Consider the following 51,860-nt stretch of genomic DNA (forward strand, 5'->3'; position numbering starts at 1 on the left):
AGCCAGACACAGCCCCAAACCCATCCCAGAGCCTGGGAACAGCCCCAAACCCATCCCAGAGATCAGACACGGCCCCAAACCCATCCCAGAGCCCAGACACGGCCCCAAACCCATCCCAGAGCCCGGGAACAACCCCAAACCCATCCCAGAGCCCGGGAACAGCCCCAAACCCATCCCAGAGCCCGGGAACAGCCCCAACCCATCCCAGAGCCCGGGAACAGCCCCAAACCCATCCCAGAGCCCGGGAACAGCCCCAAACCCATCCCAGAGCCCAGACACGGCCCCAAAACCCATCCCAGAGCCCAGACACGGCCCCAAACCCATCCCAGAGCCCGGGAACAGCCCCAAACCCATCCCAGAGCCCAGACACAGCCCCAAACCCATCCCAGAGCCTGGGAACAGTCCCAAACCCATCCCAGAGCCCAGACACGGCCCCAAACCCATCCCAGAGCCCGGGAACAACCCCAAACCCATCCCAGAGCCCGGGAACAGCCCCAAACCCATCCCAGAGCCCGGGAACAGCCCCAAACCCATCCCAGAGATCAGACACAGCCCCAAACACATCCCAGAGCCCAGACACAGCCCCAAACCCATCCCAGAGCCCAGACACGGCCCCAAACCCATCCCAGAGCCCGGGAACAGCCCCAAACCCATCCCAGAGCCCAGGAACAGCCCCAACCCAATCCAGAGCCCAGACACGCCCAAACCCATCCCAGAGCCCGGGAACAGCCCCAAACCCATCCCAGAGCCCGGGAACAACCCCAAACCCATCCCAGAGCCCAGACACGGCCCCAAACCCATCCCAGAGCCCGGGAACAGCCCCAAACCCATCCCAGAGCCCGGACACAGTCCCAAACCCATCCCAGAGCCCAGACACGGCCCCAAACCCATCCCAGAGCCCAGACACAGCCCCAAACCCATCCCAGAGCCTGGGAACAGCCCCAAACCCATCCCAGAGCCCGGGAACAGCCCCAAACCCATCCCAGAGCCCAGACACGGCCCCAAACCCATCCCAGAGCCTGGGAACAGCCCCAAACCCATCCCAGAGCCTGGGAACAACCCCAAACCCATCCTAGAGCCTGGGAACAGCCCCAAACCCATCTTAGATCCCGGGCACGGCCTCAAGCTCAGCCTGGGCTGCCCAGGCAGTGTCTGGGCTGTGCCTCAGTTTCCCTTGAATTGATTCTGGGCTGTGCCTCAGTTTCCCCTGAATTGATCCTGATTTTGCCTCAGTTTCCCTGGGGTTGATCCCTGTCTCAGTTTCCCTGGGATTCATCCAGGCTGTGCCTCAGTTTCCCTGGGACTGATCCCTGTCTCAGTTTTCCTGGGATTGATCCCACGCCGTGCCTCAGTTTCCCTCAGATGTCCCCACACGGTGCCTCAGTTTCCCTGGGATTCATCCAGGCTGTGCCTCAGTTTCCCTGGGATTGATCCCTGCCTCAGTTTCCCTCAGATGTCTCCACCCCGTGCCTCAGTTCTGCTTCATTTTCCTTGGGATTGATCCCATCCCGTGCCTCAGTTTCCCTGGGATTGATCATGGGCCCTGCTTCATTTTCCCTTGGATTAATCCTGGGCTGTGCCTCAGTTTCCCTTGAACTGATTCTGGCTGTGCCTCAATTTCCCTGGGATTGATCCCTGTCTCAGTTTCCCACGATCTCCCCCCCCCTCGTGCCTCAGTTTCCCTTCGATTGAACCTGTGCCTCAGTTTCCCCGGGATGTTCCCCCCTCCCTTGCCTCAGTTTCCCCAGGATGTCTTTCCCCCGTGCCTCAGTTTCCCTGGTCCCCTCAGCGCACTGGGACGAGGAAGGCTGTGGAGGGGGGATGGGGATTTTGGGGTGGGATTTGGGGCTGGGATTTGAGGCCAGAATTTTGGGGTTGGATTGAGGGATGGGATTTAAGGGACAGGTCTGGGATGGGATTTAGAGACAGGATTTAGGGCTGGGATTTGGGGCCAGAATTTTGGGATGGGATTTAGGAATGGGATTTTGGGGTTGGTATTTAGGGCCGGGATTTGGGGATGGGATTTAGGGCTGGAATTTCAGAGTGGGATTTAGGGATGGAATTTAGGGACAAGACTGGGATGAGATTTAGGGACAAGACTGGGATGGGATTTAGGGACAAGACTGAGAGGGGATTTAGGGCTGGGTTTTGGGGGTGGGATTGAGGGACAGAATTTTGGGATGGGATTGAGGAACAGAATTTTGGGATGGGATTTAGGGACAGAATTTTGGGATGGGATTTGGGGATGGGATTTAGGACCGGAATTTGGGGATGGGATTTAGGGACACGACTGGGATGGGATTTAGGGCTGGGATTTGGGGATGGGATTGAGGGACAGAATTTTGGGATGGGATTTAAGACCGGGATCTAGGGGTGGGATTTAGGGCTGGAATTTTGGGATGGGATTTAGGGACGGGATCTGGAGATGGGATTTAGGGATGGGATTTAGGGCCGGAATTTTGGGAAGATGTTTAACCATTCAAACCCGGCCAGCAGCCCCTTACACCCCGCGGGATTTTTGACACCAGGACCCCCCTCCCCTTTCCCCCAACCCCACTGGGGGGTCCCAAGGGCGGGATTGGGGTCGCAGGGGGGAGGCGAGCGGGAAGAAAGCGCCTTTTGTGTTTTGGGGCCGCCGCTTTCTGATGCAAATGAGCGCTAAAAATAAACCCCGGCCCCGCTTGGGGTTTTCGTGCGGGGGCGGCGGCACAAAAGCGGCTTTTTTTGGGGTCGGGGGACACCGAGGGGGGCCCCGGTTCCTCCGGGTGCCGCATTCCCGGCGCATTCCCGCCTGCGGCGCCGTCCCAAAGGTTCCTCGGGAATGGGGGACCCCAAATCTGCTTCGTTAGTGATCCCCGAGACCCCAAAAATGCCCCATTTCCCATCCTGGGGACCCCAAATCTGCCCCATCCCTGAGATCCCAAATCTGCCTCGTTACTGATCCCTGAGACCCCAAAAATGCCCCATCCCTGAGACCCCAAATCTGCCCCATTAGTGATCCCTGAGACCCCAAAAATGCCCCATTTCCCATCCTGGGGACCCCAAATCTGCCCCATTAGTGATCCCTGAGACCCCAAAAATGCCCCATCCCCGAGACCCCAAATCTGCCCCATTAGTGATCCCCGAGACCCCAAAAATGCCCCATCCCCGAGACCCCAAATCTGCCCCATTAGTGATCCCTGAGACCCCAAATCTGCCCCATTTCCTATCCTGGGGACCCCAAAGGAGGGGGGTTTGGGATGGGATTTTTGGGGATGGAATTTTGGGATGGGGTTTTGGGACGAGATTTCAGGATGAGATTTTGGGGATGGGATTTTTGGGATGGGATTTTCGGGTGGGATTTTGGGGTGGGATTTTTGGGGATGGGATTTTGGGATAGGATTTTGGGAATGGGATTTTGGGGATAGGATTTGAAGGATGGGATTTTGGGGTGGGATTTAAGGGATGGGATTTTCGGGTGGGATTTTTGGGATGGAATTTTTGGGATGGGGTTTTGGGGTGGGATTTTGGGGTGGGATTTTGGGGTGGGATTTTTGGGATGGGGTTTTTGGGATGGGGTTTTGGGGTGGGATTTTGGGAACGGGATTGAAGGATGGGATTTTGGGATTGGATTTAAGGGATGGGATTTTCGGGTGGGATTTTTGGGATGGGATTTTGGGATGGGATTTTGGGGTGGGATTTTTGGGATAGGATTTAAGGGATGGGATTTTAGGGATGGAATTTTTGGGATGGGGTTTTGGGGATAGGATTTGAAAGATGGAATTTTGGGAATGGGATTGAAGGATGGGATTTTGGGGTGAGATTTCAGGATGGGATTTTGGGGTGGGATTTTGGGATGGGATTTAAAGGATGGAATTTTGGGGTGGGATTTGGGCATCTCCAGCCCTTGGGGGTCTCTCCCCACCCCACAGGGGTGCAGGAACTGGGGGCACCAGGGGAGCTCCCCTCGAATGGATTTTGGGGCACTGGGAGCTCCCTGATGGATTTTTGGGGCACCCCAAGCTCCCCCTGAATTTTTGGGGTGCACCAGAAAATCCCTGATGGATTTTTAGGGTACCAGGGGGGGCATCTATGGGATTTTTGGGGGGCACTGGGGGGGTCCCTGATGGATTTTTGGGGCACCTCAAGCTCCCCATGAATTTTTGGGGTGCACCAGGAAATCCCTGATGGATTTTTGGGGCACCCCAAGCTCCACCCCAAACATTTTTGGGGCACTGCTGGATTTTTAGGGTACCAGAGGGGCATCAATGGGATTTTTTGGGGGGGCACTGGGAACTCCCTGATGGATTTTGGGGTCCCCAAAAAACGACCTGGAGGGGGTTAAAGACTCAGAATTCACCACAAAAATAAAATAAAATAAAATAAAATAAATAAAATAAAAATCCAATTTTCAAGATTTTTATTTCAAACCCTTCCTCTCTTCCCTTCCCAACCCCACACAGCAAAAAAAAAAAAACCAAAAAACCCCAAAAAAACCCCAAAAAACGACGCTAAAAATGAGTTTTACAAACACCAAGTCAGCTCTTCCTGGCTGACCCTGTAGGGAAAAAAAAAACCCAAAAAAAACCCCAAAAAATAAAAATCCCAAAATCCAGGAATTCCTAAAATCCCCCACAAGAGGCCAAACATGCCTATAAATACAATATTTACACACAACCCCCACCCCAAAAAATAACCAAACACACCCAAAAGTGCATTTGTGGTTCATATCAAAAAAACATTATTATTCATATTATTATCATTATTATAATTATTAATTTTTTTCTTCATTAAATCTGAAAGATTGGCCTGCAAAGTCCGTTTGGTTTTTTATTATTATTATTATTATTATTATTATTACTATTCTTTTTTTTTTAATCATTTAGTAACTTTTCTCATATATTTATGAAAATAAATTATACAGCTACTATTTGAATAAATTAAATTAAACACACACCCAGAAAAAAAAATTAAAATTAAAAAAAAATAAAAAATAAAATTAAGCAAAAGCTGCTTTTTCTGTTGTTTTTTTTTTTTTTTTTTTTTAATTCCCAAAATCCTGGTGAGGTCCTGCTGGAATTCTGGTGGTTCCTTCTCCAAAATTGAGACTGGGAAGTTCCTGGGTTTGGGGTGAAGCCTTGGACTGGGAGCACTGGGAGCACTGGGAACATCCCAGGTTTGAACTGGGAGCACTGGGAGAACCCCTGGATGGGATTTTGGGGGCACTGGGAGCACTGGGAGCTCCCTGGAGTGGCACTGGGAGCACTGGGATTTCCCCAGGATGGGATTTTGGGGCACTGGGAACATCCCAGAATGGGACTGGGAGCACTGGGAGAACCCCAGGGTGACACTGGGAGCACTGGGAGCTCCCTGGAATGGCACTGGGAGCACTGGGAGCACCTCAGGATGGCACTGGGAGCACTGGGAACACCCCAGGGTGGCACTGGGAGCACTGGGAGCTCCCTGGAGTGGCACTGGGAGCACTGGGAACACCTCAGGGTGGTACTGGGAGAAGCCCAGGGTGGGATTTTGGGGCACTGGGAGAACTGGGAACACCCCAAGATGAAGTTTTGGGGCACTGGGAGCTCCCTGGAGTGGCACTGGGAGCACTGGGAGAACCCCAGGGTGGCACTGGGAGCACTGGGATTTCCCCAGGGTGAATTTTTAGGGACTGGGAGCACCCCAGGGTGGGATTTTTGGGATTTTTGGGGTGGGGTTCCCTCAATCCCAAAGAATTTTTGGGGTGGGGATCCCCCAATCCCAAAGAATTTTTGGGGTGAGGATCCCCAAATCCCAAAGAATTTTTGGGAAGGGGATCCCCAAATCCCAAAGAATTTTTGGGAAGGGGATCCCCCAATCCCAAAGAATTTTTGGGGTGGGGTTCCCTCAATCCCAAGGAATTTTTGGGGTGGGGATCCCCAAATCCCAAAGAATTTTTGGGGTGGGGTTCCCTCAATCCCAAGGAATTTTTGGGGTGGGGATCCCCAAATCTCAAAGAATTTTTGGGGTGCGGATCCCTCAATCCCAAGGAATTTTTGGGGTGGGGATCCCCCAATCCCAAAGAATTTTTGGGGTGAGGATCCCCAAATCCCAAAGAATTTTTGGGAAGGGGATCCCCCAATCCCAAAGAATTTTTGGGAAGGGGATCCCCAAATCCCAAAGAATTTTTGGGCTGAGGTTCCCTCAATCCCAAAGAATTTTTGGGGTGGGGATCCCCAAATCCCAAAGAATTTTTGGGGTGGGGATCCCTCAATCCCAAGGAATTTTTGGGGTGAGGATCCCCAAATCCCAAAGAATTTTTGGGAGGTTTTCCCTCCCCCAGCCCCATGAGGTATTTCCATGGATTTTGCAGCTCAGTTTCCCCTGGAATTTTTAAGGATTTGGGGTTTTTTTTCCTCCAAATCCCATCTGGAGGAAAAGGTTCAGTAGCACCTTTTGTGGCTTTTTTTTTTTCTTTCTTTTTTTCCATTAAAATCCACAGGAATTCCAGGGCAGGAATCATCTCCAAAGGTCCTGGCAGCTCCCAGGGAATCCTCAGATTCCTTGGATTCAGGGCACTGGGTCCAAAATCAGGATTTTTTTGTCCAAAATCAGGGAATTCATGTCCAAAATCAGGAAATTTTTGTCCAAAATCAGGATATTCGTGTCCAAAATCAGGGAGTTTTTGTACAAAATTGGGAATTTTTGTCCAATATCAGGGAATTTTTGTCCAAAATTGGGAATTTTTGGCCAAAACCAGGGAATTTTTGTGCCCCTTCCCAGGGGAATCTTCCCAGTGTTTTTTTTCAGGAATGTTCCCTTTGGATCCATCACATCCCAAACTTTTCCTTCCAGTTTTTCCCAGGAAGCTCCTGCCAATCCAGAAGGGTTTGGATTTCTTTTTCCCAAATTTTGGGAAGCTGTGGAGCTGCTCAGAACTCCAGAATTTAATTTAATTAATCCCAGGAATTAATTATTCCCAGGATTTATTCCATCCCCTGGCTCAAAGCTGATGGATCTTCCCAAAAAATTCCTTTTTTTGTTTTTTTTTTCCTCTTTCTTCCTCACCTTGAAATTCCCAAGGTGGGATCAGAAAAATCCAGCAGGATCAGAAAATCCAAGAGGATTGGAAAATCCAATGGGATGAGAAAAATCAGCAGGATCAGAAAATTCAGCAGGATGAGAAAATTCAGCAGGATCAGAAAATCCAACAGGATCAGAAAATCCAACGGGCTCAGTTTTTTTTTCCTCATGCTGAAAATACCCCAAAAAAAATATTTAAAAACCAAAAAAAAAAAAAAATCCAAAGTGAGAACTTCCAGGAAAAATGGGAATAGTGCTGTGACATTCTTTGTTCCGTGCTTGGTTCCCCCAGGATTCCTTTCCCCAGGATCCTGCTCTGCTGGAATTCCTGGGAATTTTTGGGATTCCTGGGAATTTTTGGGATTCCCTGGGAATTTTTGGGATTCCCTGGGAATGTTGGGCCTTCTCCTCCAGGAGCAGCAGCAGCAGGAGCTCGGCCTCTGTCCCAGCACGGCAGGAGGGGAACAAGAAAATTCCTGCCAGGAATAAAGAGCAGGAATTGGGATGGGATTGGAGGAGAGGGGGATGGGAATGGGGTGGGAATGGGGGATGGGAATGGGGAGGAATTGGGCACAGGGAAGGGAATGAAGATGGTCTGGGCACAGCTGCCATCCCAGACCATTCCAGTCCATTCCAGACCATCCCCAGACCATTCCACACCATTCCCAGTCCATTCCAGACCATCCCAGACCATTCCCAGACCATTCCCAGACCATTCCCAGACCATTCCCAGACCATTCCAGACCATCTCCAGACCATCCCAGACCATCCCAGACCATTCCCAGACCATTCCCAGACCATTCCCAGTCCATTCCAGACCATCCCAGACCATTCCCAGACCATTCCCAGTCATTCCCAGACCATTCCCAGACCATCTCCAGACCATCCCAGACCATTCCAGACCATTCCCAGACCATACCAGACCATCTCCAGACCATCCCAGACCATCCCAGACCATTCCCAGACCATTCCCAGTCATTCCCAGTCCATTCCAGACCATCCCAGACCATTCCACACCATTCCCAGACCATTCCCAGACCATTCCCAGTCATTCCCAGTCATTCCCAGTCCATTCCAGACCATCCCCAGACCATTCCAGACCATTCCCAGACCATTCCAGTCCATCCCCAGACCATTCCAGACCATCTCCAGACCATTCCCAGACCATTCCCAGTCATTCCCAGTCCATTCCAGACCATTCCCAGACCATCCCAGTCCATTCCAGACCATTCCAGTCCATTCCAGACCATCCCTAGACCATTCCCAGACCATTCCAGACCATTCCCAGACCATCCCCAGACCATTCCCAGACCATTGCAGACCATTCCCAGACCATTCCCAGACCATCCTAGACCATTCCCAGACCATCCCAGACCATTCCCAGTCCATTCCAGACCATCCCACACCATTCCCACACCATTCCCACACCATTCCCACACCATTCCAGACCATTCCCAGACCATCCCAGACCATTCCAGACCATCCCAGACCATCCCAGACCATCCCAGACCATTCCCAGACCATCCCCAGACCATTCCCACACCATTCCCACACCATTCCAGACCATTCCCAGACCATTCCCAAACCATTCCAGACCATTCCAGACCATCCCCAGACCATCCCAGACCATTCCAGACCATTCCAGACCATTCCCAGACCATTCCCAGTCCATCCCCAGACCATTCCCAGTCCATTCCAGACCATTCCCAGACCATTCCACACCATTCCCAGTCCGTTCCAGACCATTCCAGACCATCCCCAGACCATTCCAGACCATTCCAGACCATCTCCAGACCATTCCCAGACCATTCCCAGACCATTCCCAGTCCATTCAGACCATTCCAGTCCATTCCAGACCATCCCAGACCATTCCACACCATTCCCAGACCATTCCCAGTCATTCCCAGACCATTCCCAGACCATCCCAGTCCATTCAGACCATTCCAGTCCATTCCAGACCATCCCAGACCATTCCACACCATTCCCAGACCATTCCCAGTCATTCCCAGACCATTCCCAGACCATTCCCAGTCATCCCCAGACCATTCCAGACCATCCCCAGACCATCCCCAGACCATTCCCAGTCCATTCCACACCATTCCAGACCATCCCCAGACCATTCCAGACCATCCCAGACCATCCCCAGACCATCCCAGTCCATTCCAGACCATTCCAGTCCATTCCAGACCATCCCAGACCATTCCCAGACCATTCCAGACCATTCCAGACCATTCCCAAACCATTCCCAGACCATTCCAGTCCATTCCAGACCATCCCAGACCATTCCACACCATTCCCAGACCATTCCCAGACCATTCCCAGTCATCCCCAGACCATTCCAGACCATTCCCAGACCATCCCAGACCATTCCCAGACCATTCCCAGACCATTCCCAGACCATTCCAGACCATTCCCAGACCATTCCAGACCATTCCAGACCATCCCAGACCATTCCCAGACCATCCCAGACCATTCCCAGACCATTCCCAGACCATTCCAGACCATTCCAGTCCATTCCAGACCATCCCCAGACCATCCCAGTCCATTCCAGACCATTCCCAGACCATCCCAGACCATCCCAGACCATTCCCAGCTCCTCACCGTTGCTACGTGGAGGGCTGGGGCTGGTGCCTGTGGCGGGAGACGAGCTGAGCCTCCTTCAGAGACAGGTACTGCTCCTCCTGGGGGTCATAGTAGTAAAACTTGTGGATGTAGGAGATCAGGGGCCTGGAAAACAGAGGGAAGAGCTGGAATTCTGAGATAGAAATTCACAAAATACACACAGGGGGTCTTCCTAAAAAATCACCGGGAACAGCTGGAACCTCGAGCCAGAAATTCACAAAATACACCCAGAGATCCTTCCCTGGTAAATAGAGGGATGAGCTGGAATTCTGAGATAGAAATTCACAAAATATACCCTGAGATCCTTCCCTGGGAAAATATTGGGAATGCTGGAATCCTGAGCCAGAAATTCACAAAATACAACCAGGGGGTCTTCCCTGGAAAACAGTGGGAAGTGCTGGAATTCTGAGCCAGAAATTCACAAAATACACCCAGAGACCATTCCCTGGTAAATAGAGGGAAGAGCTGGAATCCTGAGATAGAAATTCACAAAATATACCCTGAGATCATTCCCTGGAAAAACATGAGGAAGAGCTGGAATCCTGAGACAGAAATTCACAAAATACAACCAGGGGTCTTCCCTGGAAAACAGAGGGAAGAGCTGAGATCCTGAGCCAGAAATTCACAAAATACAACCAGGGGTCTTCCCTGGAAAACAGTGGGAAGTGCTGGAATCCTGAGCCAGAAATTCACAAAATACACCCAGAGACCATTCCCTGGTAAATAGAGGGATGAGCTGGAATTCTGAGATAGAAATTCACAAAATATACCCTGAGATCATTCCCTGGAAAACAGAGGGAAGAGCTGGAATCCTGAGATAGAAATTCACAAAATACACCCAGAGACCATTCCCTGGAAAAACATGAGGAAGAGCTGGAATCCTGAGACAGAAATTCACAAAATATACCCAGGGGCTCTTCCAGGAAAAAATCACCAGGAAGCCCCTCCAAAATTCCCAGCTCCTCCAGAATTCCCAGCCACTCCAGAATTCCCAGTCCCTCTGGAATTCCCACCCCCTCCAGAATTCCCAGTCCCTCTGGAATTCCCAGTCCCTCTGGAATTCCCAGCCCCTCCAGAATTCCCAGTCCCTCCACAGGAACAGGAGCTGCTCCCCAAATCCCTTCCGCGAGCGGGAATTCCTCAGAATTCCCCCAGCATCCCCAAACCCCACCAACCCCGTTATCCCAAAATCCAGAAAAGCCAATTATTCCCGTGGGGATCTGAGCTCACAGATGCTGGGGTGGAGAGAATTCCAGGGATTTCTGCAGGACTCACTTGGGCAGCGGGAGCTCGGGGATGTGGTCGATCCGGACCAGCTGCCGGATGCGGAAGCGGCAAAGGTGCTGCAGGGATTTGACGTTGCTGAACCTGGAGACGGGATACAGGAGCTGCACGGGCGTGGGAGGCAGACCTGGAGTGGGGTGGAAAAGATTTTGGAGCTCAGCATCAGGCTGGGAAAATGAGGGAAGGGAGTGAGGAGTCTGTTGGGAATGATGGAGCTGGTGGTGGTGGGATTGTGATGAATTCCAGGGAATGGGTTGGGTTGGGTTGGGTTGGGTTTGGTCGGGTTGGGTTGGTTTGGGTTGGGTTGAGTTGGGTGGGTTGGGTTTGGTTGGGTTGGGTTTGATTGGGTTGGGTCTGGTCTGGTTTGATTGGGTTGGTTTTTTTTTGGTTGGGTTGGGTTGGTTTGGGTTGGGTTGAGTTGGGTGGGTTGGGTTTGGTTGGGTTGGGTTTGATTGGGTTGGGTCTGGTCTGGTTTGATTGGGTTGGGTTTTTTTTGGTTGGGTTGGGTTGGGTTTAGTTGGTTGGGTTGGGTTTGGTCGGGTTGGGTTGGGTTTGGTTGGTTTGGGTTTGGTCAGGTTAGTTTGGGTTTGGTTGAGTTGGGTTGGGTTTGGTTAGGTTGGGTTGGGTCAGGTTGGGTTTGGTTGGGTTGGGTTTAGTTTATTGGGTTGGGTTTGGTTGGGTTGAGTTGGGTTTGGTTGGTTTGGGTTTGGTTGAGTTGGGTTGGGTTTGGTTAGGTTGGGTTGGGTTTGGTTGGTTTGGGTTTGGTTGAGTTGGGTTGGGTTTGGTTAGGTTGGGTTGGGTTTGGTTGGTTTGGGTTTGGTTGAGTTGGGTTGGGTTTGGTTAGGTTGGGTTGGGTCAGGTTGGGTTGGGTTTGGTCGGGTTGGGTTGGGTTTGGTTGAGTTGGGTTTGGTTGGTTTGGGTTTGGTTGAGTTGGGTTTGGTTTGGTTGGGTTGAGTTGGGTTGGGTTGGTTTGGGTTTGGTTGAGTTGAGTTGGGCTGGGAGGGGGTTCCAAGCTCAGACAGTTCCACCTCACACTTTTCACTGGCCTGGATGGCTCCAAGCTGGTCTGTCCCAAGGGATTTTTGGGGAACGCACAGGGGAATTACTCCTGTTATTCCAGGGGATTTTGGGCAAACCACAGGAATCACAGGAAATTCCCGTTCCCAGTCTCACCTTGATCCCAAATCCCAGGAATTTCCCATTCCTGGACTCACCTGGAACCCCAATCCTGGGAAATCTTCGTTCCCCTGCTCACCTGGATCCTAAATCCCAGGAATTTCCCATTCCCAGTCTCACCTGCATCCCAGATCCCAGGAAATCCTCATTTCCAGTCTCACCTGCACCCCAAATCCCAAGAAATCCTCATTCCCAGTCTCACCTGCACCCCAAATCCCAAGAAATCCTCATTCCCAGTCTCACTCAGATCCCCAATCCCAGGAATTCCCCATTCCCAGGCTCACCTGGAACCCGGGAGCGCAGGAAATAAAGGAATTTCCCGTTCTTGGAGTGCATGATCGCCCTCTTGATGAACTCCACCACGGACTGGCAGCGATCCTCAAACTTGGGGTGGCACCACAGGCTGAAGGTCCCTGCCCAGGGAGAGCACAGGGAATCATCAGGGGATTTTGGGGAATGCACAGGGAATTATTCCCATCATTCCAAAGGATTTTTGGGAATTTATAGGGGAACTATTCCTGTTATTCCAGGGGATTTTTGGCACAGCTCGGGGAAATAATTCCTGTTATTCCAGTAGATTTTTGGGGATGCACGGGGAATTACTTCCCTTTATTGCAGGGGAATTTTGGGAAAGCACAGGAAATTATGACTATAATTAATAATATTACTGTGACTATTAGCTATGTTATGTTATAATATATTTATATTATATTACATTATATTATATTATATTAATTATATTACATTACATTATATTACATTACATTATATTACATTATATTACATTACATTATATTATATTATATTATATTATATTATATTATATTATATTATATTATATTATATTATATTATATTATATTATATTATATTATATTATATCACATTATATCACATTATATCATATCATATCACATCATATCACATTATATTTATTATATTATATTATCACCCCAGACCGATATCCCAGACATTCCATGATCCCAGAATCCTCACCCTGGTAGTGCTCAATGCTCACAATAACGTTAATTATTGTTATTTATTAATTAAGATGGAATTATTATCCTGCTCCTCACCCCAGCAGTGCTCCACGCCCACAGAATATTAATTATTGCTATGCACTGTCCTAGGTTATAATGTAAAGATGTGCCCAAAGGGATGCATTCCATCACCATCTGTTAAACCAGGTATGGCCGTGATCCTTTCTCCCTGGGAGATATCTCCTGTTAATGGGTCAGGTGTTAAACCAGGTGTGGCAGTGATCTTTATCTTTCCACAGCCCATCCTTCATCTAGGAGATATCTCCTGTTAATGGGTCGTTGTTAAACACCAGTTGTGGCATCGATTCTTATCTCTGTGGCAATTATCTCCTGTTAATGGGTCAGGTGTCAAACCAAGTGTGACAGTGATCCTTATCTCTGAGATGATATCAACTGTTAATGGATCAGCTGTGAAAAAACAGGTGTGGCAGTGATCTTTATCTTTCCACAGCCCATCCTCCCTCCAGGAGATATCTCCTGTTAATGGGCAATTGTTAAAAACCTGGTGGTGTAGCCATTCTTGTCTCCCTGGGAGATATCTCCTGTTAATGGGTCAGGTGTTAAACCAGGTCAGACAGTGATTCTTATCTCTGTGGGATATCTCCTGTTAATGGGCCATTGTTTAAAACTGGGTGTGGCAGTGATTCTGATCTCTGTGGGGATATCTCCTGTTAATGGGCCATTGTTTAAAACTGGGTGTGGCAGTGATCTTTATCTCCTGGCACACATTATCTGCTAATGGGCCATCTTTAAACCAGCTGGGCAATCATCTTTATCTTCCCACAGCCCATCCTCCCTCCAGGAGATATCTCCTGTTCATGGCCAGTGAGTCCCAGGGCATGGCTGATAAAATTCCATCATCCCACTGGGAGATGCTCCACCCAGGGGGAGGAGCCAAACATTTCCTACCCAGATAAAAACTGAGATTTGGAACAGCAGAGCACCTTTCCCACTGGATTCCAGAGGACAAAATCTTCCAGATCTTTCTACAGGATCACTGCTTCAACAAGACCCCTTCATCCAGACTGCTGCCACCACCCTAACCAGCTGGGTGTCAGGCTGAATTCTGATTCTGTCAGTGTTTTTTCTTTTGTACTATTGCACATATTCTATTTTTTCTCTTTTTTCCTATTAAATTGTACTTCTGACTTGGAGTGTTGCACGGGTTTTGATTTCAAAACATAAATATATTAATATTAAAAATTCAAACCATACTTATAATAATTAGGATAGGACTATTATCCCACTCCTCACCCCTGTAGTGCTCCACACTCACAATAACATTAATTACTCTTTTATATTAATTAGGATAGGATCATTATCCCGCTCCTCACCCCTGCAGTGCTCACACCAACATTAATTATTATTATGTAAGAATTAAACTGGGCCTGTTATCCTGGACATTCCAGTATCCCAAATCCTTCACCCCAGTAGTGCCTCATGCCCATACCAATATTAATTACTGCTATTTATTAATTAGGATAGGATCATCATCCTGTTCCTCACCCCGGAACTGCTCCACGCTCACAATAATGTTAATTATTGCTATATATTAATTAGGATAGGATCATCATACTGTTCCTCACCTCAGAAGTGCTTCACGCTCACATTAACATTAATTACTGTTAAATAATAATTAGGACAGGCCCGTTATCCCGCTCCTCACCCCGGAAGTGCTACACGCTCACAATAACATTAATTATCGCTATATATTAATTAGGATGGAATAATTGTCCTGTTGCTCACCCCGGAAGTGCTCCACTCTCACATTAACATTAATTACAGTTACATATTAATTAGCACAGCTCGTTATCCCTGCTCACCCCGGAAGTGCTCCATGCCCATACCAACATTAATCACAGTTACACGTTAATTATCACAGCTCGTTAACCCCGCTCACCCCGGAAGTGCTCCATGCCCATACCAACATTAATCACAGTTACACATTAATTATCACAGCTCGTTAACCCCGCTCACCCCGGAAGTGCTCCATGCCCATACCAACATTAATTACAGTTAGATGCTAATTATCACAGCTCGTTATCCCCGCTCACCCCGGAAGTGCTCCATGCCCATACCAACATTAATTACAGTTACATGTTAATTAGCACAGCTCGTTAACCCCGCTCACCCCGGAAGTGCTCCATACCCATACCAACATTAATCACAGTTACACATTAATTAGCACAGCTCGTTAACCCCGCTCACCCCGGTAGTGCTCCATGCCCATACCAACATTAATCACAGTTACACATTAATTAGCACAGCTCGTTATCCCTGCTCACCCCGGAAGTGCTCCATGCCCATACCAACATTAATTACAGTTACACGTTAATTATCACAGCTCGTTAACCCCGCTCACTCCGGAAGTGCTCCATGCCCATACCAACATTAATTACAGTTAGATGCTAATTATCACAGCTCGTTATCCCCGCTCACCCCGGTAGTGCTCCACTCTCACATTAACATTAATTACAGTTAGATGCTAATTAGCACAGCTCGTTATCCCTGCTCACCCCGGAAGTGCTCCATGCCCATACCAACATTAATCACAGTTACACATTAATTATCACAGCTCGTTAACCCCGCTCACCCCGGAAGTGCTCCATACCCATACCAACATTAATCACAGTTACACATTAATTATCACAGCTCGTTAACCCCGCTCACCCCGGTAGTGCTCCATGCGCGTGTGGTGCGTCACGCCCTGCGAGCGGAAGCTCAGGCTCAGGATGTAGCGCGGGTCGGAGCTGTCCCGCACCAGGAACGAGCCGTCGGATTTGCCCTTCAGCTTCATCTCCGCGTCCTCCCAGGTCATGGGGCCCCAGTACCAGCCACACTGGGAACGGACAGAGGGGCAGGGGGGATGGGGTGGGTCAAATCCCAATCCTAGAGGGGTCAGATTACTAAATCCCAGTCCTAGAGGGGTCAGATTACTAAATCCCAGTCCTAGAGTGGATGGGTTAGCTTAAACCCAATCCTAGAGGGGTCAGATTCCCAAATCCCAATCCTAGAGGGGTCAGATTCCCAAATCCCAGTCTTAGAGGGGATGGGATGGCCTAAATCAAATCCTAGAGAGGTCAGATTCCCAAATCCCAGACCTAGAGTGGATGGGGTGTCACAAACCCCAATCCTACAGGGTCTGGGAATGGATTCTCAAACCTCAGCCCCAGAGAAGCTTGGAATTGCCCAAATCCCAATTCCTGAAAGGCCAGATTCCCAAACCCCAGTCCCTGAGAAGTGAATTCCCAAATTCCAATCCCAAAGGGGTTGGATCCCAATCCCAGAGGAGTGGATTCCCAATCCCAAAGGTGTCAGATTCACAATCCCAAAGGGGTCGGATTCCCAACTCCCGATCCGAAAGGGGTCGGATTCCCAACCCCAATCCCAAAAGGGTTGGATTCCCAATCCTAAAGGGGTCAGATTCCCAACTCCCAATCCCAAAGGGGTCGGATTCCCAATACCAGAGCAGCCAGATTCCCAAACCCCAAGGCCAGCTGGGCTGGATTCCAAGTGCTGTTCCCATAGGGATCAGATTCCCAATCCAAATCCCAAAGGGATCAGAGATTCCCAGTTCCAAGGGGGCCACATTCCCAGTCCCATTCCCATTCCCAGTCCAGTCCCAGTCCCATAGGGATCAGATTCCCATTCCCAGTCCCATTCCTGGTACCTTCTCCAGCTCCCTCAGGCTGGCGGCGAAGCTGCCGGGGTCAGGGCGTGCCAGGGGACACGGCTGGCCCGGGGGACATGGCTGGCCCGGGGGACACGGCTGGCCTGGGGGACACGGCTGGCCTTGGGGACACTGCTGGCCTGGGGGACACTGTTGGCCTTGGGGACACTGCTGGCCTGGGGCCTCTGGTGGCCGCAGGGGCACGGCCCGGGGCAAGGCGTCTGCAGGGACAGACACAGGGACATTGGCATTGTCACTGTCATTGTCAGTGTCACATAGAGACACGGGGACATTGTCACTGTCAGTGTCACACAGGGACATCGGGGCAAGGCGTCTGCAGGGACACACACAGGGACATTGGCATTGTCACTGTCACACAGAGACATGGGGGCATTGTCACTGTCATTGTCAGTGTCACATAGAGACACAGGGACATTGTCACTGTCAGTGTCACTGTCACACAGGGACATCGGGGCAAGGCGTCTGCAGGGACATTGGCATTGTCACTGTCACACAGAGACATGGGGGCATTGTCACTGTCATTGTCACCATCATTGTGAGTGTCATTGTCACACAGAGACACGGGGACAGCGTTACTGTCATTGTCAGTTTCACACAGGGACACTATGGACATTGTCACTGTCAGTGTCATTGTCACACATGGACACCAAGGCAAGGCATCTGCAGGGACAGACAGGAAGACATTGGCATTGGCATTGTCACTGTCAGTGTCACACAGAGACACAGGGACAGTGTCACTGTCATTGTCACAGTCACACAGCGACACCCAGGGTCACTGTCACTGTTATTGTCAGTGTCATTGTCAGTGTCATTGTCATACAGGGACACCGGTGACATTGTCACTGTCATTGCCAAACAGGGACACCAGGGACATTGGCATTGGTACTGTGTCATTATCATTGTCACCGTCATTGTCACCGTCACACACGGACACCCAGGGTCACTGTCACTGTCATTGCCATTGTCACTGTCACTCACAGGAACAGCCAGGGTCACTGTCAGTGTCATTGTCAGTGTCATTGTCACTGTCACACAGGGACAACCAGGAGAAGGCATCTGCAGGGACAGACACAGGAGCATAGGCATTGACACCTGGAGTCTCTGTCACTGTCATTGTCACAGTCATTGTCACACAGAGACACCAGGGACAGTGTCATTATCACTATCATCGTCACTGTCACTCATAGAAACACCAGGGTCACTATCAGTCATTGTCACTGTCATTGTCACTCACAGGGACACCCCAGCATCACTGTCACTGTCCCTGTCACTGTCACATACAGACACCCATGGGCACTGTCACTGTCACTGTCATTGTCACTGTCACTGTCACACACAGGGACACCAGGGTCACTATCAGTCATTGTCACTGTCATTGTCACACACAGGGACACCCCAGCGTCACTGTCACTGTCAGGAATCCCAGGAAAAAGGCACAGGAATAAAAATAATTTAAAATATGCTTTTTAAAAAATTAAAAAAAAAAAAAATAATAAAAATAAAAAATAAAAATTAAAAAAAAAATAATAAAAAATAAAAACTAAATTAATAAAAATTAAAATAATAAAAATTAAAATAATAAAAATTAAAAATAATAAAATAGGAATGGTCATAATAACGATAATTATAATGACAATGATATGATAACAATAATAACTATAATAATAATAATAATAATGATGATGATGATGATGAGGATGAGGATGATGATAATAAAATAGGAATCATCATAATAATTATTATAATTATAATGACAATAATAATGGTAATAATTATAATAACGATAATGATAATTATGATAATAATAATAATAATAATAATAATAATAATAATAATAATAATAATAATAATAATAATAATAATAATAATTTAAAAAAAATAATATAGTGCTGACCTGGGGCATGGGGAGGTGGAGGAGGGGGCAGAGGGAAACTCTGCAGGGAGGAGCCCACGAGCACGGGGGGCAGCGTCCCACTGAAATCATCTGGGGAGAGCACGGGGTAAAAAACTACCCAGGGAATGGGATTGGGGAATCCCATTGGGGTCAGGGATGGGGAAATGGGATTGGGGAATCCCATTGGGGTCAGGGATGGGGAACTGCCAGGGAAATGGGATTGGGGAATCCTATTGGGGTCAGGGATGGGGAACTGTCAGGGAAATGGGATTGGGGAATCCTACAGGGGTCAGGGATGGGGAACTGCCAGGGAAATGGGATTGGGGAATCCTATTGGGGTCAGGGATGGGGAAATGGGATTGGGGAATCCTACAGGGGTCAGGGATGGGGAAATGGGATTGGGGAATCCCATTGGGGTCAGGGATGGGGGAATGGGATTGGGGAATCCCATTGGGGTCAGGGATGGGGAAATGGGATTGGGGAATCCCATTGGGGTCAGGGATGGGGAAATGGGATTGGGGAATCCCACAGGGTCAGGGATGGGGAAATGGGATTGGGGAATCCCACAGGGGTCAGGGATGAGGAACTACCAGGGAAATGGGATTGGGGAATCCTATTGGGGTCAGGGATGGGGGAATGGGATTGGGGAATCCTACAGGGGTCAGGGATGGGGAAATGGGATTGGGGAATCTCATTGGGGTCAGGGATGGGGAAATGGGACTGGGGAATCCCATTGGGGTCAGGGATGGGGAAATGGGATTGGGGAATCCCATTGGGGTCAAGGATGGGGAAATGGGATTGGGGAATCTCACAGGGGTCAGGGATGGGGAAATGGGATTGGGGAATCCTACAGGGGTCAGGGATGAGGAACTGCCAGGGAAATGGGATTGGGGAATCTCATTGGGGTCAGGGATGGGGAAATGGGATTGGGGAATCCTACAGGGGTCAGGGATGGGGAAATGGGATTGGGGAATCCCATTGGGGTCAGGGATGGGGAAATGGGATTGGGGAATCCTACAGGGTCAGGGATGGGGGAATGGGATTGGGGAATCCCATTGGGGTCAGGGATGGGGAAATGGGATTGGGGAATCCCATTGGGGTCAGGGATGGGGAAATGGGATTGGGGAATCCCACTGGGGTCAGGGATGGGGAAATGGGATTGGGGAATCCCATTGGGGTCAGGGATGGGGAAATGGGATTGGGGAATCCTACAGGGTCAGGGATGGGGAAATGGGATTGGGGAATCCCATTGGGGTCAAGGATGGGGAAATGGGATTGGGGAATCTCACAGGGGTCAGGGATGGGGAAATGGGATTGGGGAATCCTACAGGGGTCAGGGATGAGGAACTGCCAGGGAAATGGGATTGGGGAATCCTATTGGGGTCAGGGATGGGGAAATGGGATTGGGGAATCCCATTGGGGTCAGGGATGGGGAAATGGGATTGGGGAATCCCATTGGGGTCAGGGATGGGGGAATGGGGGAATCCTACAGGGGTCAGGGATGGGGAAATGGGATTGGGGAATCCCACAAGGTCAGGGATGGGGGAATGGGATTGGGGAATCCCACAGGGGTCAGGGATGGGGAAATGGGATTGGGGAATCCCACTGGGGTCAGGGATGGGGAAATGGGATTGGGGAATCCCACTGGGGTCAGGGATGGGGAAATGGGATTGGGGAATCCCACTGGGGTCAGGGATGGGGAAATGGGATTGGGGAATCCCACAGGGTCAGGGATGGGGAAATGGGATTGGGGAATCCCATTGGGGTCAAGGATGGGGAAATGGGATTGGGGAATCTCATTGGGGTCAGGGATGGGGGAATGGGATTGGGGAATCTCATTGGGGTCAGGGATGGGGAAATGGGATTGGGGAATCTCATTGGGGTCAAGGATCAGGGAACTACCCAGGAAAGGGGATTTGGGATTTGTCACCAGCACAGGGAAGGAAGAACCCACATTCCCTGGGCCCCAAAGACACTCCCAGTATTCCCAGCACCATTCCCAGTATTCCCAGCATCATTCCCAGTATTCCAAATCTTCCCAGCACCATTCCCAGTTTCCCAGCACCATTCCCAATATTCCCAGTATTCCCAGTTTTTCCAGTCAGTACCCAGCACCATTTCCAGCCCCATTCCCAATATTCCCAGGCCATACCCAGCACCATTCCCAGTTTCACATCCCATTCCCAGTATTCCCAGCACTCCCAGTTTCTCTACCCAGCACCATTCCCAGCCCATTCCCAGCATTCCCAATGCTCCCAGTTTCCCTACCCAGCACCATTCCCAACCTATTCCCATTATTCCCAAGTATTCCCAGCACTCCCAGTTGTCCATACCCAGCACCATCCCCAGTATTCCCAGCCCATTCCCATTATTCCCAGTGTTCCCAGCACTCCCAGTTTCCCTACCCAGCACCACTCCCAGTATTCCCAGTACTCCCAGTTGTCCATACCCAGCACCACTCCCAGTATTCCCAGCCCATTCCCATTATTCCCAGCCCTTCCAGCACTCCCAGTATTCCCAGTGCTCCCAGTTGTCCATACCCAGCACCATTCCCATCATTCCCAGTACTCCCAGTGCTCCCAGTTTCCCTACCCAGCACCATTGCCAGCCCATTCCCAGCATTCCCAGTGCTCCCAGTTTCCCTACCCAGCACCATTCCCAGCCCATTCCCAGCATTCCCAGTACTCCCAGTGCTCCCAGTTTCCCTACCCAGCACCATTCCCAGTATTCCCAGCATTCCCAGTACTCCCAGTGCTCCCAGTTTCCCTACCCAGCACCATTCCCATCCCATTCCCAGTACTCCCAGTGCTCCCAGTATTCCCAGCATTCCCAGTACTCCCAGTGCTCCCAGTTTCCCTACCCAGCACCATTCCCAGCCCATTCCCAGTACTCCCAGTGCTCCCAGTTTCCCTACCCAGCACCATTCCCAGCCCATTCCCAGTACTCTCAGTGCTCCCAGTTTCCCTACCCAGCACCATTGCCAGCCCATTCCCAGTACTCCCAGTGCTCCCAGTTCCCCTACCCAGCACCATTCCCAGTATTCCCAGTGCTCCCAGTTGTCCATACCCAGCACCATTCCCAGCCCATTCCCAGCATTCCCAGTGCTCCCAGTTTCCCTACCCAGCACCATTCCCAGCCCATTCCCAGTACTCCCAGTGCTCCCAGTTTCCCTACCCAGCACCATTCCCAGCATTCCCAGTACTCCCAGTGCTCCCAGTTTCCCTACCCAGCACCATTCCCAGCCCATTCCCAGCATTCCCAGTGCTCCCAGTTTCCCTACCCAGCACCATTGCCAGCCCATTCCCAGTATTCCCAGCCCTCCCAGTGCTCCCAGTTTCCCTACCCAGCACCATTGCCAGCCCATTCCCAGCATTCCCAGTGCTCCCAGTTTCCCTACCCAGCACCATTCCCAGCCCATTCCCATTATTCCCAGTGCTCCCAGTTTCCCTACCCAGCACCATTCCCATTATTCCCAGTACTCCCAGTGCTCCCAGTTTCCCTACCCAGCAGGCTGAGGCTGCGGCGCGGCGGGGGCGGGGGCGTCGGGGGGTGAGGGGAGCTGAGCCCCCTCTGGGAAATGTCCACGTCCACCAGAGACACGGTCTCACCTGGGAAAGGAGATGGAAAAACCAGGTGAGGGCAGGGATTGAAAAAAACCCAAACCCAAAGTGGCAGGAATTGACCCCAAATCTCACCTGTGAACAGGGGGCTGAACACGGCCGGGGAAAAGGCACTTTGGGTTCTGGTCAGGCGGAGCTTCCTGCGGGAGGGAAACGGAGAGGGGAGGGATCCACCGGGGAAAATCCCGGGAAAAACTGAATGGGGGAGAGAGAATCCACTGGGAAAATCCCGGGAAAAACTGAATGGGGGAGAGAGAATCCACCTGGGAAAATCCCGGGAAAAACCCGAATGGGGCAGGGGTGGGATCCACCGGGGAAAATCCCGGGAAAAACTGAATGGGGGAGAGAGAATCCACCGGGGAAAATCCCGGGAAAAACTGAATGGGGGAGAGAGAATCCACTGGGAAAATCCCAAATGGGGGAGGCAGAATCCACCTGGGAAAAACCCAAATGGGGCAGGGGTGGGATCCACCTGGGAAAATCCCGGGAAAAACCCGAATGGGGGAGAGAGAATCCACCTGGGAAAAACCCAAATGGGGCAGGGGTGGGATCCACCTGGGAAAAACCCAAATGGGGGAGACAGAATCCACCTGGGAAAATCCCGGGAAAAACCCGAATGGGGGAGAGAGAATCCACCTGGGAAAAACCCAAATGGGGCAGGGGTGGGATCCACCTGGGAAAATCCCAGGAAAAACCCGAATGGGGGAGAGAGAATCCACCTGGGAAAAACCCAAATGGGGGAGACAGAATCCACCTGGGAAAATCCCAAATGGGGCAGGGGTGGGATCCACCTGGGAAAAACCCAAATGGGGGAGGCAGAATCCACCTGGGAAAATCCCAAATGGGGCAGGGGTGGGATCCACCTGGGAAAATCCCAAATGGGGCAGGGGTGGGATCCACCTGGGAAAATCTCGGGAAAATCCCAAATGGGGGAGACAGAATCCACCTGGGAAAATCCCAAATGGGGTTTTTTTTCCACCTGGAAAGCACCAGGATGGACTTGTCCAGCCATGGAACATTCCCCAGCCAGAACCTTCCAATAGAACTTTATCCAGTCACCAGAACCTTTCCCAGCCAGGGAACATTCCTCATCCAGGAGAACCCTCAACCAGAACCTTCTCCAACCACTAGAACTTTCTCCAGCCATGGAACCTTCTCCAGTCAGGAGAGTCTTCAACCAGAACCTTCAACCAGAACCTTCAACCAGAACCCTCAACTAGAACCTTCAACCAGAACCCTCAACCAGAACCCTCAACCAGAACCCTCAACCAGAACCCTCAACCAGAACCCTCAACTAGAACCTTCAACCAGAACCTTCAACCAGAACCCTCAACCAGAACCCTCAACCAGAACCTTCAACCAGAACCCTCAACTAGAACCTTCAACCAGAACCCTCAACTAGAACCTTCAACCAGAACCCTCAACCAGAACCCTCAACTAGAACCTTCAACCAGAACCTTCAACCAGAATATCTCCAGCCATGGAACGTTCTCCAGCCAGAACCTTCTTCAACCAGAACCTTCAAGCAGAACCCTCAACCAGAACCTTCAAATAGAACCTTATCCAGTCACTAGAACCTTCCCCAACCATGGAACATTCTCCAGCCAGAACCTCCAACCAGAACTTTCAAATAGAACCTTCTCCATTCACCAGAACCTTCAACCAGAACCTTCTCCATTCACCAGAACCTTCTCCAGCCATGGAACATTCTCCAGCCAGGAGAACCTTCAACCAGAACCTTCAACCAGAGCCTTCTACCAGAACCTTCAACCAGAACCTCCAACCAGAACCTCCAACCAGAACCTCCAACCAGAACCTTCAACCAGAACCTCCAACCAGAACCTTCTCCAGCCACAGAACCTTCTCTGGCCAGGAGAATCAGAGTCACCAGAGGGGACAGCAGTGCCACCAGAGGGGACAGCAGTGCCACCAGAGGGGAGCCACCCGTCCCCTCATGGGTGACAGAATCCCAGAACCTGGAAAAGCCCCCTGAGCCCAGCCTTGCACAGAACCCACCGTGGCCACCAAGCCGTGTCCCCAAGTGCCACATCCACACATCTGCTGAACAGCTCCAGGGATGGCATTTCCACCCCTTCCATGGGCAGTGCCAGAGCCACATTGTCACCGTGAGTGTCCCCAGTGTCACCCTGAGTGTCCCCAGTGTCCCCTGAGTGTCCCCAGTGTTCCTGTGAGTGTCCCCAGTGTCCCCATGAGTGTCCCCAGTGTCCCCCTGATGTGAGCAGTGTCACCCTGAGTGTCCCCAGTGTCCTGTGCGTGTCCCCAGTGTCCCTCTGAGTGTCCCCAGTGTCACTCTGAGTGTCCCCAGTGTCACTCTGAGTGTCCCCAGTGTTCCTGTGCGTGTCCCCAGTGTCCCTCTGAGTGTCCCCAGTGTCCCTCTGAGTGTCCCCAGTGTTCCTGTGAGTGTCCCCAGTGTCCCCATGAGTGTCCCCAGTGTCCCCCTGATGTGAGCAGTGTCACCCTGAGTGTCCCCAGTGTCCCTGTGCGTGTCCCCAGTGTCCTCTTGAGTGTCCCCAGTGTCACCCTGAGTATCCCCAGTGTCCTCTTGAGTGTCCCCAGTGTCCTCCTGAGTATCCCCAACGTCCTTGTGCGTGTCCCCAGTGTTCCCATGAGTGTCCCCAGTGTCTCTCTGAGTGTCCCCAGTGTCCCTCTGAGTGTCCCCAGTGTCCCCGTGAGGCCTCCGAGAGCTCGAGATCCCAACTGGGACTCAGTGGGCGGGATGGCCCCGGTGCCTCCCTCTCCAAAAAAAGCATCACAGGAAGGGATCACAGAATGGGATCACAGAATGGGATCACAGGAAGGGATCACAGGAAGGGATCACAGAACAGGATCACAGAATGGGATCACAGGAAGGGATCACAGAACGGGATCACAGAATGGGATCACAGAATGGGATCACAGAACAGGATCACAGAACAGGATCACAGAATGGGATCACAGGAAGGGATCACAGAACAGGATCACAGAATGGGATCACAGGAAGGGATCACAGAACAGGATCACAGAATGGGATCACAGGAAGGGATCACAGAATGGGATCACAGGAAGGGATCACAGAATGGGATCACAGAATGGGATCACAGAATGGGATTACAGAATGGGATCACAGAATGGGATTACAGAATGGGATTACAGAATGGGATCACAGGAAGGGATCACAGAACAGGATCACAGAACGGGATCACAGAATGGGATCACAGAATGGGATCACAGAATGGGATTACAGAATGGGATCACAGGAAGGGATCACAGAACGGGATCACAGAATGGGATCACAGAACAGGATCACAGAACGGGATCACAGGAAGGGATCACAGAATGGGATCACAGAACGGGATCACAGAACAGGATCACAGGAAGGGATCACAGGAAGGGATCACAGAATGGGATCACAGGAAGGGATCACAGAATGGGATCACAGAATGGGATCACAGGAAGGGATCACAGGAAGGGATCACAACAAAACATCACAGAATGGAGCACAGAACAGGATCACGGCACGGGATCATAGAACAGGATCACAGCAAAGCATCACATCAAGGGATCACGGCACAGGATCACAGCAAGGGATCACAGGAAGGGATCACGGCTCGGGATCACCCCTGGCCACGGGGACACGGCCGCCGGGTCACCCCCCGCCACCCCCCGGCGGTGCCCCCGTACCTGCCCGGTTCCTGCTCCCGCCCGCGGGCCCCGCACACATCCGTCAGGCTCCCGGCCGAGGCGGCGGCGCTGGCGGCGTCCCCGGTGGCCGATCCGCCGCTGCAGCTCTTGGTGCGGAACAGGCGGCTGAGGCGGATGCGGAGCGAGCCCTTCCTGCCGCCGGGGCCGGTGCCGATTCCGGTGCTGATTCCGGTGCCGATGCCGGTGCCGGTGCCCGCGGGCGGCGGAGCGGGGCCGGGCGCTGCCGCGGCTCTGCCGGTGGCTCGGGCCGCCCCTCGCCCGGGGGATCCCGGCTCGTCCTCGGAGCCGCTGCCGCCCTCATCGGGCTCCAGCGCTTCCAGCACCAGCAGCGCATCGCTGGTTTCCTCCCCGGCGGGCGGCCCCAGGCACGGGCAGGGGGCGCAGGGGGCGCAGGGGGGGCAGGGGGTCGCGCCCGCCGCCCCCTTGGCCCCCAGCCCCGGCGGGCGCAGCCCCAGCGCCGCCAGCTGCAGCTCCAGCCCGTTCTGCGCCGCCGCTCCCCAGCCCGCCGCCGCTTTGGGCTCCAGCGCGCAGCGGTGCCGCGGGCACAGCTCGGCCCCGCCGCCCCCCGGGATCCCCCCGCTACCGGGCACCGCCGCCGCCGCCGCCGCCACCGGGCCGCAGTCCTCGCCGGGCCGGCTCTCGGCCGCGGCGTTGCGGAAAACCATTAGCTGCGGCCGGGGGCTGCGCAGAGCCGGCACGACCCCCGGCAGCCGCCCCCCGTTACCGGGCAGCGCGGCGGCACCGCCGGTACCGGCACCGGTACCGCCCGCCGCGCCCGCCTCCGGCCCGGTGCCATAGCCCAGCAGCCGGCTGAGCACCCGGTACGAGGCCGCGGCCGCCGCCGCCGCATCCCCATCGCGCTGCATGGCTACGGCCGCCGCATGGCCCGCGGGCACCGGCACCGGCACCGGGACCGGGACCGGCGGCCCCCGCCGCCGCCGCCCTCGCACGGCCGCGGGGATCCCCCCCCCGGCACCGCCGCCGCCGCCGCCGCTCCGCCCCCGCGCTTCCGCCGCTGGCCGCGCCCCCCGGTGCCGGTCCCGCCTCTCCCGGTGGGTGTGGGTCCGCCCCGGTGCGGAGGCCGCGCCCCCCGAGCCCCCCTGACCGCACGTGGAGGGGTGGTGGGGACACGCGGGGACACGCACCGAGCACCGGGAGCACCGGCACCCGAGGGTGGCACCGACATCCACGGGCGGGACTCGCTGCGAGCACCGGGAGCCGCTCCGAGCCCCCGCAGCCAAGGCGGGACCGGCTCCGAACCCCGGCACCCACCGGCGGTCCCGGCACCCACGGAGGGTCACGGGTGGTGGGGCGGGGGGCACCGAGCGCTCCCGGACACGCAGCTCCAGCCGTGACCCATCGGGCTCGTTCTTCACGACGGGACCGGGGAATGCGCTGGGGGAAACTGAGGCACGCGGCGCTTCCCAGCTCGAGCCCTGCGCTGCTCCTGCCCGGTTCCGGAGCAGGAGGGACGGGGACCGGCTCTGCCCACCCCTCCCCGCGGCCTGGGGCTGGGGAAAGGCAGCGTTGCTTGAGGCTGGAGCAAGGAAACGGAGCATCCTCCCGTGCCTCAGTTTCCCCTCTGCACCCCGGCTCTGCTGCGCGGGACATCACACTTGGGGGGTGGGCTAGGGTTAAAATTAGGGGCTTCAGATCCTGCTCTTGCCCGCACCCGCCATCCCCAGCCCCACAGGGACACCCCGTGAAGGTGCCGCCCCCCAATCCCGCCCCACAGCCCGATGTGGGGGTCGGGCACTGCGGGATTGGATCCCGCGACCCCCGCCACAATATGGGGACCCCGCGGGTGCCCTGTGACTCCCCCCCGGCTGCCGAGGAGCCGCGGGGAGGGGGATACGGGCAGGAAAATTCCCGTCCCCGTTGCCATGGCTTCCCATCAGGATGCGCTTACATCACGGGCAGCCCGAGGGGCTCGGAGCGGGGTCCCCGAGGGGCTCGGAGCGGGGTCCCCACGGGGCTCAGAGCGGGGGGCTCCTAGCAGCGCTGCCGCCCGAGCGGGAGCCGCGGGGGCGAGCGGGGAGGGGGGGGGCTCCGGGCAGCGCCAGCCGCTGAACACGGTTTGGAGCCGGTGACGTCTGCTCGGGCATCGCCGAGGGAGAAGAACGGGCGGCAGAGCGCGGGGCCGGCTCCGGGCAGCTCCCTGCCCGCCATGAGCCCCCCGGGCCGGCCGGAGGGGCCGCCGGGGGCCGGGGGGCTCCGCTGAGCCCCAGCCATGGGGCCGAGCCGGTGGCCGCTGCTCTGCGGCTTCCAGGCGGTGCTGGTGCAGGTGGCCGTGCTGACGGCGGGGCAGCGGCCGCAGGAGAGACCCCCGAGGCCGGCGGGATGGTCACCGGCCCCTTCATCCTCGTGGGCGCCCACCCTGGAGCCGGGAGCGCCGGGGGACAGCGAGGGCTCGGCGGCGGCTCTGGCGTTCCTGCGCACGGGCGATGCCGAGCGCTTGGCCCGGGCCAACTGCAGCGGGGCTGTTTCGGCGGGGGCTCCCGGGCCCGGGCCCCCCCCGGCTCTGCGGGCAGCCCTGCGAGCCGCCCCCGAGGCTCTGGCGCACTCGGCCAACTTCCTCAACATGCTCTTCCAGACCAACGACATCCGCGAGGCCAGCGTGGCCGAGGACGTGGAGTGGTACCAGGCGCTGGTGCGCAGCCTGGCCGAGGGGCACCCGTGGGTGCGCAGGGCGGTGCTGGCCCTGGACGCCCACCCGCTGGCCCCCAAGCCCCGGCTGATGCTGCAGGCCACCAAAGGGGACGGGCAGATCCTGCTGCAGGACGTTTCCAGCGCCGCTCCCAGCCTGGGCAACCTCAGCTGGGACAACGAGTGGTTCAACGCGCTCAAGGCGCAGCGGGTCCCGGCGCTCCGCAAGCGGGTGCTCAGCAATGACCTGCGCAGCCTGGAGACCCCCAAGTGGCAGAGGGGCGACAGCTACGTGGGGGACCCGGGCCACGTGCGCTGGTCCCCGCCGTTCCTGGAGTGCCGCGAGGGCCAGTTCCTGCCCACCTGGGTGGTCACCCTCTCCTCCGCCTTCTACGGGCTCAAGCCGGATCTCAGCCCCGAGTTCAAGTAAGGGGTTTGGGGGGTGCCCCGTGTGCGTGCTGGGCGTGTAGCTGGATGTGTCACCCACCCTGAGGTGTCCCCAGCGTGTCCCTCTGCGTGTGCCTGCGCCTGCAGGGGTTTTTACACATCCCCCTGCGTCCCCTCGGTGTCCCCTGTGCTGCCACCCCCCTGTCACTGCTGAGCCGGGCTGGGACCCCTCCTGGGGTGTCTCTGGGATTTGGGGGGGGGCTCCCTCCTTCACCCCACAGAGGGAGGCGGTGGGGAGGGAAGGGTCAGCTGGGATCAGTCCCAGGGCGCGGACACGGCCCCATTTCCACGGGTCACCCGTGTCCCCTTCGGAGAACCCAGGGAAGAGCGTTGGGCACGTGGGGACCATCCCAGCTGCCCCCATTTCCCGATCGGTTGGATTAAAATCCCTCTTGAGGGGCAGAATTCAAACCCAGGAGCTGCTGCCCCATCCCCAGCACCTCTAGACCCGGCTCCGAGGGTCCACGCCCGTGTCCGGGGGTCTGGGGACATCGCTGACCGCTGTCATCGCCCCCCTGCTCCGTGCTGGCCCAGAGGCATCCCTGGGGCTCGCCCACTCTGGATGGGGGGCTCGGGGGGGGGGGGGGCACAGCGATGCCCCACGCCACCCCCTGAGCTCTGACCCCATCCCTGGTGCTCACAGGGGGGTCGTGCGAGTGGACGTGGAGCTGCGGGATGTGGCCATCGACCAGTGCTCCAGCGGGCCGGGCTGGTTCTCGGACACGCATCGCTGTGACCTCAACAGCACCCAGGTACCGGCACCGGCACCGGGAGCAGAACCGGGGTACCCCGCACCCAGCCCAGTGCCCCGCGTCCCTCCCTCCGGGCTGAGCTTTATCCTCTCTGCCGGGCGATCCATCTGCTTCGCTCAGCTGCTCTCGCACCGCGCCGAGCGGTTTATTGTGCAAATCTTCCCTCCCCACCGCCGTGTGACCCGGCTGCTCTTTGCCCGGGCACCGCGGGCACGGTGGGGACAGGGGTTGACAGCATCACCCCGACCCTTCCAGCAGCGCCCAGCCCCGCGCCCGAGCGTCTCAGAGGTTTGGCACAACCAGGGAGGGCGAACCCCGCAGCCCCCCAACTTTGGGAGGGTCCCATCCAGAGCTGTCCCCAAGAGGGAAAGGCGTCGCCAGCTCCTGTTTCCATCCCGAGGGGCCGGGCTGTGAGCCGGGCATCCCTCCAGAAAACAACAATGGGAGCGGAGCCGCCAGCGCGGCCGCTCGGGGCAGGAGGCGGCCGGGGGGGATTAGGGAGCGGTGCCCGGCCCCAAGCTGCCGTCACGGCTGGGCAGGATTAGGGCGCTCGGCTGCATTAGGTGTCCATTTAGGTTTTAGGGAGGGATTTGGGGCCAAGCTTTGGGTTTTAATTCTGAAATGTTTAACCACTGATTCCTCGCGGCTCTGCGGGAGGATGGTGTGGGGTCAGGTAGCCGTGAGCTGCGGGCTGCTGGAGCTCCTGGGGAGGGGGGATTTGGGGATTTGGGGACACAGGGGGTGGGGAATGTGTCTCAGGGTGTCTCCTTCAGTGTGTCCCCCAGGAGAACCGCAGCTTCGTGCTCGGGAGGTACCTGTGCAGGTGCAAGCCGGGTTTTTATGGGGCCGGAGGAGTGGCCAGCAGTGCCTGGGCAGGTGGGTCCCTGTGGCACACGGGCACAGCAGGGGGGGGCAGGGCTGGGGGGATTTGGGGTCACAGAGCACGTGCCCTGGTGTGGGCCCAGGGATGTGCTGATCCCTCCTGGTGTTCTGATTCCATCCCAATGCCGTGATCCCACCCAGGATGTGCTGATCCCACCTGGGATGTTCTGATCCCACTCCAATGCCACAATCTCACCTGGTGTGCTGATCCCACCTGGGTGTATTAATCCCACTTAGGGTCTTCTCATCTCATCCCAAAGCCATGATCCCTCCTGGGATGTTCTGATCCTACCCAGAATGTTCTGATCCCACCCAGGATATTCTGACACCCCCCTCCAAGAATGCCACAATCCCATTTGAGTGATCCCACTTGGGATGTTCTGATCCCACCTGAATATGCCGATCCCACTTGGGATGCTCTGGTCCTACCCAGGATGTTCTGATCCCACCACAATGCCATGATCCCACCTGGGATGTTCTGATCCCACCTGGAATGTTCTGATCCCACTTGGGATGTTCTGATCCCACTCCAATGCCACAATCCCACCTGGATGTGCCGATCCCATCTGGGATGTTCTGATCCCTCCCCAACACCATGATCCCACCCGGGATGTTCTGATTCCACCTGAGTGCTGTGATCCCACCTGGAATATTCCAATCCCACCTGAACGTTCTGATCCCCCATCGCCCCAAGCCCACCGGCCCATCTCTGTGTCCCAGGTGTGCCGGGCTCGGACGGGCTGTCCCGGCTGCGGTGCCGCCCTTGCCGCCCGGGCTGTGCCACCTGCCAGGACGACACTCCGTGCCTGATCCAGGAGGACCCGGTGCTGCGGGCAGCGGTGCTGTCGTGCCAGGCGTGCTGCATGCTCGCCATCTTCCTCAGCATGCTCGTGTCCTACCACTTCCGACGCAGCAAGGCAAGGGGTCCCTGTGTCCCCTCCGTGTCCCCCCGTGTCCCCTCCGTGTCCCCCCGTGTCCTTCCGTGTCACCCCCGTGTCCCCCCCGTGTCCCCCCGTGTCCCCCTCTGTCCCCCCCCCGTGTCTCCCCCCGTATCCCCCTGTATCCCCCCCGTGTCCCCCCCTGTCCCCCCCCGTGTCCCCCTGTGTCCCCCCCGTGTCCCCCTCTGTCCCACTCTGTCCCCCCGTGTCCCCTCCTTGTCCCCCCGTATCCCCCCGGTGTCCCCCCGTGTTCCCCTGTATGCCCCCCGTCCCCCCGTGTCCCCTCCGTGTCCCCCCGTGTCCCCCGTATCCCCCCCGTGCCCCCCCGTGTCCCCCTCTGTCCCACTCTGTCCTCCCGTGTCCCCTCCGTGTCCCCCCGTGTCCCCTCCGTGTCCCCCCGTGTCCCCCGTATCCCCCCCGTGCTCCCCCGTGTCCCCCTCTGCCCCCCCGTGTCCCCCCCGTGTCCCCCGTGTCCCCCTCTGTCCCACTCTGTCCCACTCTGTCCCCACCGTGTCCCCCCCGTGTCCCCCTGTGTCCCCCCGTGTCCCCCCCGTGTCCCCCTGTGTCCCCCCGTGTCCCTCCCTGTTGCTGTAGAGGTTCCAAAATCAGCTTTATTTCTTCAAAGGGTTCTACCAGCAAAATCTGGATACCTAGCACAGCAAGGGGTTTTTGTAGGTTTTAGGGGGATTGAAATTGTAACCAGTAAAATTATAAATTGAGAATTATCCAATCACTTTCAGATTTTAGGTGAGAAAAGACCAATCATCTAGCAAAGTTAAAGACCAATAGAAATCCTAAATGATAACGGGGGGGAACATTTCTCATTAAAAGTTTCATTGTCTCAGGGTATGAAATCCCAGGGGCCCTTTTCAGGGACACTTGTGTTATCCACACACTGGCACCCCAAAACTGCAGTCTCGGGGGTCCCCCTGACTGTCCCCCCACGCTTCCCTCCCTGCAGAGGATCAGGACATCAGGGATCATCCTGCTGGAGACCATCCTCTTCGGCTCCCTCCTCCTCTACTTCCCCGTGAGTACCCAGCTGGAAAACTCCAGGGTGGGTTTGTCCAGCCCCAAGCAGGGCACGGCTCCACCTAATTGTTAATTTTACAGCCGCAGTCCCTGGGGGCTGCCGCATAAACCTTCTCAGAAAACCAAATCCCTTTTCTGCCGCTGGCTGCGGGCATTAATCCCTGCCCAAATCCCCCCTCCCCTCCCGTGGGTGCTGCAGGGTCACGGGGGAGGGTGGCCTGAAGCGCAGGTGGTTGTTGAGGGGGGGGATCCAGGCTGGAATTCCCCTCTGCCGCCGCTCCAGGTGTTCATCCTGTACTTCAAGCCCAGCATCTTCCGCTGCATCGTCCTGCGCTGGGTTCGCATGCTCGGCTTCGCCATCGTCTACGGCACCATCACCCTCAAGCTCTACAGGTGGCTGGGCTGGGGATGGGGGCTCGGGACCCCCACACTGGGGAGGGTTTGGGATCGGGAACCCCACACTGGGGAGGGTTTGGGGTTCAGGACCCCCACACTGGGGAGGGTTGGGGCTCGGGAACCCCACACTGGGGAGGGTTTGGGATTGGGAACCCCACACTGGGGAGGGTTTGGGATCGGGACCCCCACACTGGGGAGGGTTTGGGATCGGGACCCCCACACTGGGGAGGGTTTGGGATCGGGACCCCCACACTGGGGAGGGTTTGGGATCGGGAACCCCACACTGGGGAGGGTTGGGGATCGGGACCCCCACACTGGGGACGGTTTGGGGCTCAGGATCCCCACAGTGGGGAGGGTTTCAGTGCTAAAGACCCCCAGAGTGCAGAAGGTTTGGGGCTCAGGACCCCCAGAGTGGGGAAGGTTGGGGATCGGGATACCCAGAGTGGGGAGGGTTTGGGATCGGGACCCCCACACTGGGGAGGGTTTGGGATCGGGACCCCCACACTGGGGAGGGTTTGGGGCTCAGGACCCCCACACTGGGGAGGATTTGGGGTTCAGGACCCCCAGAGTGGGTAGGGTTTGGGTGCTAAGGACACCTACAGTGGGGAGGGCTGGGGGTTCAGGATTCCTGCACTGGGATGGGCTGGGGGCTTGGGACCCCCATGTGAGGGGTGCTCAAGATCTCTGCAGTGTGAGTCTGGGGGCTTGGGACCCCCACTGGGATGGGCTCGGGTACCACTGGGACGGGTGGGGGTCTCCTGGGATGGAGTCTGAATAGGATGGGCAGGGGTCTCAGTGGGATGAGGTGGGGTCTCTCTAGAATGGGGTCTCAGGACGGGTTGGGGTCTCAGTTGGATGGGATGGGGTCTCAGAGTGGGATGAGCTGGGGTCTCAGGATAGATTAGGGTCTCACTGGGATGAGTTGGGATCTCTCAGGGATGGATTGGGATCTCACTGGGATGGGATGGGCTGGGATGGGATGGGGTCTCAGGCTGGGTGGGCTGGGATGGGTTGGGGTCTCAGGCTGGGTGGGCTCTCAGGCTGGGTGGGCTCTCAGGCTGGGTGGGCTGGGATGGGTTGGGCTCTCAGGCTGGCTGGGCTGGGATGGGTTGGGGTCTCAGGCTGGGTGGGCTCTCAGGCTGGGCTGGCTCTCAGGCTGGGTGGGCTGGGGTCTCAGGCTGGGTGGGCTCTCAGGCTGGGCTGGGTGGGCTCTCAGGCTGGGCTGGGATGGGTTGGGGTCTCAGGCTGGGTGGACTGGGCTGGGCTGGCTCTCAGGCTGGGTGGGCTGGGATGGGTTGGGCTCTCAGGCTGGGTGGGCTCTCCGGCTGGCTGGGTGGGCTCTCAGGCTGGGTGGGCTCTCAGGCTGGGTGGGCTCTCCGGCTGGCTGGGCTGGGATGGGTTGGGCTCTCAGGCTGGGTGGGCTCTCCGGCTGGCTGGGCTGGGATGGGTTGGGGTCTCAGGCTGGGTGGGCTCTCAGGCTGGGTGGGGTCTCAGGCTGGGCTGGGATGGGTGGGCTCTCAGGCTGGGCTGGGATGGGTTGGGGTCTCAGGCTGGGCTGGGGTCTCCGGCTGGCTGGGCTGGGATGGGTTGGGGTCTCAGGCTGGGTGGGCTCTCAGGCTGGGCTGGCTCTCAGGCTGGGCTGGGATGGGTTGGGCTCTCAGGCTGGGTGGGCTCTCAGGCTGGGTGGGCTGGGATGGGTTGGGGTCTCAGGCTGGGTGGGCTGGGATGGGTTGGGGTCTCAGGCTGGGTGGGCTCTCAGGCTGGGTGGGCTCTCCGGCTGGCTGGGCTGGGATGGGTTAGGGTCTCCGGCTGGGTGGGCTGGGATGGGTTAGGGTCTCCGGCTGGGTGGGCTCTCCGGCTGGCTGGGCTGGCTCTCACCCCCCCCGCCCGCAGGGTGCTGAAGGTGTTCCTGTCCCGCACGGCGCAGCGCGCTCCCTACGTGTCGAGCGGGCGCGTGCTGCGCATGCTGGCGCCCATGCTGCTGCTGGTGCTCTGGTTCCTGGCAGCCTGGACCATCGGCATGCTGGAGAACGCCCACAAGAACATCCCGCTGGTCATCCGAGCCCAGACCAGCCGCGGCCTGCACTTCTCCATCTGCGGCCACGACTGCTGGGATTACATGATGGTCATCGGTGAGAGGGGTCCCCGCGGCCCCGGGAGCCCCCAGGGAATGAGGGGATTTCATTCTTTTATCCTTCTCATCTTCCTGAATGCTGCAAGGATCTGAGGGTCTCACATCCCATCCCATCCATCCCATCCCATCCCATCCCATCCCATCCCATCCCATCCCATCCCATCCCATCCATCCCCCATCCCATCCCATCCCATCCCATCCCATCCCATCCCATCCCATCCCATCCCATCCCATCCCATCCCATCCCATCCCATCCCATCCCATCCCATCCCATCCCATCCCATCCCATCACTGTGGAGCTTTTATTCCTTTGTCCATTTAACCCTCCTGGAGGTTCCAAGGACCTGGGGATCCCCATAGCCCCAGAACCCAATCCCATAATCGTAGGACTTTCATTCCTAATGTGGGATTTTCATTCCTTTGTCTCTAATCCACCTGAGGGCTGCAAGGACCTGGGGATCCCCACAGCCCCAGAACCCCAATCCCATAATTGTAGAGCTTTTATTCCTTTGTCCATTTAATCCTCCTGGAGGTTCCAAGGACCTGGGGATCCCCACAGCTCCAGGACCCCATCCCATAATTGTAGGACTTTCATTCCCTTGCTCCTTTAACCCTCCTGGAGCTTCCAAGGAGGATGTGAGTGCCCCAGCTGCCTCCTACCTCCCCCCTGAGCATCCCCTGGTGCAGGTGTTGAGTCCCAAACTTTGGGATGCTCCAGATCCAAACTGAGGGTGATGGGCAGCACCTGAACCCCCCCCAAAAATCTGCCAGGGATGGGTGTGGCTGCTGAGGGTGTCCCTGTGTGCCCCACAGCCGAGGTTCTGTTCCTGCTGTGGGGCAGCTTCCTGTGCTACGCCACGCGCGCCGTGCCCTCGGCCTTCCACGAGCCCCGCTACATGGGCATCGCCCTCCACAACGAGCTCATGGTCTCTGCTGCCTTCCACGTGGTCAGGTAGGGCTGAGAATCCAAGTTTTCACACCTCTGGGGATGAATCAGGAGTCATCTTGAGGTGGGAAGGGTTTGGGGGCATTGGATCTGCAAAGGAAAAGGGGTTTGGGTACTCGGGATGTGCAAAGGAAAAGGGGTTTGGGTGTTCAGGATCTCTAAAGGAAAAGGGGTTTATGTGTTCAGGATCTCTAGAGGAAAAGGGGTTTGGGTGCTCGGGATCTCCAAAGGAAAAGGGGTTTGGGAGTTCAGGATCTCCAAAGGAAAAGGGGTTTGGGTACTCGGGATGTGCAAAGGAAAAGGGGTTTGGGTGCTTGGGATCCGTACAGGAAAAGGGGTTTGGGTGTTCAGAATCTCCAAAGTGGAGGGGGTTTGGGAGTTCAGGATCTGCAAAGGAAAAGGGGTTTGGGTGTTCAGGATCTCCAGAAGAAAAGAGGTTTGGGTGATCAGGATCTCCAGAAGAAAAGGGATTTGGGTGGTCAGGATCTCTAAAGGAAAAGGGGTTTGGGTGCTCGGGATCTGCAAAGGAAGAGGGGTTTGGGTGTTCAGGATCTCCAAAGTGGAGGGGGTTTGGGTGTTTAGGATCTGCAAAGGAAAAGGGGTTTGGGTGTTGAGGATCTGCAAAAGGAAAGGGGTTTGGGTGTTCAGGATCTCCAATAGAAAAGGGGTTTGGGTGTTCAGGATCTCCAAAGGGGAGGGGGTTGGGGTGTTGAGGATCTGCAAAGGGAAAGGGGTTTGGGTGTTCACGATCTCCAAAGAAAAAGGGGTTTGGGTGTTCAGGATCTCCAAAGGAAAAGGGGTTTGGGTGCCCAGGCAGGGGGAGGCTGTGGGGTCTGGAGGTGGGCAGGGGGCTGCAGTGGGACCTGGCACTGCCCTCTTGATCCTTTCCAGGTTCCTGATTGTCCCCTCGCTGCACCCGGACTGGACTCTGCTGCTTTTCTTCGCTCACACCCACGGCACCATCACCATGACCCTGGCCCTGCTCTTCATCCCCAAGGTATTCCTGGGAAGGAACAGAGCTGGGGAAGGGGCTGGAGCACCAGGAGAGGCTCAGGGAGCTGGGAAAGGGGCTCAGACAGGAGAAAAGGAGGCTCAGGTGGAACCCTGTGGCTCTGCACAACTCGCTGGCAGGAGGGGGAAGCTGGGGAGGGTCAGGATCTGCTCCCAGGCAATGGGGACAGGAGGAGAGGAAACGGCCTCAGGCTGAGCCAGGAGAGGTTTGGGTTGGATATTGGGGAAATTTCTCACGGAAAGGATGATCAGGAGTTGGAAGAAGTGGAGTCCTCACCCTGGAAGTGCTGGAGAACGTGGATGAGGCACTTGGGGACGTGGGTTAGCGCTGGCTTTGTCAGCACTGGGCGAACAGCTGGTCTCGCTGCCCTCGGAGAGCTTTTCCATCCTCAGCAATTCCGGGATTCCATCACTACCGCTCACCCCAGAGCCCGGGGGAGCTGGGACAGGATCCCCTGAGTGACTGTCCCGTGTCCCCGCGCAGTTCCTGCACACGGGCTCGCCGCTGCGGGAGGAGATCACGGCCGAGGTGTACGAGGACGAGCTGGACATGCGGCGCTCGGGCTCCTGCATGAACAGCAGCATCGCGTCCGCCTGGAGCGAGCACAGTCTCGACCCCGATGACATTCGGGTGGGTGGCACACTCAGGACCTTCTTTTGACGCTAGCTGTGCAGAGTAAGAGGTGCCTTTCGCAATCTTTTCCTGATGCAAAGCAGAGGGAGGGGAGGAGGGGGTGCAGGGTGACCCCACGCGGGTGGGCTCCTCTGGGCAGCGCGGAGGGGTTTGGGGACATGGGGACAAGCCGGCCGCAGCCCCCGCTGTAGGCGCTCTCCTCTCTCCCTTTTCTCTGCCGCGTCCCCCCCGCCCGCGGCGCAGGAGGAGCTGAAGAAGCTTTACCGGCAGCTGGAGGTGCACAAGACGTGGCGGATGGCGAGCAACAACCCGCACCTGGGCAAGAAGCGCGGCTCCCGCCGCAGCCTCGCCCGCTCCATCCTGCGCCGCGGCGGAGCCGAGCCGGCCGACAGCGGGGATCGCCCGGGGAGCGCGTCCCGCCGCAGCTCCTCGGTCAAGCGGCTGGTGGATGGCGGCGGGAGCAGCCTGAGGATGCGGGATGAAAGCTCCCGGCGCCGCTCTTCAGCGCTGCGCAAATCCCGCAGCTCCGAGGGACCCCCGCGGGAGCCGCGCAGCCCCAGCCCGCCCGAGGAGGCTCCTCCGGCGGCCGTGCTGGAGCTGGAGCAATCCGACAGCGACTCGCTGGATGCCGCCCCGCTCCTCTGCAAATCGGCCAGCGCCCAAAACCTGGCGGGGCACTGGCGGCGACCCCCGGGCCGCGCCCCGCCCTTGCAGAAGTCGCACAGCGTTGTCAGCGGGGCGCGGGATGTGGCGCTGCTGGCCGCCCGCAGGGACGAGTGGCGCGGCAGCCGCCACCTGTGCGCGCCCGCCCCGAGGGTCCCCGGCGACACGGCGACACCGCAGAGCGCCAAGGGGTCCCAGGAGGACGTGGCCCCGCTGGGAGATGCCAAGGGACACAAACATGTCACCTACGGGCCCGTCAAGAGTGTCAGCGTTGACAGCGCGCACCCGCCCAGGAGGGTGAGGGTGACCGTGAAGAAAACTCCCCCTCCGCCTCCCGTTCGCTACCAGAGCCTGCAGCGCTCGGGGACGCTCGGGGACGGCCCGGAGCCACCCCCGGGTGTCCCGGCACAGGTTGGAGAGACGAAGGGGACAGCAGGGGACGAGCCGGAGCACGCGTCCCCCCCGGGAGGGAAAGGCGGGTTGGTGACCCCGAGCCCCAGCTCGGTTCACGTCTGTCCCTGGGAGCTGGTGCAGGAAGAGATCCTGAGCAGGAAACAAAAAGCGGCAGAGGCAGCAGAGTCAGGGACCGCCGGTGACACAGTGGCCACCAGCCCCGACAGCAAGCCGCCCTCCCGGAGACGTTTCCGGAGCCTGGGACTCGCCATCAAAGCCCTGAACCGCCCCAAGGGGAAGAGCATCCTGAAAGCGAAAAGCGAGGGAAGCCTCAGGAAAAGGGGGAGCAGCAGGAGAGAGAAGTCCGGGCTGGCAGAGACCTCGGCCGTGTCCCTCGGGGGGTTCAGCCCGGACCCCGCTGCCAAAAGCCCCGAGAGGAGAGGGCAGAGCCTCGCCCTCCAGCACAACAACAACGCCGCCATCCCCGGAGAAGCCGCGGACTGGGGGGACAGCGGGACAGGAGGACAGTGGGACAGCCTGGCCCTGGGGACAGACGATGGCGACAAAGCGGCAGAAGAGCCCAGCGCTGCCCCAGGGGACGCGGGTGAGGATCTGGAGCCACCACCCAGCGCGGACCACCAATGTCCCGCGGAGGTGGCACAGCCACAGGAAGGGGACGAGGATCAGAGGGAGGACATTCCTGAGGTGACAGAGGAGGAAGGGACACTCGAACAGCTCGAGGGGGCTGGAAGGACGGAGGAGGAGCCTGCAAAGCCCACCCCGAGCAGCGTGCGGGGCGCGGCGGGGGCGCAGGTTGGTCCGCCCGGAATCCCGGCTGGAAGGGGAGCCTTGCTGCGCCAGGAGGCGATCGCTGCCCGGGAGGATGGTGCGGTCCCCGAGAGCCCGGACAAGGCGCTGGAAAAGGGGAGCAGCCAGCCCGAGCCCGAGCGGGAGCACGGGAGGAGCTGGAGCGGGGCTGGGAGTGCGCAGGGAGAGCTGAGTCCTGGGGGAGATTACAGCTCCAAATCAGGAATTTTTCCTGAGAAGGGTGGTAGTGAGGGGGATTCTCAGCGCTCTGTGGGTGTGGAAAAACTACCAGAGCTGCCGAAAGTGACCGGGGATCAAGCAGAGGGAAGGAGGGCTGAGGTTTTCCCGTGGGAGAACAGGGAACAGAGAAGGAGTGTCCGAGCAGAAATCTTCCCCGGGGACACACAGAGGGCTCGGCCGGAGCAGGAGGGACAGGCAGCCCCCAAATTTGAAAGTCTGGAGCAGTCTGGGATGAGGCTCGCAGGAAAACCCCCAGCTCTGCCCAAACCCTCATCCCAGCGGGCTGGAACCACGGAGAGCAAAAAGGCCAACATCTGTCCCTGGGAGGTGGAGGATGAGTTGTGCCCAAAATCAGAGATCTGCCCCTGGGAAGAGGCTGAAGCTCCATCGGGGACAGAGAGACTGAAGCAGGACACGGGAGGCTCTTCCAAAGGGGAAGGACAAGTGAGACCCAAAGCATCAGAAAAAAGAAAGCAGCCCCCAGACAAAACTCTGCCCAAATCTCCTTCAGGGAAATCTCAAAGCTCGGAGAGGGCAGAGATCTGTCCCTGGGAGACTCAGGACTCCAAATCCAGTGATAAAGCTGAGATCTGTCCCTGGGAAGTGACTGAACCTCAGCTGGAGAAAGGAACAGCAACACCAAAGGAGAGAATCCCAGGAAAAGAAGCCTCCAAAGATCTGGAGAAGGGAAGCAGAGAGAGGGAATCAATCTGTCCTTGGGAGAGCAAGGACATGGAGCAGCCCCCAGCCAAGACCCAAACTGGGAGCCCAGCACTGCCCAAATCTCCTTCAGGGAAATCCCAGAGCTCAGAGAGCCTGAGGGAAGAGATCTGTCCTTGGGAGAGTCAGGATTCTAAATCCAGTGACAGAGCTGAGATCTGTCCCTGGGAGTCTCAGGAGCTAAAATCCACGGAAAAAGCTGAAATCTCTCTCTGGGACGTAGTTGCACAACAGCTGGAAAAAACAGCAACCCCAGAAATGAAGAGACTGCAACGAAAACAGCCCTCCAGAGCTCTGGAGAAGGGGAGCAGAGAGAGGGAATCAATCTCTTCTGTGGAGAGCCCAGACACGGATCAGCCACTGGCCAGAACCCAAACTGGGAGCCCAGCAGTGCCCAAATCTCCTTCAGGGAAATCCCAGAGCTCAGAGAGCCTGAGGGAAGAGATCTGTCCTTGGGAGAGTCAGGATCTCAAATCCATTGATAAAGAAGAAATTGGTACCTGGGAAGTGACTGAACTTCAAATGGAGAAAGGAACAGCCCCAGGAAAGGAGAGACTGCCAGGAAAAGACACCTCTAAAGCTCTGGAGAAGGGGAGCAGGGAGAGGGAATCAATCTCTTCTGTGGAGAGCCCAGACACAGAGCAGCCTCTGGCCAGACCCCAAACTGGGAGCCCAGCAGTGCCCAAATCTCCTTCAGGGAAATCGCAGAGCTCAGAGAGCCTGAGGGAAGAGATCTGTCCCTGGGAGAGTCAGGATATTAAACCCAGTGACAGAGCTGAGATCTGTCCCTGGGAGTCTCAGGACTCCAAATCCAGTGATAAAGGTGAAATGTGTCTATGGGATGTGGTTGCACAACAGCTGGAAAAAACAGCAACCCCAGAAATGAAGAGACTGCCACGAAAACCCTCCAGAGCTCTGGAGAAGGGCAACAGAGAGAGGGAATCAATCTCCTCTTGGGAGAGCCTGGACACAGAGAAGCCCCTGGCCAGATCCCAAACTGGGAGCCCAGCACTGCCCAAATCTCCATCAGGGAAATCCCAGAGCTCAGAGAGCCTGAGGGAAGAGATCTGTCCTTGGGAGAGTCAGGATCTGAAATCCATTGATAAAGAAGAAATTGGTACCTGGGAAGTGACTCAACTTCACATGGAGAAAAGAACAGCCCCAGGTAAGGACAGACTGCCAGGAAAACAACCCTCCAGAGCTCTGGAGAAGAGGAGCAGAGAGAGAGAATCAATCTCTTCTGAGGAGAGCCTGGACACACAGCAGCCTCTGGCCACAGCCCAGACTGGGAGCCCAGCACTGCCCAAATCTCCTTCAGGAAAATCCCAGAGCTCAGAGAGCCTGAGGGAAGAGATCTGTCCCTGGGAGACTCAGGACATTAAATCCAGTGATAAATCTGAAATCTGTCCCTGGGAGTCTCAGGACTCCAAATCCAGTGATAAAGGTGAAATGTGTCTATGGGATGTGGTTGCACAACAGCTGGAAAAAACAGCAACCCCAGAAATGAAGAGACTGCCACGAAAACCCTCCAGAGCTCTGGAGAAGGGCAGCAGAGAGAGGGAATCAATCTCCTCTTGGGAGAGCCTGGACACAGAGCAGCCTCTGGCCAGAACCCAAACTGGGAGCCCAGCACTGCCCAAATCTCCATCAGGGAAATCCCAGAGCTCAGAGAGCCTGAGGGCAGAGATCTGTCCCTGGGAGTCTCAGGATTTGAAATCCATTGACAGAGCTGAAATCGGTCCCTGGGAAGTGACTGAACTTCAGATGGAGAAAAGAACAGCCCCAGGAAAGGAGAGACTGCCAGGAAAAGAAGCCTCCAGAGCTCTGGAGAAGGGGAGCAGGGAGAGGGAATCAATCTCTTCTGTGGAGAGCCCAGACACGGAAACACCTCAGGCCAGACCCCAAACTGGGAGCCCAGCAGTGCCCAAATCTCCATCAGGAAAATCCCAGAGCTCAGAGAGCCTGAGGGAAGAGATCTGTCCTTGGGAGAGTCAGGACTCTAAATCCAGTGACAGAGCTGAGATCTGTCCCTGGGAAGTGGCTGCAGCTCCCTCCAAGGGGGACAAGCGCATCACGCGCCAGGCAGCGCTGGCCAGCCCGGACAGATCCCCGGACAGCAGAGACCGAGTGTCCATCTGTCCTTGGGAGAGCCTGGACACACAGCAGCCTCTGGCCAAGACCCAAACTGGGAGCCCAGCACTGCCCAAATCTCCTTCAGGGAAATCGCAGAGCTCAGAGAGCCTGAGAGAAGAGATCTGTCCCTGGGAGACTCAGGATTCTAAACCCAGTGACAGAGCTGAGATCTGTCCCTGGGAGTCTCAGGACTCCAAATCCAGTGATAAAGGTGAAATGTGTCTATGGGATGTGGTTGCACAACAGCTGGAAAAAACAGCAACCCCAGAAATGAAGAGACTGCCACGAAAACCCTCCAGAGCTGTGGAGAAGGGCAGCAGAGAGAGGGAATCAATCTCTTCTGTGGAGAGCCCAGACATGGATCAGCCTCCGGGCAGAACCCAAACTGGGAGCCCAGCAGTGCCCAAATCCCCTTCAGGGAAATCCCAGAGCTCAGAGAGCCTGAGAGAAGAGATCTGTCCTTGGGAGAGTCAGGATCTGAAATCCATTGATAAAGAAGAAATTGGTACCTGGGAAGTGACTGAACTTCAGATGGAGAAAAGAACAGCCCCAGGTAAGGAGAGACTGCCAGGAAAAGAATCCTCCAGAGCTCTGGAGAAGGGGAGCAGGGAGAGGGAATCAATCTCTTCTGTGGAGAGCCCAGACACAGAGCAGCCTCTGGCCACAGCCCAAACTGGGAGCCCAGCACTGCCCAAATCTCCTTCAGGGAAATCCCAGAGCTCAGAGAGCCTGAGGGAAGAGATCTGTCCCTGGGAGAGTCAGGACTCTAAATCCAGTGACAGAGCTGAGATCTGTCCCTGGGAAGTGGCTGCAGCTCCCTCCAAGGGGGACAAGCGCATCACGCGCCAGGCAGCGCTGGCCAGCCCGGACAGATCCCCGGACAGCAGAGACCGAGTGTCCATCTGTCCTTGGGAGAGCCTGGACACACAGCAGCCTCTGGCCACAGCCCAAACTGGGAGCCCAGCACTGCCCAAATCTCCTTCAGGGAAATCCCAGAGCTCAGAGAGTCTGAGGGAAGAGATCTGTCCCTGGGAGAGTCAGGACATTAAATCCAGTGATAAATCTGAAATCTGTCCCTGGGAGTCTCAGGACTCCAAATCCAGTGATAAAGGTGAAATGTGTCTATGGGATGTGGTTGCACAACAGCTGGAAAAAACAGCAACCCCAGAAATGAAGAGACTGCCACGAAAACCCTCCAGAGCTGTGGAGAAGGGCAGCAGAGAAAGGGAATCAATCTCCTCTTGGGAGAGCCTGGACACAGAGAAGTTTCTGGCCAGATCCCAAACTGGGAGCCCAGCACTGCCCAAATCTCCATCAGGGAAATCCCAGAGCTCAGAGAGCCTGAGGGCAGAGATCTGTCCCTGGGAGAGTCAGGATATTAAATCCATTGATAAAGATGAAATCGGTCCTTGGGAAGTGACTGAACTTCAAATGGAGAAAGGAACAGCCCCAGGAAAGGAGAGACTGCCAAGAAAACAACCCTCCAGAGCTTTGGAGAAGGGGAGCAGAGAGAGGGAATCAATCTCTTCTGTGGAGAGCCCAGACACGGAGGAGCCTCTGGCCAGACCCCAGACTGAGAGCCCAGCAGTGCCCAAATCTCCATCAGGGAAATCCCAGAGCTCAGAGAAGGCCGAGATCTGTCCCTGGGAGGTTGAATCCAGTGATAAATCTGAAATCTGTCCCTGGGAAGGGGCTCAACCTCAGCTGGTGAAAGAGACTGGCCCAGGTAAGGAGAAACTCTCAGCAAGAGAATCAACCAAAGCTCTGGAGAAGGGGAGCAGAGACCGAGAGTCCATCTGTCCCTGGGAGAGCCTGGACACAGAGCTGTCCCTGCAAAGTGCTGTGGGGAAGGAGCCATCCATGAAATCCAGCAGCACAGAGAGCAGGATATCTGAAATTTGCCCCTGGGAAGCAGCAGAACCTATTGGGTCAGAGGAGATCAGGCAGCCCCAGGGAGCCCACAGAGCTTCTCCTGCTGTGTCTCCAGCACCTGTGGAACAATCCAGGGGCAGATCCCGCAGGGAGGCTGGGCACAAGCCCCTGTGCAGGCTCCAGCCCAGCAGCCAGCACGCAGGGCTGGCCAGCAGCTCCAGCCCCAGCCCTGGCCTGGCTGAGGTTTGTCCCTGGGAAGCTGCAGAGGCTCCATCAGCAGCTGCCAAGCCTAGCTGGGAGCCGGGGAAAAGCTGTGAGGTGTGTCCGTGGGAGGAGCAGAGCATGGAGCCCTCAGGGAGCTGCCCCGGGCAGGGCAGAGCTGGGGGGAGCCCCCGGGATGGGGCTGGGGAGTGAGGGGATCCCAGCACCAGTGGCTGCATCCATGGATCCATCAACCATCCATCATCCATCCATGGAATCCATCTGTCCATCCATGGATCCATCAACCATCCATCATCCATCCATGGAATCCATCTGTCCATCCATGGATCCATCAACCATCCATCATCCATCCGTGGAATCCATCTGTCCATCCATGGATCCATCAACCATCCATGGATCCATCAACCATCCATCATCCATCCATGGAATCCATCCGTCCATCCATGGATCCATCAACCATCCACCCATGCATGGATCCATCCACCAATGGATCCATCATCCATCCATGGATCCATCAACCATCCATCATCCACCCATGGATCCATCCACCCATCCATGGATCCATCCATGGATCCATCAACCATCCATCATCCACCCATGGATCCATCCACCCATCCATGGATCCATCCACCAATGGATCCATCCATTCATGGATTCATCATCCATCCATGGATCCATCAACCATCCATCATCCATCCGTGGATCCATGCACACATCTATCCTTAGATCCATGGATCCATCCACCAATGGATCCATCCATCCTTGGATCCATTAATCCATGGACCCATCCATCCCTCTGTCCATCCATCCATGGATGGATCCATTCATCCTTCCACCCATCATCACTCTCTCTCTCCTTCCATCCATCATCCATCCTTGGATCCATGGATCCATCCATCCCTCATCCATCCATGGATCCCTCCCTCCTTCCCATCAGGGAGGGAAAAGCTGGAGCTGGAGGCTGCTCCCCCTGCCCAGCCCCACTGTTGGGTTTGGGGGCTCTGAGGGTTTGAGGCTGAAGGTCCTGGTTGTGTAATTTTGTGTAAATACAGGAAATAAATGGAATTATCTTGGAGTGTGCTTGGAGAGGCTCAATGTGAGATGGGGAAGGGGCTGGAGAGGAAATCCAGCAGTGGAGGGGGTTGAGTGGCACAGGCTGGAGAGGAAAAGCCATTCTCCCAAAAAAAGCCACATTCCACCCAAAAAACTCCTTTTCATTCAGAGCCAGGGCTGGGGAACCCCACAGATCCCCAGCTCTGGAGGGAAGGGACCTTAAAGCCCATCCAGGGACACCTCCCAGTGTCCAGGGTGCTCCAGCCCAGCCTTGGACACTTCCAGGGATCCAGGGGCAGCCACAGCTTCTCTGGGAATTCCATCCCAGCCCCTCCCTGCCCTCACAGCCAGGAATTCCTTCCCAAAATCCCACCTATCCCTGCTCCATGGCACTGGGAACCAATTCCCTGTGTCCTGAAATTCATCCTTTTCTCCATTTTCCTGTAGCTCCATCAGGGACTGGAATCCTCAAGGAGGTCACCCCAAAAATCTCCTTTTCCAGCCTGAACAATCCCAATCCTCTCCTCCCTCTGGGTTTTCAGGAATTCCACTCCTCCCTTCCCTACCACAGAGGGAGCTGAGCTCCCAAACTCAGTCCAGAGTGAGGCAGAGGCTCCATGGAAAAGGATTTTTTTCAGGAACAGAGGGATTGTGACACCCCTGTGACTTCCCAAAGGACATGGCAGGGATTCCACTGCTGGCTCCTCTCCCAGCACAGCACAACAAGGAGGTGCTGCCCTCCCAAAAAGGAACACTGGGAAGCAAAAAAGGAGCCACAGCTTCTCTTTTTACAGCTCAGTAAAATCCCTCTCATGGAAGAAATAAAAATGCCCTGAACTCTCCCACGCTCTGCAAGTGGTGAGTTGAAAAGCAGGACAAGGAGAGAAAAGGGTTTGGTTTTGGGTGAGCAGGGAGGATTTTGTGAGTGAGGAGAACTGGCTGAGCAGAGCAGGAGCCTCACAGGTTTATTCCCAATCATGGGGAAAAAAATAAATAAAATCCAAGTGTTTTCCCAACCCAGGCAAAGCAGGGAGAGCTGCAGATGTCACCGTGTCCACAGGATGGTGCCAGAGCACGAGCTGTGCCACAACCCCAGCCCTTTGTGAGCAACCAAAAGTGAAATTAAATCCAATTATCAGCTGTGCTGCAGCTCCTCTGGGAGACTCCAATGGCAGCACCCTCCCCCCACCATGGAACTTGATCTAAACTCTCCCTGGTTTTTGTTAAAAAATAGGAATTTGGGAATCAGTAAAGAGAGATTGGAAAAAAAAAAAAACCAAACTGTTAAAAGCCACTGGGTGAAGTTTTAATGACTGACCAGCAGGTGTGTGACACTCCCATGGAGTGTTAAATATTCCAAGGGCTCTCCCATGGAATTCCAGGACAGAGGGTGGCCCGTGGAGGCTCCTCATCCTCAGGGTGAGGCTGAAGCAGAGCCAAGATCTTCCAGAGCTCCTCCAGATCCCCCTGTGGCTCCTTGAAATTTGGAGAAGCTGCTGCCCATTCCCAAATTTGCTCCCCAGGAAGGCACAGCCACATCCAACACATTCCCAAACCTCCCTCCCAGCCTGTTTGCTGTCCCTGTTCACGTTCCAGAACTTTCTATTTCACTTTTTCATGCTCCTCTGAGGGATCCAGGGCTGGGCCAGGAATCATCACAGTCTGGAAAAGCAAGGGTTAAAAGTCAGCAGGAAAAAAAGGGGAGCAGGGGGTTCTGGAAAGGGAAAAAAAGGGGGATCAGAGGGAGGCAGGAGAAGGGAATGGGATGGGAAGCTTTGAATCACACTGGAATTCTCCCCTCCTTCTTCCCCAAGATCCAATTTTAGCAACACAAGGAGGCAGAGACACTTTTCCAGGGTGGGGACAGGGGGAAATAATTCCCAAAATTATCCCACACCTGCCCTGAGTCATTCCAGGACCTCAGTCTCCCATTGCAGCTCCCAGGAATAATTCCATGGACATTCCAAGCAGTGGATGATCCCCTCACCTTCCCCTCCCAGGCAGCTCAGCTTTGGCCACAATGATCCCCACAGGCATTTCCATTTTTTTTGTCTCCCCCCCAGGATCTCTATCTTTTTCCCCCAGAGGAATCCTTTTTTTTTTTTTCCCCCACAGGGATCTCCACATTTTTTTTCCCCTAGAATCCCCATTTTTCCCCCCTAGAATCTCCATTTTTCCCCCCTAGAATCTCCATTTTCCCCCCCTCTAGAATCTCCATTGTTTCCCCCTAGAATCTCAATTTTTCCCCCTCAAGGATCTCCATTTTTTCCTCACCTAGAATCTCCATTTTTCCCCCCTAGAATCTCCACTTTTCCTCCCTCTAGAATCAACATTTCCCCCCCTTGAATCTCCTTTTTTCCTCCCTCTAGAATCTCCATTTTCCCCCCCTAGAATTCCACTGTTTCCCCCCAAAAATCTCCATTGTTTCCCCCTAGAATCTCCATTTTCCCCCCTAGAATTCCATTGTTTCCCCCCTAGAATCTCCATTGTTTCCCCCCCCAGAATCTCCATTTTCCCCCCTAGAATTCCATTGTTACCCCCCCCAGAATCTCCATTGTTTCCCCCCCCTAGAATCTCCATTTTCCCCCCTAGAATCTCCATTGTTTCCCCCCCCCAAAATCTCCATTTTCCCCCTAGAATTCCATTGTTTCCCCCCCAGAATCTCCATTGTTTCCCCCCCCCAAAATCTCCATTTTCCTCCCTAGAATTCCATTGTTTCCCCCCTAGAATCTCCATTGTTTCCCCCCCCAGAATCTCCATTTCCCCCCCTAGAATTCCATTGTTTCCCCCCTAGAATCTCCATTGTTTCCCCCCCCAGAATCTCCATTTTCCCCCCTAGAATTCCATTGTTACCCCCCCAGAATCTCCATTGTTTCCCCCCCCAATCTCCATTTCCCCCCCTAGAATTCCATTGTTTCCCCCCTAGAATCTCCATTGTTTCCCCCCCCAGAATCTCCATTTTCCCCCCTAGAATTCCCATTTTTTCCCCACAGAGATCCCATTTTCCAGCCTTTTCCCACCTTAATGATGGGATCCTTGGGTGGAGCCCAGTCTGGGACAATTTTCCCATGCATCCTCCATGTTCCATAGGGGTTCACCAGGTACCTCTCAAACACAACATATTCCAGAACATCCTTGGGAATCTCCTCCCCACCGTACATGAGGCGCCCAAAGCGATCGTAGATGGCCAAAATCTGAGAAAAAAATAAAAATAAATAAACAGGATGGATGGGGTTAGGAGTGATTTGGGATAGTAGGTGGTGTCCATGCCCATGGGATGGGATTTAAGGGTTTTCCAACCTAAAAATATTGGGATTCTCAGCCCTGGTGAGGGAGCATGGAGATGGATTTCCCTAGGAGGAAAGACTGGGAAAATTTGGGTTGTTGATCCTGGAAAAAGCTTCAGGGTGACCTAACTGAGACCTTCCAGGTCCTGAAGGAACCAACAGCAAACATGGACAAGGAAAAATGGCTCCAAACTGAAATCTAGAAGAGATGTTGGGAAGAAATTCCTCCCTGTGAAGGGGAAATGGATTTCCCAGAGAATCTGTGGCTGCCCCATCCTGAAAATGTCCCAGGCTGGGTTAAAACACCCTGGGACAGTGGGAGATGTCCCTGCCCATGTCAGGGGTGGAATGGGAGGGATTTAAGGATTTTTCAACCCAAAAAAGATTGAGATCTCTGTGATGAGCTGGCAGCAAGTTGAGCTTGGTAAGGGGAGATGGAGGGATGGATCTTCCTAGGAGGAAAGGCTGAGAAAATTTGGGTTGTTCATCCTGGAAAAAGCTTCAGGGTGACCTAACTGAGACCTTCCAGGTCCTGAAGAAACCAACAGCAAACACGGTGAGGAGGGACTATTGACAAGGAAAAATGACTCCAAACTGAAATCTAGAAGAGATGTTGGGAAGAAATTCTTCCCTGTGAGGGGGAATGGATTTCCCAGAGAATCTGTGGCTGCCCCATCCTGGAAGTGTCCCAGGTTAGAACCTGGGACAGTGGGAGGGATTTAGGGTGTTTCCAACCCAAAAAAGATTGGGACTCTCAGCTCTGGGTGGGCAGCAGGTTGGGCTTAGTGAGGGAAGATGGAGGGATGGATCTTCCTAGGAGGAAAGGCTGGGAAAATCAGGATTTTTCATCCTGGAAAAAGCTTCAGGGCGACCTAACTGAGACCTTCCAGGTCCCAAACACAGTGACGAGGAACTATTGACAAAGAAAAATGGCTCCAAACTGAAGTTCAGATGAGATATTGTGAAGAAATCCCTCCCTGTGATGGCACTTGAGACCCCTTCCCTCCCAAACCAGCCCAGGAGCCCGGGGCAGGGCTCACCTGGCGGCTGTGCATCCTCACTGTCACCTGCCCGTAGAGGTTGCCGCGGTTCATGATGGCCTCGCAGCGCACCTGCACCACCCTGGGGGGCTCCAGGGACTCCAGGAACCTCCAGCGGATGGTTTTGTACCTGTTGCCACGCACCATGTCCTGCCAGGGATTCAGCACAGTAATTAACAATTTGCTTCCATCAGGGAAAATCAGCTCTGATGCAAGCTGGATGTGAATTGAGGAAACGCTACAAGCGATTAGTTTGTTGTATTCAGAAAAAAAAAATGAGGCATTGTCAAGATTAGGTTTAAAAAAAAAAAAAAAATCGCAGAAAAATTGCATTAAATATGAGGCAGAGAATGAGATTTAGAATTTTGAATGCCGTGGAAGTGATAAGATAGGGATATCCCAAAATTCCAGGCACTTACGGGGTAGCAGCGCTCGGTCACCAGGGAGTGAAGCTTCTGCTTGTTAAAGCTGCAAAGGAAAGAAAAGAGGTTCCCCAAAAATTCCTGCATTTCCCTCTCACAAAATCCTGCTTTTCCTCCTCAATATTCCTGCTTTTCCCCCTCACAAAATCCTGCTTTTCCCCCCTCACAAAATCCTGCTTTTCCCCCCTCACAAAATCCTGTTTTTCCCCTTCACAAAATCCTGCTTTCTCCCCTCACCAATTCCCACTTTCCTCAAAATTCCCACTCTTTTCCTCATTAATTCCTGTTCCCCCCTCATAAATTCCTGCTTTTTCCCCCTTATTAATTCCTGTTTTTTCCCCCTCACAAATTCCTGCTTTTCCCCCTCACAAATTCCCACTTTTCCTCCTCACAAATTCCCCCTTTTCCCCCTCACAAAATTCCTCTTTTTCCCTCTCAAATTCCCACTTTTTCCCCCCTCACAAATTCCCCGTTTTTCTCACTCACAAATTCCCCCTTTTTCCCCTCACAAATTCCCTCAAAAATTACCCACACAAATTCCTTTTTCCCCCTCACAAATTCCCATTTTTCCCCCTCACAAATTCCCCACACAAATTCCTTTTTCCCCCTCACAAATTCCCATTTTCCCCCTCACAAATTCCCATTTTTTCCCCCTCACAAATTCCCCCCACAAATTCTTTTCCCCCCTCACAAACTCCCACCTTTTCCCCCTCACAAATTCCCTCACAAATTCCCCACACAAATTCCTTTTTCCCCCTCACAAATTCCCATTTTTTCCCCACTCACAAATTCCCATTTTTCCCCCTCACAAATTCCCATTTTTTCCCCCCTCACAAATTCCCATTTTCCCCCCTCACAAATTCCCATTTTTTCCCCCTCACAAATTCCCATTTTTTCCCCCACACAAATTCCCATTTTTCCCCCTCACAAATTTCTACTTTTCCCCCTCACAAATTCCCATTTTTTCCCCTCACAAATTCCCATTTTTTCCCCCTCACAAATTCCCATTTTTCCCCTCACAAATTCCCATTTTTCCCCCTCACAATTCCCAGTTTCCCCTCACAATTCCCATTTTTTCCCCCCCCTCACAATTCCCAGTTTCCCCTCACAATTCCCATTTT

The 51,860-nt window shown here is 55.2% G+C and overlaps 3 protein-coding genes across 3 annotated transcripts; 1 reads left to right on the forward strand and 2 right to left on the reverse strand.

Moving 5' to 3' along the window:
* Nucleotides 1-9,647: 9,647 nt before the first annotated feature.
* Nucleotides 9,648-26,967, reverse strand: SOCS7 (suppressor of cytokine signaling 7; the record flags this gene model as incomplete). Its single annotated transcript, XM_079332990.1, has 9 exons — nt 26,049-26,967; nt 22,443-22,507; nt 22,251-22,355; nt 18,748-18,837; nt 16,833-17,053; nt 15,833-16,001; nt 12,408-12,536; nt 10,939-11,074; nt 9,648-9,768 (listed from the first exon to the last, which is right to left on the reverse strand). Exons 1-9 carry the CDS (start codon nt 26,933-26,935, stop codon nt 9,648-9,650), a joined length of 1,923 nt encoding a protein of 640 aa, XP_079189116.1. The 5' UTR covers nt 26,936-26,967.
* Nucleotides 26,968-28,299: 1,332 nt separating this feature from the next.
* GPR179 (G protein-coupled receptor 179) lies at nt 28,300-47,413 on the forward strand (the record flags this gene model as incomplete). The annotated part of the gene is made up of 13 exons (XM_079332991.1): nt 28,300-29,141; nt 29,806-29,914; nt 30,688-30,790; nt 31,517-31,713; nt 32,696-32,764; nt 33,050-33,159; nt 35,056-35,294; nt 36,110-36,248; nt 37,134-37,239; nt 37,738-37,884; nt 38,131-40,929; nt 41,263-43,054; nt 47,409-47,413. 13 exons carry the CDS (start codon nt 28,300-28,302, stop codon nt 47,411-47,413), a joined length of 6,657 nt encoding a protein of 2,218 aa, XP_079189117.1.
* MRPL45 (mitochondrial ribosomal protein L45) lies at nt 47,273-50,793 on the reverse strand. The gene is made up of 4 exons (XM_079332992.1): nt 50,737-50,793; nt 50,318-50,467; nt 49,011-49,184; nt 47,273-47,652 (listed from the first exon to the last, which is right to left on the reverse strand). Exons 2-4 carry the CDS (start codon nt 50,462-50,464, stop codon nt 47,593-47,595), a joined length of 381 nt encoding a protein of 126 aa, XP_079189118.1. The 5' UTR covers nt 50,465-50,467; nt 50,737-50,793; the 3' UTR covers nt 47,273-47,592.
* Nucleotides 50,794-51,860: the final 1,067 nt, after the last annotated feature.

Source organism: Erithacus rubecula (assembly GCF_903797595.1).
Source record: "Erithacus rubecula genome assembly, contig: scaffold_666_arrow_ctg1, whole genome shotgun sequence".
Lineage (NCBI taxonomy): Eukaryota > Metazoa > Chordata > Aves > Passeriformes > Muscicapidae > Erithacus > Erithacus rubecula.

Bases quoted from the DNA above. Each gene is read 5' to 3' on its own strand.
- MRPL45 (XM_079332992.1), bottom strand. From the start codon at position 50,464: ATGGTGCGTGGCAACAGGTACAAAACCATCCGCTGGAGGTTCCTGGAG. The intron at 49,185-50,317 runs GTGAGCCCTGCC...TTTTTTTCTCAG, and splicing joins TGAGGATGCACAGCCGCCAG to ATTTTGGCCATCTACGATCG. The intron at 47,653-49,010 runs GTGGGAAAAGGC...TTGCTTTTCCAG, and splicing joins CCAAGGATCCCATCATTAAG to ACTGTGATGATTCCTGGCCC.